General features: G+C 46.9%; 3 protein-coding genes across 6 annotated transcripts; all 3 read right to left on the bottom strand.

The window, feature by feature from the left end:
- Window positions 1–11,875: 11,875 nt before the first annotated feature.
- AMBP (alpha-1-microglobulin/bikunin precursor) lies at window positions 11,876–26,367 on the bottom strand. Its single transcript, XM_075579123.1, has 10 exons — window positions 26,146–26,367; window positions 19,788–19,930; window positions 18,670–18,746; window positions 17,781–17,898; window positions 17,043–17,140; window positions 16,323–16,360; window positions 15,760–15,835; window positions 14,828–14,995; window positions 13,703–13,876; window positions 11,876–12,294 (listed from the first exon to the last, which is right to left on the bottom strand). The coding sequence occupies exons 1-10, from the start codon at window positions 26,356–26,358 to the stop codon at window positions 12,260–12,262; spliced, it is 1,140 nt and encodes a 379-aa protein (XP_075435238.1). The 5' UTR covers window positions 26,359–26,367; the 3' UTR covers window positions 11,876–12,259.
- Window positions 26,368–35,008: 8,641 nt separating this feature from the next.
- On the bottom strand, window positions 35,009–45,186 carry LOC142472226 (olfactory protein-like). Of its 3 annotated transcripts, none has more exons than XM_075579121.1 (7): window positions 45,027–45,186; window positions 40,826–40,965; window positions 38,240–38,307; window positions 37,663–37,776; window positions 37,278–37,379; window positions 36,483–36,556; window positions 35,009–35,144 (listed from the first exon to the last, which is right to left on the bottom strand). In XM_075579121.1, the coding sequence occupies exons 1-6, from the start codon at window positions 45,138–45,140 to the stop codon at window positions 36,531–36,533; spliced, it is 564 nt and encodes a 187-aa protein (XP_075435236.1). In that variant the 5' UTR covers window positions 45,141–45,186; the 3' UTR covers window positions 35,009–35,144; window positions 36,483–36,530. The 3 variants fall into 3 exon arrangements, with proteins under 3 accessions (XP_075435236.1, XP_075435237.1, XP_075435235.1); XM_075579122.1 differs by having other exon boundaries at window positions 36,494–36,556; XM_075579120.1 differs by having other exon boundaries at window positions 36,498–36,556.
- Window positions 45,187–50,338: 5,152 nt separating this feature from the next.
- On the bottom strand, window positions 50,339–63,943 carry LOC142472232 (lipocalin-like). Of its 2 annotated transcripts, XM_075579134.1 has the most exons (7): window positions 63,711–63,940; window positions 62,252–62,391; window positions 56,653–56,729; window positions 54,409–54,522; window positions 53,773–53,874; window positions 53,138–53,163; window positions 50,339–50,467 (listed from the first exon to the last, which is right to left on the bottom strand). In XM_075579134.1, the coding sequence occupies exons 1-6, from the start codon at window positions 63,813–63,815 to the stop codon at window positions 53,141–53,143; spliced, it is 561 nt and encodes a 186-aa protein (XP_075435249.1). In that variant the 5' UTR covers window positions 63,816–63,940; the 3' UTR covers window positions 50,339–50,467; window positions 53,138–53,140. The 2 variants fall into 2 exon arrangements, with proteins under 2 accessions (XP_075435249.1, XP_075435250.1); XM_075579135.1 differs by lacking the exon at window positions 53,138–53,163 and having other exon boundaries at window positions 63,711–63,943.
- Window positions 63,944–64,826: the final 883 nt, after the last annotated feature.

The following is a 64,826-nucleotide window of genomic DNA, read 5'->3' as shown; positions in this document are numbered from 1 at the left end:
TAGGCCCCAACTCCCCACCAGGCTAGTGGGTAATTGATAAGGGACGGCCCAAGTTAGGGACTCTGCCCTTAGTGTGAGTGCTGTCTTGTCAGAGTCACGGCTGTCAGTGCTGTGAGGTCTGACAGGCAGGCACAGTGTTGTGCAGCACGTTCGCTGCACGTACCAAGTAGGTGGCAGTGCGTTACTGCAAGTACTAGGTACTAGGTAGTTAGAGTTAGGACCGGGAAGAGCTAGGGGGACGGGATAGGCCAGTTAACCCCTTAGGTCCCAGGTAGGTCCTCACTCCCCAGCTTGTGGCGCTACAGGGACAGGCCCTAGGTTAGGGACCGTGTCACGTAGTGCTAGTGTTAGATAGGGACACAGCGGACGCTGCGCTTCCTGAAAGGAGACTTGGGCTCAAGTCTGTGCCCAGAGACAGAGACTATCTTCAGGGTGGGATCGCCCCTGGCGGACCCCAAGCAAGGAACCACCGGATCAGACGGGATCACCGGTCGACAGATCCTTTGCGAAGTCCTTGCAGGCCCGAGTGCAGGAGCACTTGGCAGGTACTCTATAAGTGCACCAACAAAGCTTAACATTCTTAACACATAGTGGAGGCGCTGACCACGGGACAAAGGGGTTGGGCTGTGGGCACCGTGTGGGGATGTTATAATGTTGTGATGTTATGAGTATGATGTAATAGTTATCCTTTGTTCATTCAGTAAACCTGTTATCCATAATACTGGTGTATGTGGTTTCTGGGTGGGTTCCTATGTTAGGGTCATTCTACATTCCCATAGAATCCTACACAGGTGGAGGCGCTGAAACCGAGAAACGTTCCAGAGGATTCACCCCAGGCTCTCACTAGCGGAGGCTCAGGCCTCCTGTGAGCCTGACAGGTATATGCACCACACCTGGTAACACCATATGTTCTCCGCACCCACACTATATCTGCGATTGGGGGGGGGGGGGGAATACCCGTTACATATGCATAAGAGCGATAATATAATACGGGGAATTCTAATAAACTGCAACGAACCATCAAATCAGACAGTAGCACAATGGATCCCTTCACTCGGAGAACGTGCACACTAACCTTTCGTGGCTAAAACACTTACCCAAGCGATTGTAATAATATGCTAATTTCTTGATTACACTATGTAAGTTTGTATTTACATATATGCAGACTGGTGAATATTCAGGAGTGGCCGTGTCCCGTCATTAAGGACCACAAACAGGTCAGGTTTTAAGGATATCAGCGCAGGTGGCTCAATCAGTCCCTGCTTCAGCACAGGTGGCTCAATCAGCCCTAGCTTCAGCACAGGTGGCTCAATCAGTCCTAGCTTCGGCTCTGGTGGCCATTGCCAAGTCGCGCATGTGCAGTACGCTAGGCGCACGCGGCGGCTGTTAGGGATAGTCTCCGCGGGGACTAAAAGCCCCATAATGCATAGGGGCATGCTAACCACATGTCGCGTGAGAGCCAATAGGGCTGCAGTATTCCCCTGCAGGGATTAGTTACATTTGGCGCGCTCAGGCCAGATAGGCAGTCGGAGCTGGGACGCAGATACGGGAGGTTGTAGGCGCAGGGCGTCTGTGGCCCCTGCACTAGGCCAGGTATTCCCCTAGGCCCCAGCTAGGCCCCGACTCACTTGGGAAGCTTGTGGCTGCTACAGGGACAGGCCCTTAGGTAGGGACCCTGCCCCATTAGCTGTTTGATAAGTTCAGGGACACAGCTGCAATGCTGCGCAGCCCTGATAATTGTGGTCTGGGCCCAGACCACCACTGCAAGGTACAGAGTCAGAGACTATCTTCACGGTGGCACCCTCTAGCGGGATACCAACCCACGCGGAGGCAACTCATCGCTGGATCAGCGGATCCACTCTGTCTTCATGTCGGCGCGCCCAGGCATCCACAGCACGTGCACCAACCAACAACTCAAATTAGTGGGCAGCGCTGTCTCGCACATTGGGGTTGGGTGTGGGACTCTTGGGACAGTGTTGGGTTACGGCCCTGTGAGTCTTGGTGAGTACTTGTACCTATTAGTGACCATTAGAACCGTTCAGAGTTATATGTTGCCAGTAAAGGTTATTGTTTTATACAAAGTGTGTGATTACTGTTATCGGGTCCTGTGAGGGGCTCCTCCCACTACGCTGGGATCCCTCTCAGGTGGAGGCGCTGCACCGAGACGTTAATTGTATCACCCCAGGCTCCCCGTGGCGGAGGCTTGGGAACTCCGTGAGCCAGCAGGTAAAAGCAGCACCGGTAGAATATTTACAGCGTACCCCCTCAATCTTACTTGGGGGGGGGGGGTTATAAGGGCTTTAATATATCCTGAAAATGTATTCTAGGATGGACATAAAATTGACTGCAACCCCAGTGCGAGTTCACATCTTTCGGGCAGCACATCTAACTGCTCTGCTCTCGGGGGACTTTCTAACTGCTCTGCTCTTGGGGGACTTTCTAACTGCTCTGCTCTCGGGGGACTTTCTAACTGCTCTGCTCTCGGGGGATTTTCTAACTGCTTTGCTCTCGGGGGACTTTCTAACTGCTCTGCTCTCGGGGGACTTTCTAACTGCTCTGCTCTCGGGGGACCTTCTAACTGTTCTGCTCTCGGGGGACCTTCTAACTGTTCTGCTCTCGGGGGACTTTCTAACTGATCTGCTCTCGTGGGACTTTCTAACTGCTCTGCTCTCGGGGGACTTTCTAACTGATCTGCTCTCGGGGGACTTTCTAACTGATCTGCTCTCGGGGGACTTTGTAACTGATCTGCTCTCGGGGGACTTTCTAACTGCTCTGCTCTCGGGGGACTTTCCAACTGCTATGCTCTCGGGGGACTTTCTAACTGCTCCGCCCTCGGGGGACTTTCTAACTGCTCTGCTCTCGGGGGACTTTCTAACTGATCTGCTCTCAGGGGACTTTCTAACTGCTCTGCTCTCGGGGGAATTTCTAACTGCTCCGCTCTCGGGGGACTTTCTAACTGCTCTGCTCTCGGGGGACTTTCTAACTGCTCTTCTCTCGGGGGACTTTCTAACTGCTCTGCTCTCGGGGGACTTTCTAACTGCTCTGCTCTCGGGGGACTTTCTAACTGATCTGCTCTCGGGGGACTTTCTAACTGCTCTGCTCTCGGGGGACTTTCTAACTGCTCTGCTCTCGGGGGACTTTCTAACTGCTCCGCTCTCGGGGGACTTTCTAACTGCTCTGCTCTCGGGGGACTTTCTAACTGCTCCGCTCTCGGGGGACTTTCTAACTGCTCCGCTCTCGGGGGACTTTCTAACTGCTCTGCTCTCGGGGGACTTTCTAACTGCTCTGCTCTCGGGCGCTTCTGCAGCAGGCGGCCTTGCGTAACAAGCTTATTTGGAAAGCAGGATATCGTACTAGCAAATAGATAAAGATAAAGTCTGGCTGGCACACCCCTAACATCCACCTCCCCTCCTCTCCAGCGCTGTGCGGCTGGACCAAACTCCACGCTTACACCCCCCTAACATCCTCACCCCCAAATTTTAATGGGATCAGCGGTGCGGCTAGACCATACTCCACCCTGATCTACACTCCATCCCACAATGAGCAGCCACTTTACACTTTGTTTCAACCTTGCCCCGTACCCTCTCTAGACTGTAAGCTCCCGTGACCAGGGCCTCCATTACCCCTTTGTATCTGTTGGTGCTTGTTTGCGTGGCATTCAGCTCATGCCAAATCGATGTCACTCTGTGTCCCCATAGTACCGCGCCACGGAACCTGTAGGCGCTTTACAAATACATGACGATAATAATGATTATGCGCTAGTGTTGAGTGTCCCCTCGTCCTCCCCCCCCCCCCTTTTTTTTAAATTAATTTTTTAAATTTTTATTCCTTTTCCCAGCTCGGGGAACCAGCAACATCATGAGTAGCTGGCAGTGAATGGGTTAAACTCTCAGCCCTTTTCTATCCCCCCCTCCCCCCCCTTTCCATCATGGCTTTTCAAAGGCCCCATTCACACTGTGCAGCCACACAGAAAATGCAGGGACTCGGGTTTATGCCATCGCTATAGTCACAAATGTTATCATAGACTGCTGGGGCAGGGGGGAGAGGAGGCTTTTGATGTAATCTCCCCTTCTCCCCCAGCCCCCCAATAGGCTTTGTCATTCCCAGATAAAGAGCTGTGACTGGGGCCTGTGCCCCCATTCTTTGCTGAAGCAGTGATGCACCCTGGAAGTCGGGTTACTAGAAGTTGGCATCTATCAAGAATCTTTCGTCAGTGGGAAACGGGGGGGGGGGGGGGGGGGGATGGGGGGGGGTCTCGGTTTTGCAGTTCATGTACATACAGCATTCAGTGCAGTAGCCGGAGGGGGAAACCCACCGTGATAGGGAGGGTTACAGCTGAGCCTGTCCTCCCGAATCTGGGCCAGGTGGTTGCCTGGGTGGGGGTGAGGGAGGGGTGGCGGGGGGGGGGGGGGGGGAGAGAGAGACAAGCTCTGCCCAATGTGGGGGGCAGTAGAGAAGCCAAGTTAAAGGCTCAAACTGTCCTGCAGTTCCACTTGTCCCTATTTTGAGCTCTCACGTGGAGTGATGGTTGATTGTAATGATCATTTAATAACAACATATTAATAAGTCATTTTTTTTACAAATGATCCTTACAATCACCTATCACTCCCCTTGGGGGCATTTTCTCAAAGTGGGGACTTGTGATCGGTCTCTTTGCATCTAAATGTACGCCCTGTGTCTGCACCTCCCCACGGGCTGTGCGGGTCAAAGTGGCTAAAATATGAAACCATAATCTAGTGGGAATATAAATGTAAGTCGGGATCTCCAAATCCTGGTCACATTCTACTTCTACAATTGTATTGTATTGTATTGTATGTCTTTATTTATATCGCGCCATAAATATACATAGCGCTTCACAGTAGTAATACACATCATATAAATAACAAATAATATAAATAACAGATCATGGGAATAAGTGCTTCAGACATACTGTAAAATTAACATTAAGGAAGGAGTCCCTGCTCCGAGGAGCTTACAATCTAATTGTCGCTGCTCCATTGGCAAACCTTCTCGGAAGGCGCTTATCAGTCCGAGGGGCCTTGGGCCACGTGGTCCTGTGGTCCCAGAAAGAAAATTCGGTTGCATCGTGGCCGCTCATTGCAAGCCCCCTCTGACACTGAAGGGGTTAATAGAATTCCATTCGGGACCTCCGTCCCTTTAATCACCACGGACCTCACCTGCCCACAGCAACTAGACTGCAGGTTCTCCTGTCTGGAAAATGAGACGTTCGGCGCTGTGTACGGAAAGCTATATATATATAGTACTAGCTGATATACCCGGCATTCCCCGGGACGTAAATCTGTAATGGGTAGGATCATGGTGTGAGCGGGTGTGAGGCGGGTGGGTGGTGAGTGCGGGCGGTGGGTGGGTGGTGAGTGCGGGCAGCGGGTGGTCAGTGAGCTCGGTGCGCACGCTAGCATATCCTGAAAACCTGACCTGTTGGGGGGGAGCTTGAGGACTGGAGTTGAGTTCCCCTGCGGCGTTGCACCATGGGAAGTGGCAATGTATCATTGCCTGCCCATCTGCAGAAGTGTAATCTTCATCCATGGGCTTGTGCTGCCATCTGGTGGTGAAGGTGTAGTACTGGCATACTACAGGAACAAATCATTATTCCTCTTGATTTGTACACAGTGTGGATACAATATATACAGTTCCTGTGTATAACAGAATGTAAAGGTACAGTAAATTAGACCTTTGCACAGCTTACAATGTTAAGATTGGTGCTTGAGGCACAGGGAGATAGTGCTATGCCCCAATCCTGTCTAATAGCGCGCCTGAGATCAGATGCACTGTAAGGAACCCCGACCCTCTCTAATAGCGTGTTTGAGATCAGATGCATTGTAGGGAACCCCAACCCTCTCTAATAGCGTGTCTGAGATCAGATGCATTGTAAGGAACCCCAACCCTCTCTAATAGCGTGTCTGAGTTCAGATGCACTGTATATTCTTCTGTATTTGGTACAATTCTCAAATGACCTGAAAATTTCAGGGAAACCTTTAGAAATGCAGCGGAACCCAAGGGTTCCTAGGAACTCTGGTTGAAAACACTGGTATAAATGCACTTTTCTCTACGTTGATACAAAGACCCCTTAGCGATTTTCAGGTAATTGCTGTCCCAGACCTGGCCGAACCCAGAAGTTGGACCTGAAAGGAATAGGTTCTGACTTCTGGGATCATTGTACATGGCCTAGAAATACTGGAGCAAGATTCTTATAGGTCTGCGATGTTCAGAAGATTAACATTGTAGGAGCTCTGAGACAACCAATTATATAGGAAAGGTTAGTGAAAACAGCATATTTAAATAATAGTGCATCCAAAAAAAAAAAAAGATAGTATAATTCAACAATATAGCACAAATCAATAAGCATGGCACAAATTACTGCCGTTGGTGGATAAAAAGGGAGCAAAAAGGGACTCAGCATCAGGTATGTAACACACCCTTAGGGATTACTAAGGCTTTAAGGGGTTAATAGTGTGGGCTCACACACACTAACACCCCTTCCCTATCACATGATGTTGGGGTAACTCAGCAGAAGTTAAACCCCACCCCCTTCTGCCTGGAGACAGTGACATCAGACCAGACTTTAAATAGAAGGGAGAAGCTTCTGGAAGCTAGTACCCAGGAGGAGTTTAAGAGGAGGGATCTCACTGTGAATAGTTCTTACATTTAGGATAGGGTAAGGATCCCCTTTATTGTTTTCAGTTAGGGAGAGTGCCCTGTTTATATAGCAGCAGACAAAAATGGTCCCATACTACTCTACAGATTCAAGGACAGGCCGCCGATGTCAAAAGGGGGCTCCACAAGCTGCAGCCCCTAGGCAGATATGGACCAGCCCCCACAAATTGAGACTCCATGTTGTTACATTGTGACTAGTTACTGACAAGTCGTTCTGACACATTTTTGATGTGTATGTTGCTGTGCGTTCTTTATAATGCGTCGTTCAAACCTGTGCTTGATTATTGCAGCCATATATACCTATAACCAGTGGCGGATTTCGTTCTGCCGCCTGTAGGCTGGGGGGGCGGCCCTCCTCCTCAGCGTGTGACGTTACATGACGCCGCGCGCGACGCCACGATGTCTCGACAACGCAAGGCTATGTGAGAGGGCCTGCTACGGAGAAGACGCACACAAACAAGTTGCCTATATCGCAGATGACTGAGTTGTCCTAAATGCCTGATCCGGCTCCTACGTTACTGTTTTAGACGCCATTATGTTACGAGTGTACGAATACTTGTTACTTAATATTATTATAATCAGCTTCACCCATTCAATGTAGTCTGCTCCAGCCCTCGTTACCTGCATCACACTTACTCTGAGTGCACTTATCGCTTATGTGATGATGTAGCTTTTAGTTGTGTTGTGGGATTTGTTCTGCACCATTATCCGTTTTTTTACTGCGTTGCTAGGACACGGCAATGGTGCAATTTAGTGCAGAAATGTTCCAGCGGTGCCACGGGGTTAATAAGGCGTTTTTACTTTTCTAAAGGTACAAGTGAGGGACCGAAACGTTGATCCTACATATTAAAATTGATTACACTATATTAAAAAGTCTGCAGGAGTTGCAACATTTTGTGTGGCGGGGCCCCAGTCCTCCATGCCTGTATTCCCCCGTGCTGTACGCCCGTGGCAGGGCCCCAGTCCTCCATGCCTGTATTCCTCCCTGCTGTACGCCGTGGCAGGGCCCCAGTCCTCCATGCCTGTATTCCTCCCTGCTGTACGCCGTGGCAGGGCCCCAGTCCTCCATGCCTGTATTCCTCCCTGCTGTACGCCCGTGGCAGGGCCTCAGTCCTCCATGCCTGTATTCCTCCCTGCTGTACGCCGTGGCAGGGCCCCAGTCCTCCATGCCTGTATTCCTCCCTGCTGTACGCCCGTGGCAGGGCCTCAGTCCTCCATGCCTGTATTCCTCCCTGCTGTACGCCGTGGCAGGGCCCCAGTCCTCCATGCCTGTATTCCCCCGTGCTGTACGCCCGTGGCAGGGCCCCAGTCCTCCATGCCTGTATTCCCCCGTGCTGTACGTCCGTGGCAGGGCCCCAGTCCTCCATGCCTGTATTCCCCCGTGCTGTACGCCCGTGGCAGGGCCCCAGTCCTTCATGCCTGTATTCCTCCGTGCTGTACGCCCGTGGCAGGGCCCCAGTCCTTCATGCCTGTATTCCTCCCTGCTGTACGCCCGTGGCGGGGCCCCAGTCCTCCATGCCTGTATTCCTCCCTGCTGTACGCCCGTGGCAGGGCCCCAGTCCTTCATGCCTGTATTCCTCCGTGCTGTACGCCCGTGGCAGGGCCCCAGTCCTCCATGCCTGTATTCCTCCGTGCTGTACGCCCGTGGCAGGGCCCCAGTCCTTCATGCCTGTATTCCTCCGTGCTGTACGCCCGTGGCAGGGCCCCAGTCCTCCATGCCTGTATTCCCCCGTGCTGTACGCCCGTGGCAGGGCCCCAGTCCTCCATGCCTGTATTCCCCCGTGCTGTACGTCCGTGGCAGGGCCCCAGTCCTCCATGCCTGTATTCCCCCGTGCTGTACGCCCGTGGCAGGGCCCCAGTCCTTCATGCCTGTATTCCTCCGTGCTGTACGCCCGTGGCAGGGCCCCAGTCCTTCATGCCTGTATTCCTCCCTGCTGTACGCCCGTGGCAGGGCCCCAGTCCTCCATGCCTGTATTCCCCCGTGCTGTGCGCCCGTGGCAGGGCCCCAGTCCTTCATGCCTGTATTCCTCCCTGCTGTACGCCCGTGGCAGGGCCCCAGTCCTCCATGCCTGTATTCCTCCGTGCTGTACGCCCGTGGCAGGGCCCCAGTCCTCCATGCCTGTATTCCTCCGTGCTGTACACCCGTGGCAGGGCCCCAGTCCTCCATGCCTGTATTCCCCCGTGCTGTACGCCCGTGGCAGGGCCCCAGTCCTCCATGCCTGTATTCCTCCCTGCTGTACGCCCGTGGCAGGGCCCCAGTCCTCCATGCCTGTATTCCCCCGTGCTGTACGCCCGTGGCAGGGCCCCAGTCCTTCATGCCTGTATTCCCCCGTGCTGTGCGCCCGTGGCAGGGCCCCAGTCCTCCATGCCTGTATTCCCGCGTGCTGTACGCCCGTGGCAGGGCCCCAGTCCTCCATGCCTGTATTCCCCCGTGCTGTGCGCCCGTGGCAGGGCCCCAGTCCTCCATGCCTGTATTCCCCCGTGCTGTACGCCCGTGGCAGGGCCTCAGTCCTCCATGCCTGTATTCCTCCGTGCTGTACGCCCGTGGCAGGGCCCCAGTCCTCCATGCCTGTATTCCTCCGTGCTATACGCCCGTGGCAGGGCCCCAGTCCTCCATGCCTGTATTCCTCCGTGCTGTACGCCCGTGGCAGGGCCCCAGTCCTCCATGCCTGTATTCCTCCCTGCTGTACGCCCGTGGCAGGGCCCCAGTCCTCCATGCCTGTATTCCTCCCTGCTGTACGCCCGTGGCAGGGCCCCAGTCCTCCATGCCTGTATTCCTCCCTGCTGTACGCCCGTGGCAGGGCCCCAGTCCTCCATGCCTGTATTCCTCCCTGCTGTACGCCCGTGGCAGGGCCCCAGTCCTCCATGCCTGTATTCCCCTGTGCTGTACGCCCGTGGCAGGGCCCCAGTCCTCCATGCCTGTATTCCTCTGTGCTGTACGCCCGTGGCAGGGCCCCAGTCCTCCATGCCTGTATTCCCCTGTGCTGTACGTCCGTGGCAGGGCCCCAGTCCTCCATGCCTGTATTCCCCCGTGCTGTACGCCCGTGGCGGGGCCCCAGTCCTCCATGCCTGTATTCCCCCGTGCTGTACGCCCGTGGCAGGGCCCCAGTCCTCCATGCCTGTATTCCTCTTTGCTGTACGCCCGTGGCAGGGCCCCAGTCCTCCATGCCTGTATTCCTCCGTGCTGTACGCCCGTGGCAGGGCCTCAGTCCTCCATGCCTGTATTCCCCCGTGCTGTGCGCCCGTGGCAGGGCCCCAGTCCTCCATGCCTGTATTCCCCCGTGCTGTACGCCCGTGGCGGGGCCCCAGTCCTCCATGCCTGTATTCCCCCGTGCTGTGCGCCCGTGGCAGGGCCCCAGTCCTTCATGCCTGTATTCCTCCCTGCTGTACGCCGTGGCAGGGCCCCAGTCCTCCATGCCTGTATTCCTCCGTGCTGTACGCCCGTGGCAGGGCCCCAGTCCTTCATGCCTGTATTCCTCCCTGCTGTACGCCCGTGGCAGGGCCCCAGTCCTCCATGCCTGTATTCCCCCGTGCTGTACGCCCGTGGCAGGGCCCCAGTCCTCCATGCCTGTATTCCTCCCTGCTGTACGCCGTGGCAGGGCCCCAGTCCTCCATGCCTGTATTCCCCCGTGCTGTACGCCCGTGGCGGGGCCCCAGTCCTCCATGCCTGTATTCCCCCGTGCTGTACGTCCGTGGCAGGGCCCCAGTCCTCCATGCCTGTATTCCTCCGTGCTGTACGCCCGTGGCAGGGCCCCAGTCCTCCATGCCTGTATTCCCCCGTGCTGTACGCCCGTGGCAGGGCCCCAGTCCTTCATGCCTGTATTCCTCCGTGCTGTACGTCCGTGGCAGGGCCCCAGTCCTCCATGCCTGTATTCCTCCCTGCTGTGCGCCCGTGGCAGGGCCCCAGTCCTCCATGCCTGTATTCCTCCGTGCTGTACGCCCGTGGCAGGGCCCCAGTCCTCCATGCCTGTATTCCCCCGTGCTGTACGCCCGTGGCAGGGCCCCAGTCCTCCATGCCTGTATTCCTCCCTGCTGTACGCCCGTGGCAGGGCCCCAGTCCTCCATGCCTGTATTCCTCCGTGCTGTACGTCCGTGGCAGGGCCCCAGTCCTCCATGCCTGTATTCCTCCGTGCTGTACGTCCGTGGCAGGGCCCCAGTCCTCCATGCCTGTATTCCTCTTTGCTGTACGCCCGTGGCAGGGCCCCAGTCCTCCATGCCTGTATTCCTCCGTGCTGTACGTCCGTGGCAGGGCCTCAGTCCTCCATGCCTGTATTCCTCCGTGCTGTACGTCCGTGGCAGGGCCCCAGTCCTCCATGCCTGTATTCCTCTTTGCTGTACGCCCGTGGCAGGGCCCCAGTCCTCCATGCCTGTATTCCTCCGTGCTGTACGTCCGTGGCAGGGCCCCAGTCCTCCATGCCTGTATTCCTCCGTGCTGTACGTCCGTGGCAGGGCCCCAGTCCTTCATGCCTGTATTCCTCCGTGCTGTACGTCCGTGGCAGGGCTCCACAAGTCAGAAGGGCCCCACCATTGTTATGTCTATGCTTTCTAACAGGAAGGAAGAGCATCTGAAAATCCCTGCTGCCTGGGATAGAAGAACGGGGCAAAATAGAATCTGTCTGATGTCACAACCGAGGTGTCGAATCATTGTAAGTTGCGATGACGTCACGTTGCCAGGCAACAAGCTAAACATAACAAAAATAGATATACAGACACTTGTACTGGTTTCCCATGATAGTTACAGCACTATAATGGAAGCCTAATGCAGACTAAGGCTGCGCTTATAGTGCCTTGCGACGGCGACGCGACGTCGCTCCGAAACAAATACATGGACTCCGTCGCAAGCGCTTATAGTAAGCGCGACGGCGACGGAGCGACCAAAAATGTTGAAGCCGGGTAAATTTGATTTTTTTTTTTTTAGAGACAGTCGCCACATGGGACTGTCTCTAAACCAATCAGATTGCGCGGCCCGCCCCTTTTAGTGACGTCACTGGACTTGTCGCCAGCGACGTCGCTAAAAATCAAATTACAACTTTCGCCGGCGGCGACGGGTGACGTCATAGGCCGCGTCGCCGTCGCCAGCACTATAAGCACGGCCTAACTAAGCATAATGCCGTCTTAAAGGCGCAGAAGGATCTAACAATCAAGGGCAACAATTTAAATGAGACATCTTGTGTAACTGAAACAATGAAAATGCCCAGTCTTGTGTTAGAATAATAGTTTATTGTGATTTTAACCTTTTTAGGCGAAACATAGTGCCCTACATTAGGGGGGCTCAACTCCAGTTCCCAAGCACCCTCAACAGGTTTTCAGGATCTCCCTGCTTCAGCACAGGTGGCTCATCAGAGGCTTAGTGATTGAGCCACCTGTGCTGAAGCTGGGAGATCCTGTTGAGGGGGGGCTTGGGAACTGGAGTTGAGCCCCCCTGCACTACATGGCTGCATTACTATCAATTACTGCAGTATCTGGCTGTCCATTCACTTTTTACGTGATATGGTAACCTCCCTCCTGAAGTGTGCAAAGACCACTTCACATTGCAGGGACGGTCAATTGATCTGTACAGAAGTTTTCTCCGGAAGGAAGATCCTCAGTTAGATAAAGCCAACAATTCGTCTTCATCAGCTAAAAGGGGGAAACAAATGAATACATTTGCATGTCGGTTACACAAGTACCAGAATGCACTGCAAGTCAATGATTTATCACACGCGGCTTGGCAAAGGTTTAGCTCTGCTTGTGTGAGCTAACATATGTGGAGTGGTGAGATAGGTTAACACCGGTGGGTTGCCACTCATGATCATAGGACAATGGTGGGCAACTTCAGTCTTCAAGGGCCACCAACAGGTCAGGTTTTCAGGATATCCCTGCTTCAGCTCAATCAGTGTCTCTGTGCTGAAGCAGGGATATCCTAACATCCTGACCTGTTGGTGGCCCATGGGGACTGGAGTTGCCGACCCCTGTTACAGGATGTATCAATGTCTTTGCATCCTGCCTTTATTATTGCCCACTTCTTGTGTTGAATTGATTGGGAATAATTATGCCACAGAGGGGCGACCACTGCAGGACCCAGAATGCACTTCTGTACCTACCAAGGCGAATAGAGGGCCGAGGAAATCGTTCTTTATTGGGGCGTAGTGAACATAGGGGGGGAAAATACAGAAAATATATCCCCCGGTCCACCCCTCCTCCCCCCCCCCCCCAAATAAAAAATGGGATTTGGGATTTTCCAAGTTAGGATTTTGGGAATAATGGGTTAGATGCATTAATTTGAAGATTGTTGGATGGTATTTATCAGAGGTCCCCAAAAGTTGTCCGGTTTTATCTTTCCGTGCGGTGGTGAATTTATTCATTTGCACTTTTCCCCATTCGTTTTGTGCCACAATTTATGTACAATCGATCAAACCCAACTAGGTTCCCAGCACTCAATGTAGGAGTAACGAATCCATGCAAGAGAATGTCAAAAGGACGTCATCTTCTACTGATGGAAAAAGTGTCCAATAATCCGAATAGTGGATAGGTGTGTGTGTGTGTATAAAGGAAAAAGAAATTTGCGCAAATATAACTAACAAACAGTAACCCGTGTATAAGTGGATGCTGCCACAATGTCAAGGAAACACACAGATCCAATATATAGAGGGGTAAGGAAAAAAACAAAAAGGCCCAAACCACTGACCACAATGCTTAAGTTACTCAACAGACATAAAAGTAACATGAATCGGGGTAATCAGTGCAAATACACACAGTAATAATGCCAACAGTAATCTAGTAATAATCCTAGTTGTAAAAATAGACAAGGAGGAAGCAAAAGAAAAAATGAGAGCGCAAAATGTAAAGTAGATGGAACTGCCAGAGAGGAGAACGAGGGGGGGGGGGAGGGAAAAAAAGGGGTGAGTGGGATGGAGTGGAAGGGGTGGGGGGGGGGGGGAAGGGGTGAGGAGGAAAGAGGATGGGGGAAGGGGAAGGAAAAAAGGGGGGAAGGGAGAGAGGACCAAAAAGGTTAAATCAGGGTGGCTGATTGATGTGCGCTACATACCGACGGCTGGTACCCCGCAATACTCCTTGCACTCCTTCTCGGTGTAGAACTGGTTCCCATTGCCTTGGCAGCCTCCGTATGGGAAGGTGACACACTTCCCCTGCACAGAGTCAAAGGCCCAACGTGTCGTGATCAATCGGCAAGGCCCCCCAATGATTGGTAGACGGCAGGCAGCTAAGCGTAGAGAAAAGGGAAGAGGTGGCTGAGGAGAGGAGTATGGAGTATAAAGTAGTATATGAGGGGACCTTTTATAGAGCAGAGAGTTGAGGCAGGATCACCAGTCCTTGCACCAACCATTGAGATTTGAACTCTGCCGGTGTTTGTACATCTCTGCACGTTTTGTGAAAATCCATTTGTTATTCCCACAACGTCTCTCTAAATTAAGATTTGCCTATGGCTACTACAGGGATCCTCACTGATCCAATACCAGCACAACCCAAGGAGTCTGCCATGTAAAAGGATGGAAGGCATTAGAAGATGAAGTGAAATACACACTGTCCCATAACCTTATCTCCTAGTCTAGGGGAGCTCTTCTCCAGTCCATAATACCCCCTAACAGCTCAGTTTTTAATGATATCCCAGCTTCAGCACACTGAGCCACTGATTGAGCCACCTGTGCTGACACAGGGATTGATTGAACCACCTGTGCTGAAGCTGGGATATCCTCCAAACCTGGCTTGTTGAAGGGTCTTGAGGGCTGGAGTTGAGCACCCCTGTCCTGGTTCACTGTTCTATAACATAGCCGAAGAGTTGCCAACGCGCCAGAGATGCTTATGGTGAGAGGTGTGCCAAGATTCACCTCGCCACTGTTTCCCTCAAACTTTCCGAAAAGTTCAAAACGTTCCCGTTGAGCTTTTTGTGGGGGGGGGGGGGGGGGGGGGCAAAATTGTCTGAATGTGCTTGTACCCTTTCTAGTGAAATGATCTTATTTCCCTAGCTGATTAATACTCTAATAGCAGAAGAAGGCCTTCTCTCTCGCCAAAAACGTATTTCAGGCTATGGAATGCTTTGGTTACAAAATGGCACCAATAGAGAGTAATCTCTAATTACTATACATAGTTAACTGTATGACAAGCAATGTGTTTTATGCTAGGTGTCCTTCTCTCCCTTCGCACCTACACTTACCTTCTGTTCTGCATGTCTGAAGACACTCCTTCTCCGAATGGAAGTTGTTGCCGTTTCCAAGGCAACCACCATACTTGAAGATTTCACAAGCCATGGAGGAGGTGTTGTAAAAATACCGCGTGTACATCCCCAAGCAAGGTCCGGAGGTTGCACCCAGCCTGCAGGAGTCTACAAAGAACGAACATGCGACTAGGGGTGAGTGGAACTATGTACAGCGTGCACTCAACAATTGTGGTTATGCCTCGCGGGAGGTGTGAAGGCCGCCTCACGGGAGGTGTGAAGGCTGCCTTGCGGGAGGTGTGAAGGCCGCCTCGCGGGAGGTGGGAAGGCCGCCTAACTACTGAGTCGTACATTGAGTCTCCTAAATTAAAAGGTCTAAGGTGCCCATGATAAACTTCTTATTGGTAGCGGATGATAGCAGGGACTCTCCCATGGTAACTCCCCAGGCTTTGGTTGCAGCAGTTGAGGTATGCAAGTGTAGTTTCCACTTATTCTAATTCTGTTTATAAATACAAATCCTAGCTCATGACCTACCTGGAATGATTACAAAATAAAAGGCACTTTCGTCTTGGTATGTCTATAAGGGACCCATATGTGCAGAACACAAAGTAACGCAACATTTCGGGGGGGGGGGGAATTCTTCTCTTTGTCAAGTATAACTATAGTCCTGATGAAGGAGCGAGTTTCCCCCCTGAAACGTTGTTACTTTGTGTTCTGGATATATGTGCAAACAAATGAGATTCTGAGCTTTTGATGTGGTAGATTCCCAGTGTGTGGCAGTCTCTTCTCTTGGTTTACGAGTATACAGTACAAGCGAAAATGGGACGGCTATGACAAGCCAGCAGAGTGAACTGAACATGGTAACCACAGCTGACACCGCCTGTCCCACGAGTGAACCAGCGACTGTTATCTATTTTGGAACATATACGCACCTCCCTTGTTCTTGGATAATGGGGAATTGTTTCCTCCGGAACCCTCCTCTTCGGGCAGAACGTCCCTCTGAGTTCTCTGTGAACACGCACAAATGGAAAGATTCATTGCTTGGACTCGTACGCTGCGAACCTTTATAACGGTATGAATCTATTCATGATGGAAGGCACCCCATACGCTGCCCGGGTGCACTGTAAGATGTACGACAGGAAAAGTTTGAATGAACGGGCACCCACAGAACTTAATAATATGGAATTCATTTTATTAGCAGATCAACATTTTAGTCTTCGTCAATTTGGATAAAGGTTCCGGTTGAGGACTGAAATATCAATCAGCGAATGCAATTCACTTCTGAGATTAAGTAACGCGAGTACCCATCCCTTCCATCTTCTATAACCATTCTCCCTTAAGTAAGTGGCCATCGGGGCTGTTGACGATAAGGCCAAGTAACATCGGCCTTTCCCTCTTTCCTCATCCATATCAACAGTACCACCAGCCCTCTTGTCATATCAGTAGTTACACTCTCTCTCTCTTCCACTCCCCCCCACCCCCCATTAATACGTACCCTGTGTGAGACTTCAATGTCCCCTGGGGCACATTCACCTGTTCGATGAAAGAGGTAGAGGACGAATGAGCAAGAATAGAAGGTAAATCGTCATTACTGGTGCTTGTTCTAGCAAGAGTGACATGAATGCGAAAATACTTCACTTGGAGAAAATAATTTGACCATGCGTAAAGGGACAATCCCTCATAGTCGGCCAGTTGAATTTCTTCGGGGCCTCTGAATGGGGAAGTGTTTGTCAATCAAGTATCTTCTTAAACCCTTTCCCCCCCCTACCCTGTCCTTATCAGAGAGCCAATAATGTTAAGGGGGGGTGAGGATGAGTCTATTTGACCTCTGTTTGCATAAAAAGCGTGATGGAGATCTAAAAGTCAATGTTTGTCTCTGCACATTTAATTACCATGAGGTTGAATAAGAAGTTATAGAAGACTATAAAGGACGAGCTAGTGTCCCTGTGTTTTTCTCAGTCAAACATTATGACCCAGTATACAGAAAGGTGCCTCTGCCCAATTCTGCACCACAGCTTTAGCTAGAAGTGTGGTTACAGCCCAAACGTTTCAAGTGTTGCATTGGACTTGTGCCATAAATTACACACGCAACAAATTGTCCTCCCAAATAAAACAATAATTAAAATGTAAAAAAAAAAAGATTGAACATGATCATTCCTGATATATACTGCCACTCGGGTGCTACAGGGTGATGGATATAGGGGGTTGCACACACCTTTGTTTATTACTGTGAAAATCGAGTCCTCAGGAATGCCTTGCTCCAAAGCGAACTGCCTGAACTCTGCAATCAGACTGTCTCGCAGCTCTGGGGCCCTTCCTGGGGGGGGGAGGGAGGGGTTGGCAAGAGGAAGAGTTAAAGAGAAGGAACAACAAAAAAAAAAAGCTGAGAGTAGGTGGTTGACACAGAGACAAGTGGAAGGCATGGCCCATCCGGTCTATCACTTAGATTGTAAGCTCTCCGGGGCAGGGATTTCCTTTCCTGTTGTCTGACATTGTTGCGCTTCTTGTATTATAATTCCCTGTACTGTATTGTCTTTGTAAAGCGCTGCATACACCGTAGGCGCTATATAAGTAAAGATATACATCCACAACAGCACAGGTTGACAGCAGTAGAGGGAAAGAAGACCTATGGTCCTTTAAGTCTGTTTATACTAGAGACCTATAACGTTGGAACTATAGTTTAGTATATATGTATCTATACCCTATTTACCCTTCTCTTCCCTCCCAATAAAGGGTAAAATAGGGAAAATCTTTTCTTTACCAGCTTCCAATCACAAAATGACATAGCAACATTCATACAAAGACCCTGTTATCCATCAAGCCTGTCCTCCCCACCACCCAGTGAATAAATAACACAGGCAGTGGACCTGTGACCTCGCGAGTCAGAATGTTCTATCACAAGAGCCTGTGCGGCCCTCGCATTGCGATAACTAATTTGTTACTACAATTGTACTTGCCGTATAGCACGACCGTTGTCGTGGTCTCGCTGCCTCTATTTTTCTTCATGAGCATAATGGCGTATTCATTGTAGTTGGTAAACACAACAGACGACTGCATGGCCATATGCCATTCTATAGGAAGGACGCAGAATACAGAACAATTCTCTGGTTTAGAGAGACATACCGAAGATCAAGGATCATTTCTGTTTTGGGACATCACCTAATACATCCCCTTATTCTTCCTCCTTTTAATCTTCCAAATGTTACCAAGACTTCTAAAGCCCTTTACTGTGCTATTTCCAGCCACTCCTATAATTACCCTGTAACAAATGAATAGGACCTACTGGACATTTTTCTTTTTTATTGTTGCAGTTGGAAAATGACCACACCTTTAAAGATGTGCATACTTCGCTGTATGACACTACGAAGTATCTCTCTCTCTCTCCTTAGAGAAACTATAACTTAAAGTATATACCATGGCCGAAACCTGCAATGTCGCATTTTGAAAGCCTTTTCTTCTAGAACCATTGGCAGTGGTTATCTAAAGTAGGTGTTCTCTTGTTTGAGGGCTTTTGATGGGGCAGGTATAGTAGTTCTCATAGTGGCTCACTTGTGAAGAGTTGGGAGTGTATAGTTATACTGAAGATTTCAATATGCTCATTTTTTGGTGAAACCCCAAGCACAAAATTTGGACTGTATATTCAAACGTAACTCCACTCATTGGTGCCCTGTTCTGTTGAGATGGAATTGTCTCAATATACTTGTGGGTAGAAGGGGAATGGATAGAGATCCTACCGTCATTGACATTTTGGTCTATCTTATGTATGGCGTATATGACTTGTTAATGGTAAATGCCCTAAGTCTCATGTCTACAGATGATGGCCTCGGAGGGAGCTGACTTACTTGGGCTTAGGTAGTTGAATTTCCCCGGGATGGTTGTCTTCTGATATGAGCCGACAATTTGATTGCATGTTCCATACCTGGAAACAAACTAGAATAGAAGTCTCTGCCCTGCGCATGAACCCAGCGCCTGCTCTCATGTGTTCCACAAGGCTGGTACGCATGAATAACAACATCATTCTAAGGATCTATGTGTACGAAGGTTTATTGTGGGAAAATGTGCCTAGTGCATTAATGGCCATGAACTCCAGAGCTAACCCAAGAATGTGAATGGGCTACTGTAGGGGATGTGTGTTAACTTTTGGCCTCATCCTTGGTACACGTGAATTACCCATTAATATTAGATGTGGGAGTATTACTTACTATCTGATTCTAATATAGATATATATAAATGTTACCGGAGACCACTGTGTGTTTACTGTGGTTCAAGCAAGGTGATATTAAGAATCTTACGTGACTGTATAATTTAACATTTTACTAAATCATTTTAAAGATAAGGAAACATACATATAATTACATATGTTATTGTATGTGTGCTGTGGTTGTTGCATGAGCACCGTTTATATTAAGGCCTTATGGTGAACATGATAAAGCTCCTATAAAGATATTGGAGTAAAACGAGGGAGATATTTTCATCTTTCGTTGACTTGAGATCAACTGTAATCTGTAGAAAGTAGGAATGTCCATGATAAATAGGGACTGTTGACAGGTGTTTTTTATTATATATGTTACATGATGTTACAACAGGTTTGTGTGTGCTAAAGGTATTTTATTATGTATGCATACGTTAATAGGATTGCACTTTTAGATGTTTATTATACAGTAGGTGTGTGTATATATTTTGACTAGTATTTTCCAGCAGTTAAAGAGATTAAAGAAGCTTATCTCTTACAGTAAGACTAACCTCCTGGCTCCAGATCCCCTGTACCGGTCTTAACAGTGCAGGTTAATAAAGCCGGATGGGAATTTTAAAAGCTGGAACTGCTGTCTTTGACGCCATTTTGATCAAGGTTTTAATCTCCCAAACCCATTTGAAAACCAGTACCAATTGGATCTGTTTGGATAAACTGCAAACTGATCTGGAGGTCCCTCCAAGTTGCATTACTGTTTCAGGTCCTTACCTCATCCTTGTGTTGACCGTGCGGACATCACCGTTGGACTCTCCCTCGCTTAGCTCCATTGTTCCCATATTGAATTTGTCCTTGTGTTGCTTCACCCACTTGCATGTGGAGCCAATGGCAATATCATACCATTTCCCGTACATCTGGTAGAATAATAGACGTACGTGATAGATGAGTCTCTTGTACGGGGCTAGGCTTTCCTTTCTCTCTTTCTTCTCACTCTCTTCTCCGCTTTATCTACATTTATTTTCTGTACCGTGGCAAACAGTCCTCAAGGAGTTTTGGAGGAGAATTGCAAGGCACAGACTGTAACAAATCCTACATCCCTCTCTGTGCGTGAGTAACATCGGTCTCGCTGAGCAGCCAACAGCAGGAACCATCTCTAGAGTGTCATACATAAAGGATATATATATATATCCCGGTGTTTCAGGCAACACATTTTACCTACTTTGGCATAAAAAAATAGCACAATTTATACTCGAGAGTTTTGGTCATTTTTAGTAAGTGATGTTGGGTCATAAGACGCAATACGACGCCATCAGAGCCCGCCAAGTGACTTAGCACCACGTAGTAAAGATCGCCCTTACCACTTTTTGCCAAAGCAAATAGTTTGCTTTGGCATTGTTGACTCTTGAAGGTTGGATTAATCAGTGTATTCTCATGATGGCACAAAGACAACCATTACAATAATAAAACAAAGCCCAAAGCCTCAGACGTTTGTGAGCATGTACACAGAGTGAGGGGTAGGTCTGATTTGTGGGCATGTACACAGAGTGATGGGTAGGTCTGATTTGTGGGCATGTACACAGAGTGAGGGGTAGGTTGGATTTGTGGGCATGAACACAGAGTGATGGGTAGGTCGGATTTGTGGGCATGTACACAGAGTGATGGGTAGGTCGGATTTGTGGGCATGAACACAGAGTGATGGGTAGGTCGGATTTGTGGGCATGAACACAGAGTGATGGGTAGGTCGGATTTGTGGGCATGTACACAGAGTGATGGGTAGGTCGCATTGGTGGGCATGTACACAGAGTGATGGGTAGGTCGGATTTGTGGGCATGTACACAGAGTGATGGGCAGGTCGGATTTGTGGGCATGTACACAGAGTGATTGGCAGGTCGGATTTGTGGGCATGTACACAGAATGATGGGTAGGTCGGATTTGTGAGCATGTACACAGAGTGATGGGCAGGTCGGATTTGTGGGCATGAACACAGAGTGATGGATAGGTCGGATTTGTGAGCATGTACACAGAGTGATGGGTAGGTCGGATTGGTGGGCATGTACACAGAATGATGGGTAGGTCGGATTTGTGAGCATGTACACAGAATGGTGGGTAGGTCTGATTTGTGGGCATGTACACAGAGTGATGGGTAGGTCGGATTTGTGAGCATGTACACAGAGTGATGGGCAGGTCGGATTTGTGAGCATGTACACAGAGTGATGGGCGGGTCGGATTTGTGGGCATGTACACAGAGTGATGGGCAGGTCGGATTTGTGGGCATGTACACAGAGTGATGGGTAGGTCGGATTTGTTGGCATGTACACAGAGTGATGGGTAGGTCGGATTTGTGAGCATGTACACAGAGTGATGGGTAGGTCGGATTTGTGGGCATGAACACAGAATGATGGGTAGGTCGGATTTGTGGGCATGAACACAGAGTGATGGGTAGGTCGGATTTGTGAGCATGTACACAGAGTAATGGGTAGGTCGGATTTGTGGGCATGAACACAGAATGATGGGTAGGTCGGATTTGTGGGCATGAACACAGAGGGATGGGTAGGTCGGATTTGTGGGCATGTACACAGAGTGATGGGTAGGTCGGATTTGTGGGCATCTACACAGAATGATGGGTAGGTCGGATTTGTGGGCATGTACACAGAGTGATGGGTAGGTCTGATTTGTGGGCATGTACACAGAGTGATGGGTAGGTCGGATTTGTGGGCATGTACACAGAGTGATGGGCAGGTCGGATTTGTGGGCATGTACACAGTGATGGGCAGGTCGGATTTGTGGGCATGAACACAGAGTGATGGGTAGGTCGGATTTGTGGGCATGTACACAGAGTGATGGGCAGGTCGGATTTGTGGGCATGTACACAGAGTAATGGGTAGGTCGGATTTGTGGGCATGTACACAGAGTGATGGGTAGGTCGGATTTGTGAGCATGTACACAGAGTGATGGGCAGGTCTGATTTGTGGGCATGTACACAGAGTGATGGGTAGGTCGGATTTGTGGGCATGTACACAGAGTGAGGGGTAGGTCGGATTTGTGGGCATGTACACAGAGTGATGGGTAGGTCTGATTTGTGGGCATGTACACAGAGTGATGGGTAGGTCTGATTTGTGGGCATGTACACAGAGTGATGGGTAGGTCGGATTTGTGGGCATGTACACAGAGTGAGGGGTAGGTCTGATTTGTGGGCATGTACACAGAGTGATGGGTAGGTCTGATTTGTGGGCATGTACACAGAGTGATGGGTAGGTCTGATTTGTGGGCATGAACACAGAGTGATGGGTAGGTCGGATTTGTGAGCATGTACACAGAGTAATGGGTAGGTCGGATTTGTGGGCATGAACACAGAATGATGGGTAGGTCGGATTTGTGGGCATGAACACAGAGGGATGGGTAGGTCGGATTTGTGGGCATGTACACAGAGTGATGGGTAGGTCGGATTTGTGGGCATGTACACAGAGTGATGGGTAGGTCGGATTTGTGGGCATCTACACAGAATGATGGGTAGGTCTGATTTGTGGGCATGTACACAGAGTGATGGGTAGGTCTGATTTGTGGGCATGTACACAGAGTGATGGGTAGGTCGGATTTGTGGGCATGTACACAGAGTGATGGGCAGGTCGGATTTGTGGGCATGTACACAGTGATGGGCAGGTCGGATTTGTGGGCATGAACACAGAGTGATGGGTAGGTCGGATTTGTGGGCATGTACACAGAGTGATGGGCAGGTCGGATTTGTGGGCATGTACACAGAGTAATGGGTAGGTCGGATTTGTGGGCATGTACACAGAGTGATGGGTAGGTCGGATTTGTGAGCATGTACACAGAGTGATGGGCAGGTCTGATTTGTGGGCATGTACACAGAGTGATGGGTAGGTCGGATTTGTGGGCATGTACACAGAGTGAGGGGTAGGTCGGATTTGTGGGCATGTACACAGAGTGATGGGTAGGTCTGATTTGTGGGCATGTACACAGAGTGATGGGTAGGTCTGATTTGTGGGCATGTACACAGAGTGATGGGTAGGTCGGATTTGTGGGCATGTACACAGAGTGAGGGGTAGGTCGGATTTGTGGGCATGTACACAGAGTGATGGGTAGGTCTGATTTGTGGGCATGTACACAGAGTGATGGGTAGGTCTGATTTGTGGGCATGTACACAGAGTGATGGGTAGGTCGGATTTGTGAGCATGTACACAGAGTGATGGGCAGGTCGGATTTGTGGGCATGTACACAGAGTGAGGGGTAGGTCTGATTTGTGGGCATGTACACAGAGTGATGGGTAGGTCGGATTTGTGAGCATGTACACAGAGTGATGGGCAGGTCGGATTTGTGAGCATGTACACAGAGTGATGGGCAGGTCGGATTTGTGGGCATGTACACAGAGTGATGGGCAGGTCGGATTTGTGGGCATGTACACAGAGTGATGGGTAGGTCGGATTTGTGGGCATGTACACAGAGTGATGGGTAGGTCGGATTTGTGAGCATGTACACAGAGTGATGGGTAGGTCGGATTTGTGGGCATGAACACAGAATGATGGGTAGGTCGGATTTGTGGGCATGAACACAGAGTGATGGGTAGGTCGGATTTGTGAGCATGTACACAGAGTAATGGGTAGGTCGGATTTGTGGGCATGAACACAGAATGATGGGTAGGTCGGATTTGTGGGCATCAACACAGAGGGATGGGTAGGTCGGATTTGTGGGCATGTACACAGAGTGATGGGTAGGTCGGATTTGTGGGCATCTACACAGAATGATGGGTAGGTCGGATTTGTGGGCATGTACACAGAGTGATGGGTAGGTCTGATTTGTGGGCATGTACACAGAGTGATGGGTAGGTCGGATTTGTGGGCATGTACACAGAGTGATGGGCAGGTCGGATTTGTGGGCATGTACACAGTGATGGGCAGGTCGGATTTGTGGGCATGAACACAGAGTGATGGGTAGGTCGGATTTGTGGGCATGTACACAGAGTGATGGGCAGGTCGGATTTGTGGGCATGTACACAGAGTAATGGGTAGGTCGGATTTGTGAGCATGTACACAGAGTGATGGGCAGGTCTGATTTGTGGGCATGTACACAGAGTGATGGGTAGGTCGGATTTGTGGGCATGTACACAGAGTGAGGGGTAGGTCGGATTTGTGGGCATGTACACAGAGTGATGGGTAGGTCTGATTTGTGGGCATGTACACAGAGTGATGGGTAGGTCTGATTTGTGGGCATGTACACAGAGTGATGGGTAGGTCGGATTTGTGAGCATGTACACAGAGTGATGGGCAGGTCGGATTTGTGGGCATGTACACAGAGTGAGGGGTAGGTCTGATTTGTGGGCATGTACACAGAGTAATGGGTAGGTCGGATTTGTGGGTATATACACAGAGTGATGGGTAGGTCTGATTTGTGGGCATGTACACAGAGTGATGGGTAGGTCGGATTTGTGGGCATGTACACAGAGTGATGGGCAGGTTGGATTTGTGGGCATGTACACAGAGTGATGGGCAGGTTGGATTTGTGGGCATGAACACAGAGTGATGGGTAGGTCGGATGGTGGAGTTTAACAGGGATTTTTTGTTTTTTATCAACATCAATTGCTATTTAGAGGTGTCTTCGAAACCGGTTTTAACACATTTTGTGAATGATGATGGTTAGTTTTATGGTACAGTAATTAATGCTCTGTAACATCTACCATTGTGAGACCCCCCCATGTTGCCAAAATTGGGCGATGACTATATGATGTAACATGTTATGTTGAAGTAAGGTCACCTGTATACAAAACTAAGGCCGCGCTTAAAGTGCTGGTGACGGCGACGCGTCATCGCCTAAAAACAAATGTATTGCCGCCGCGTGCGCTTATAGTGCGAGCGACGGCGACAAAGCGACATCGCCGTCGCGAAAACTTGTAGCTGGCAAAATGTGATTTTTCAAGGGCTGTCGCGTCACGTGACGGCCATTGAACCAATCAAATTGCCGGAAACTCGCGCCGCCGCCGCCCGGCGAAACATAACTTTCGCCGGTGGCGACGGGTGACATCTCCAGTCGTGTCGCCGTCGCCATCGACGGCACTATAGGCACAGCCTTACTCATTACAGGTGAGAATCTCAAGTAAGCCATAAAACGCGGCCAGCAAAGTAGATGACTGCCCTGGGAGATATATACTGTATATATATATATATATATATATATATATATATATATATATATATATATATATATATATACAGTGGTTGACAAATCACCAAAAAATCTACTCGCCACACAAAAAAATCTACTCGCCACCTAGTACCAAACGTGTGCTGCTTGGGCCAATATTTACTCGCCCGGGGGTTAAATCCACTCGCCCGGGGCGAGCAAATGTATAGGTTTGTCGAACACTGTACATATATATATATATATATATATATATATATATATATATATATATATATATATATATATATATATATATATATACACTCACACCCTCTTACTTTTACTCTTATCTTTGGTTCAGTGATAACCCATCAACTACAAGTAAACCTTGCAGTGCTGGAGAGAGATGCAACACATTATAAAGTAGTACAAATGTAAAGCACTATTGGCGATTTTTAGGTCTAATCCACAATCTCACAAGCAGTCCAAATGTTCACATTGGGATTCACAATTCTTAGAACTAAACATTCAATGTCGCGGGCAACATCCGCTTCATTTTTCCAATAGCAAACTTGGCACATTTTTCCATTCCCCCCCCCCCACCCCCCTCTTTTATTTATCCATTTGACATCAAATAAGCCAAAAGTGTGGACAAAATGTACGAAGAAATAGGCCTGGATCAGCTGCTCCTCCTGACTGGGAGAAGTGAGTTTTGGGTTCTGGGTTGACCTGAATTTCCTGAAAAAAGAACTAAACCTCCCAACCCGGCGACTTCTCTATTTCTCCGCCAGGCGCGAGAGAGCCGCAGGTGTAAATATTACAAGGGAAAGGTGTGCTAGCTAGGGGTTGGGTTTATATTATTATGATTTTATTAACGTTGTTCGTTCACACAGAGCCGCCACAATGTACTTGCATATTACAACCGAAAATAAAATGCTGTAACTGACAAATGATATTAAACCTTAATATGCTTTAACCTAAACGTCAACTTTACCTTAGTGAGATCGAAATTCTCCTGGACCTGGATGGTGTCTTCCGGTTCAATCGGATTGCTGCTTCCCAATTCCAGGAAAGCAGCCAGAAGAATTAGGGCCCATTGAGACCTCATGTCTACGTTCTGTGTGTCTGGCCTCAGGGGGATAATTTGTGCTGGACGCTGTGTACCCGGCTTTAAACGGCAATGGCTGAATGTGCTCAGTCTGGCCATGGGTGAAGGACCTCTTGTGAGAGCTTAATGTTTGACCATTTGGTTTGACCAATCCCAGAGAGAGAGCATATTGATCCATCATCTCAACATGACAAACAAGTGCCCCCGCTTGCCTGTGTATCTCTGCAAGGGAGGCGATGGTACAAGTTTACAGCACCGGACAGGCAGGGGTTAACATAAGGCTGGTACAGCAGCTCCGAGATAATCCATAAGACTTATCATTTCATGAGCTTTATATTAACCAAACTCCAGGCAGTAGTGTCTGCAACAATGTAACCAATGTGTTTTTAACTCTGTGCACTGCTGATTATATCCGTTCAGCGCTATAAAAAAAAATAAAAAAAGACTATTTATAATTAAACTTAGCTGCCAAGTCATTTGACCCAATAAATGAATGCTGTCGGAAGTGGGAAGGACGGGTGACATGGTGCGTTGGGCCTGCATGTTTTACAATCTGCAATTGGACAACATTAGCCCTTATTTGACTTTTATTTGCTACAGTAAATAGAAGCTTTAAGATCTTCTTGACTTTAGCTTGTGCAATGCAATGATATAATGGGAGTTATTGGGGGGGTGTGGGGGGGTGGTTCTATTGGGAGGCTTCATTGTGTGTGTGTATGTATAGCTTTATTTATTTAGCGCCATCCATGTACATAGCGCTTCTCCGCAATAATACACGTGGCATAATTTGACAGGGGTTCTCAACTCCAGTCATCAAGAACCCCAACAGGTCACCTTTTACGGATATCCCTGCTTCAGCACAGTTAGCTCAATCAGTGGCTCAGTCAAAGAGCCTGCTTCAGCACTGAGCCATCTATGCTGATATCCTTAAAATCTGACCTTTGGGGGGGGGGGGAGGTCTTGAGGACTGGAGTTGAGAACCCCTGATATAACACCTAATGGAAATAAGCGCTTTCAGACATAAAAGTAACATTAGGAAAAGGAGTCCCTGCCCCGAAGAGCTTACAATCTAAGTGGTAAGTAGGGCGACCTTAGAGACAGGAGTGGGGTGTACAGCAGCCTTTCACATATCCCCCCTGAGTGTCGCACCTCCCCATGTCATAGCTTGATCCCTTACACCGAAACATAATGTGTTCCACTTGCACCGTACTAGAAGTGGTCCTAGCTTGGAAACCCAGAGGGGCAGTATTAAGAGGTTATGGACTTGAAAGAGTAAGCTCTATGGAAATATTATACGTTTGATACAATGGGGGTTATTCCATAAAGTGCAATAGTGTGGAACATGCATTACTGCAAGGAAATTCCCATTCAAGCCAATGGTCATTTCCATGAGGTAGAGAATGACCATCACTATCGCACCTTAATAAATAGCCCCCCTATGTGTGATATTTTGTTCCAATGAGAGGGATTCACTTCAAATAAGAGTGTCAGACCTGCTTCTGTATTACTCTGAAGATGCACTTTGCTTCCACTTATGTATTTTCTCATGTATTTGTTTTTCTCTACTTTTTAAAATTTGGTTACAAATTAGTTTACTATAAAAAGGATCCTCCCTCCCTCTTTCTGCTAGGATCTACTGGAGCGAAGTCGTCTGCGTATACTGCTCCCTTGTGTCCTGGGATCCTGAGATATGGCTCCGCTGCACAAAGGAAGGACAAGATCAGGGGGCCAAGCGCGGGTAATGGCGGTCGAGGCCGGCGGCGGAGACGCATGTATGCGGGAGCTGCAGGAAGAGGTGAGGCGGCGCGGTCTCGAGTGGCTGCTGGCTCGTGTACTCGGCAGGGAGGTGGGGAATATCGTCCGGCGGTGTGTAGAGGAGGTGGCAGGGTCAAGCGTATCGCGGAGATTCCACCAGCAGATTGCGGATTCTGGGATCCGTTGGTGGATTTTTAAACAAGGGGGATTCCTCCAGTGGGTTGCAGAGGCCTCCAGCGGATCACGGATTCCTCCGGCGGATCGCAGATTCCGGGATCCATTGGTGGATTTTTAAAACAGGTGGGGATTCCTCCAGTGGATCATGGATTGCGGATTCCGGTATCCATTGGTGGATTTTTAAACGGGGGGATTCCTCCGGCGGATTGCAGATTCTGCGGTTTGGATTCTTTGGTAAATCTGTTTGAATTGTATCCAAAATTCACACGGAGAAGAGTCTGAGCGATCGGTTGACGGACATTGTATTCTATTGTATTGTATGTCTTTATTTATATAGCGCCATTAATGTACATAGAGCTTCACACTAGTAATACATGTAGTAATCAAATAAATAACAGATAATATAAATAACAAGGTCATGGGAGTAAGTGCTACAGGCATAAAAGTAACATTAAGGAAGAGGAGTCCCTGCTCCGAGGAGCTTACAGTCTAATTGGTAGGTAGGGAGAACGTACAGAGACAGTTTTGGTAAGTGCGTCTGCAGGGGGCCAAGCTTAATGTATCGTGTGTTCAGAATAGTCACAGTGCTATTCGTATGCTTCTTTAAGCAAGTGTGTCTTAAGGTGGGTCTTAAAGGTGGACAGAGAGGGTGCTAGTCAGGTACTGAGGGGAAGGGCATTCCAGAGGTGTGGGGCAGTCAGTGAAAAAGGTTTAAGGCGGGAGAGGGCTTTAGATACAAAGGGGGTAGAGAGAAGACATCCTTGAGAGGAATGCAAGAGTCGGGATGGTGCATAGTGAGAAATTAGGGCTGAGATGTAAGGAGGGGCAGAGGAGTGTAGAGCTTTAAAAGTGAGGAGAAGAATGGAGTGTGAGATGCGGGATTTGATCGGAAGCCAGGAGAGGGATTTCATGAGGGGAGATGCTGAGACAGATGTAGGAAAGAGTAGAGTGATTCCGGCAGCACTGTTTAGGATAGATTTTAGGGGAGACAGGTGAGAGGCAGGAAGGCCGGACAGCAGGAGGTTACAGTAATCAAGACGGGAGAGAATGAGGGCCTGAGTCAGAGTTTTAGCAGTCGAGCCACAGAGGAAAGGGCGTATCTTTGTTATATTGCGGAGGAAAAAGCATCAGGTTTTAGATATGTTTTGAATGTGAGGGGCAAATGTGAGAGAGGAGTCGAGTGTGACCCCCTAGGCAGCGTGCTTGTGCTACTGGGTGAATGATCGTATTTCCAACAGTAATGTGGAAGGAGGTAGTAGGGCCAGGTTTGGGAGGAAGTATGAGGAGCTCTGTTTTTGCCATATTGAGTTTAAGGCGTCGGAGGGCCATCCAGGATGATATAGCAGAGAGACATTCAGAAACTTTGGTTTGTACAGCAGGTGTAAGGTCGGGGGTTGAAAAGTATATTTGTGTGTCGTCAGCACAGAGGTGATATTTAAACTCAAAAGATGTTATTAGGTCACCTAGAGAGAGTGTGTACAGAGAAAAGAGAAGAGGTTCCAGTACAGAGCCCTGGGGTACCCCCACAGAGAGATCAATAGAGGAAGAGGAGGAGGAGGTGTTAGCAGAAGAGACACTGAAAGTACGATGGGAGAGGTAGGATGAGATCCAGGATAGAGCTTTGTTCCGAATACCAAGAGTATGGAGAATGTGAAGGAGAAGAGGGTGGTCCATGGTGTCAAATGCTGCAGAGAGGTCGAGTAATATGAGCAGAGTGTAATGACCTCTGTCTTTGGCAGCATGGAGGTTATCAGTTATTTTAGTGAGGGCTGTTTCCGTGGAGTGAGCAGTGTGGAAGCCAGATTGTAGAGGGTCTAGGAGAGAATAGGTGTTGAGAAAATGGAGCAAGCGTGAGAATACAAGATGTTCAAGGAGTTTAGAGGCAAAAGGCAGGAGGGAGACATGTCGATAGTTAGAAAGACAGGTAGGGTCAAGCTTGCTGTTTTTGAGTAATGGTATAACTTTTGCATGTTTGAAGGAGGATGGAAAGGTTCCAGAGCAGAGGGAGGAGTTAAAAATGTGTGTGAGCGTAGGGATTATAGTAGGACCAAGAGGTTTTAGGAGATGGGAGGGAATGGGGTCAAGAGAGCAAGTGGTAGAGGGAGAAGAGGCGATCAACAGCGACACATCCTCCTCTGAGACAGTGGAAAAAGAGTCAAGGAAGGCAGGAGGAGAGTTAGGAAGAGGTGTAGGATGGGAAGAAGAAACAGAGGGGATGTTCTGACATATGGATTCCACTTTTTCCTTAAAATAGTCAGCAAAATCCTGAGCAGAGATGGAGATAGGAGAGGCAGCTGAGGGTGGTTTGAGTAGAGCATCAAAGACAGAGAACAGTCGGCGTGGGAAAGATTTGTGCATGTTCATTAGTGAAGAAAAGTAGGCTTGTTTAGCTTGCGAGAGGGCAGAGTTGAAACAGGATAGCATAAATTTGTAGTGAAGGAAGTCAGCGAGAGTGTGAGATTTCCTCCAGAGACATTCAGAGAAGCAAGTGGAGGAATGCAGCATGCGCGTGTAGGAATTTAGCCAGGGTCTAGGGTTAGAAGGGCGAGGGCGGCAGAGAGAAAGCGGGGCATGTAGATCGAGAGGAGGACACGGCAGAGTTGTAGTTCCTGACCAGGTTGTCAGGGTCTGTAGCAGAGCTGAGAGAGGAGAGGGAGGAGCGTAAAGTGGACTCAAAGTCAGGTAAGTGAATAGAGCGCAGGTTTCTGCAGAACCGGGGGGTAGATGGAAGTGGAGAAGGGGAGAAGCGAGATAGAACCATGGAACGGATTTTGAAGGGATAAATCAGGAAATTCCGGGAAACGGATTTGGACAGTTTCACCCAAAAGGATATCCTGATTTTAGCTTGGCAAGGCATGCTGGGAAAGCCACTGAGGCTAGTGGCGGCTCGCAAGGGCAGTTTAAGGCTTGTTAAATTACTCTGGGGGGGGGGGGGACTCAGTCAATATTAGGAGAGGATATCTAAGGTATGGGGGGGAAGGATCCTACCTTCCTCTTCTTGAATTTACTGGAGCGAAGTCCCACCCGCCCAACCAATCATTGGGGATGAAGGACGGTGGCTTTGGGAAGAAGGATTGGGATTCTGCTCCTGTATTTGTCGCATCTTGGGAATGTTTTGGCGGGAGTAATGTTTACTCTGGGTGTGGGGGGAACTCAGTATTGGCTCCTAGAGGGAGGTCTCTGACTTCGTACATTATTAGTTGGGGAAGTAGGTACCATTCCAGGCTTAGGTGGCCGGAATGGTGGTGACCTTTGAATGGAATTTGTAGAAGGCGGTACCGTTCTTGGCTTGGGCGGACGGAATGGTGGTGACCTTTCGTATGTAATTTGTAGAAGGTAGTACCGTTCTCGGCTTGGGCAGACGGAATTGTGGTGACCTTCCGAATGAAATTTGTAGATGGCGGTACCGTTCTCGGCCTGGGCAGACAGAATGGTGGTAACCATTCGTATGGGGGCTCTGTGTCATGGCTAAAGGTGCTCAATGGCTAGATGAGCACGAGATGAGGGTATCCCTCAAGCTCCGGTAGATGTGGGCGGAGCAATATGGCTGGGTCCCTGTTGGGGATAAATATGAGATATTTATCATTTTGTTATAAAAAAGCTGTGGTCGTTATTTTCTCCCAAGAAGGTGTATGGTGTGTTTATTGGGAATGGGAGAGGGGCCCAGCTCGAGGCAGGGGCAAGTTATGTATATATTCATACACACAACTGCAATCAATCAAGAAATATAGGTGTTCTATTAATAAAATGAACTTTTGCTTATAATAAATGTCGTGTTATGAGGCCTTCATAGGAGCTTGAAAGCTCATGTATTCCACATTGACAGAGGAACTAAAGTGTACCTATTTTCATGTGCCTAATCTTGGAGGGTCTGCTAAATGGGACTGCTCAATTAAACAAAGGAACACATCTCTTTATACATTCTTAAGATTACTATGCTATGTTTATTTGCTAAGAATTGAAAGTCTTGATAAATACAATCCATTTAAATGCAAACCAATGGAACATAAGGAGACGTGTCTCGTTCCTCCCTAATTCACCCTTCTCCCCACCAAGAGGTTCTAACATGGTGGTCAGTGTGACTAGAAGCTTGTATATACTGTACCCACGGACCAGCTTCACGTTGCAAAGCCAGTATAACCAGCGTCGCTCTGATGAGACCCAAAAGGTCGAAACAGCTGTCTGTGAGTACGGTTACTGGCTCTGCACTTCTTTAACCCAGGCTGTGCTGAAAAAGCTGTGTAATGCGGCAGGCATAAGCTTATAGTGGTGAAGTGTTAAAATGGATGAGAAGTAAAGAGTGACACACTGTGCATGTTATTACCCAGAATCCCCGGCTGCAGTGGAAGCACTGGTTGCCTAAGCGATAATGGGGAAAGACAGGGTTGCAGACCTGTCTGAGACATGCAAATGTACTCACAAGTGGTATTCTTAGTTACTTTACACTGTAATACGTGTTAGCCGGTGCCCACACACCTTGATTATTCATCATAATCCATTAATCCATTTAAATGTCAATTTCTGTCCAACAATTCCAACATGGGACTCCACCTGCTGAAATGACACTGCGCTTTGTGCTGATCTAATCTCTCTGTTATCTCACCCCCGCAACCTTTCACCTCTGTATTTGTGTTCCCAGAATCCTCCACTACAACAAACAGCACGCATACTTCAAACAGATCAAAGAGCAAAAAATCAAAGGCTTCTCTTGTCTTGTCACCCTATGAAAGTACATAGCGGTCCCGGAATAGCAGGCAGAAAATAATAATAAAACAAACCACTGGCCAATTAAATTTGTTTCTTTAGAACAGTAAAAAAAAAATCTTAAAAGGAGCAATCTAAGCCGTTTTAATTTTTTTTTCTTCATTTTTTTAACACTGGTTTGAAGCAGGGGGGTCTCCGGAGCGGATCCCCATTAATTACAGCTCCGGCGACCCCCTGATTCCGGAGATACTTACCTACGTAGTAGGTGCCGGTAGCCAATCCGGCTGAACTAACTGGGGTTTAAATTCTAAAGCTCACACGTGACGCCGGCCAATAGGAAGCTGAACCTGATGACGTCCCGGTTTCCTATTGGCCCGCAGGGGGGGCGGGAGCTTTGGAACGCCGCCATAATGTGAACCCTGCTAGCCGAGCGGAGCGGCTACCGGCTTCTACTAACTACAGAGGCATCTCCGAAAGCAGGGGGTCCCCGGAGCTGGAATGAACGGGGTTCAGCCGCGGATAACCCCCTGCTTCAATCCGATGTCAAAACAAAACAAAAATGTGCAGAAATAAATCTCCAGCTTGGATTGCCATTGGAAGAGTTCTTTCTTAATACAGACCGGTAAAGCCAAAATCTCCCCCCCCATGCCCCTGCCCCCCCCCCACATCTTCCTCCAGGGGGGGGGGGAAATGGCGGTCAAATAGAAAGCCGCAGTATCATCGGTTGCAGCTTCCTATTGGATATTCATTTAAATACCCTAAAAACCTGGAAGTAATGCCGGTAACTTATCCACTAAGTATCTCGGGAACCAGGGGGTCTATGGAGCTGAAAATAACGAGATTGAACGGTAAGGTACCCAACAGTTCCAATTGTGTAACATAAACGGGGGGCGGATTAGCGAGGGGGGGGGGGCTGCTTTAAGATTAATCAAGATGATTATTATTAATATTAATTATTATTACAGTATACTTTTTCTGGATAAATGTGTGCATTTTCATGGGGTGAAGTGAAACCTCAGCCCACTGTCTGGCCTTTTTGGCCTCGGCGCCAGGAAAAAGGAGAGACGTATTTTTCCGATGGTAATTATCAGTTACACTCGATGAAAGCGCTAATTATGCTTTTGTAAAGGCTTTTTTTTTTTGCCTAGCTCAGGGGCGCACAAGCTTATTTTGCTGCGCCCCCCTGCCTTGCTCCATCCGTTCCTGCGCCCCCCCCTTTACCTCGCGCGGCATCATTTGTGTGACGTCACGTCACATGATCCGCGGCGTTATTTGACGCCGCGTTACCAAGGCAACAGTGATGTCACATGACCCATGGCGTCATTTGATGCCACGTTGCCATAGTCACGCGGATACCAGGTAGGAGGGGGAGGGGGGTAGCGAGAGCGGGACAAGGAAGACAGGGGGGCACAGCTGGAAAAGTTTGCGCTCCCCTGCTTACACCAGTGTTTTCAACAGGGGTTCCCCAGGCGTCCCTAAGAGGTTCCCTGCAATTTTCTTGTCATTTCAAAATTGTACCAAATACAAAAGAATTTATAATGCATCTGATCTCAGATGTGCTATTAGAGAGGGTTGGGGTCCCTTACAATGCATTTGATCTCAGACAGGCTATTAGAGAGGGTTGGGGTTCCTTACAATGCATCTGATCTCAGACGCGCTATTAGAGAGAGTTGGGGTTCCTTACAATGCATCTGATCTCAGACGCGCTATTAGAGAGGGTTGGGGTTCCTTACAATGCATCTGATCTCAGACACGCTATTAGAGAGGGTTGGGGCTCCTTACAATGCATCTGATCTCAGACGCGCTATTAGAGAGGGTTGGGGTTCCTCACAATTTCACAATATAATTATAAGGTTCCTTAATCAAAAGAAGGTTAAAAAAAACACTGCCACACACCTTCAGAAAGATATTCCTTCCTGACTACCCAAATCCAGAGTGTCTTCTTGCCTAAAATCAGAGCTACCGGAGATGTTAAATAAATGTCCAAAACGAGTCTACTTAATTTCAAGGAAAACCGTAAGCCCCAAAAGAACTGCTGAGTCTTCATAAAGCGCCCATTGCATCACTCTGCCTGTCCAACCACTGGGATAAGAAGTAACAACAAAAGCGTGCGTTAGTGGATTTGATTTATTACACATGGACATTCTAAGTGGAAAAGCGGTGCTAAGAGTAGGAACACACAGGGGCTGGGAATAGGGTCGGGTACAGTGAGCTGCAGGGCGAAGCAGGGTCCCTTGGCGTGACCTCCCCTGTAAAACACAAACATTCCTGTTAGCAGAAGGTTGGAGGTGACTGGAACGCAGAGCAACAACCTAACCTTGGCCTTTTGGAAAACAGATTTTTTTGCATGGAAATGGCATGTCAATATTTGTCCGAAGTGTGTTTGTGATGTAAAGGAGAAATGTGTTGCATCATGAAATCCCAAATCATATTGCGAACACTGTCCTCTATTTCCTGGAAGTTTCTAGGACCAGAAGCGTCACAGTGTGAGATTTACGTCAATATTTATGATTGCCAATTTCGGACTGTAACACGGGATTGAGAGACAGTCTATGGCAGTGGTGCTCAACGTCAGTCCTCAAGACCCCCCCAGTAACAGGGCAGGTTTTAAGGCTATCCCTGCTTCAGCAGAGGTGGCTCGATCGGTCCCAGCTTCAGCACAGGTGGCTCAATCAGAGGCTCAGTCTTTGACTGAGCCTCTGATTGAGCCACCTGTGCTGAAGCTGAGATATACTGAAAGCCTGACCTGTTGGGGGGTGGGGGGAGGCCTCGAGGACTGGAGTTGAGCACCTCTGGTCTATAGTACCACAAATATGAGCAAAGCTCTGTTCCTTTTGTATATTCTGTAAATGAGAGGGGGAAAAAGGGCCCTTTTAAAAAGATAAAAAGAAACGTACACAGAATGTTTTTCTTCCTTGGCCCTTTCCTATCACCAAAAATAAATAAATCAGACACGGGTTCATACCCAGACATCTGATTGTTAACTTGATCCCATTTGTTAGTCAACGGTCTGAACATGACGATTTTAAATAAATGCTATAACTGCTGAATGGTTGTGCGAGAGACTGCATGATAGAATTGTAATCTTGTCTGTAACTGTTACGCCCATAATCATTTTCTCTAACTGTCCATGAAATGTCGGCAAATTGAATGAATAACCTCTGTTCCTGTAATGTAACCATGTATTGTTATCATAACTCTGTGCCCAGGACATACTTGAAAACGAGAGGTAAATCTTAATGTATTACTTCCTGGTAATAGGCCCAGTAAAGGTGCACTCATGGTGCCAGGTTAAAGAACGCCACGAGTGAACAGGAACAACAGTCCCGCTCGATGCAAAACCACCGGTATCATCAAAATGGAAAGAGAGGCACTCCACTGGTCTCCCGCAGATCAGACATTTATTACACAAGCATCAATGTTTCGGTCCGAACCTTGACAAAGTATTGCAAGCGGAACCGAAATGTTGATCCCTGTGTGATAAATGTATGATCCTTGGAAGGCTATTGGAGTGGCTCTACTTATTTATACAGCGGTTTTACCAGGAAATAATAAAAATGGAAATAAAGAATGGAGCATGTATACACCGTTTGTTCACCTACTGGAGGAATCGGAGGATCTAAGAACGAACTCGCCTAAGATGTGCCAGGGATGCATTCCTCTGAAATAAAACAGAAAAAAATAGGAAGGTCACACCACCAACCTGTCTGATGTATTATGTCAATGCCATTGACATAATGGCCAACTCCAGTTCTCATGGGCCCCAGCAGGTCAGGTTTTCGGGACATCCCTGCTTCACTACAGGTGGCTCAATCACTGCGACGGAGTCACTTATTGAACCACCTGAGCTGAAGCAGGGATATCCTGAAAGCCTGACCTGTTGGGGGCACTTGTGGACTGATGTTGGCCACCCATGATCTAGTCTGTCCACTTTTAAACTTGGTGCAATACTATGGAACGTATTTGATCTCTGCTTTCATGTGCCTAGCTCAACCTTTATACATATCTGATCTCCTGAAATGGAGACCCTTTAAGCATGGATGTTTTGCCCATAATAACTGTCCTACACAAGGACTAAAATAAGAAAATATGATTCACGTTGCCAGTTAGATCTCCAGTCCCTGCCTTGTATCAAGTATCCACTACAATGTAGACCTGACTATGCCATCGAACTGCTCACAACCTCCACCCATGGTGTGGAAATAATTGAAATAGTCTAAGAATGATGGTTCTGCATCTCTCAAATCCGTGTCTTCCACTCATCTACTTGTCGATTTGTATGTACTATGAGCTGCAGCTCAAAAGCATGCTCTATTCTGATGAAAATCATTCCAGTACAATGTGATTGTCATCGTACAGTTTCTTGGCCATACTCTGATTACCTCCTTTCGACATCATCACAATGTTCTCCTCTTTGAAGCCCAGGAATTTGCAGTGCTCGCTGAATTTATTCTGCACATCTTCAGGAAGTTCTGGGTTCCTCCCTGAAAAGAAGACATTTTATATAGAGGAGTCACTCATGTATCTATTACAGGTGCCCCCTTTGCAAGCAGTGTAGACCAGCCAATAATTGATCCAGTTAGTGGATCCAGAAACACATCAGCACTCTCTAATGACAATATATATTATTGTGTTTTTGGATCCACTACATAGAACATCTGTTTGCTAGGAAACTGTAAAGTAGACCACATTAGAGTTCCGAAAAGTTGAGAAGCACAGCTGAGAAGGAGACATCAGACACAAGTACTCACACGACCCGCTCCTTACCGTACAACTTCAGCGTAATTGTGATTTCCCCCTTCTGACGCACCGTGCGGGAGAACTCCAGGGCGTAGGAGTCATAGTCTGTGTCTACCATACGAACGTCAGACTCTCCCTTTGCTGCGAAGAAGTAATCTCGATGATCTCACAGAAGAAATGCACCAGGGTGTATTTTGTAATGAGCATCATGTTGGACTTCTAGCAGCGGTGTAATAGTCGAGCAAATGTGCTGAATTTAAGTGCTAACATTACCAATACCTACAAAACGATTGTGTTAAACTCTCTCTGGCTGCAAAGTATGGAGCTTGGTGGAAGATCTAGATATAAACAATACCAACATCAACAGTAAGATATTCATGCAGGGTATTTATTTGTGAAGTTTGATATCTTTATGAATTTTCCACAAGCCCTTAATATGCACAAATGTTTCACACATATCTAGTGACTGTTTCCCTGGGTACTAGTGGCTGTTTTCCTGAGTTCTAGTAACTGGTTTCCTGGGTTAAAGTGACTTTCCTGGGTTCTAGTGGCTGTTTCCTGGGTTCTAGTGACCGTTTCCCTGGGTTCTTAGCTGAGAGCTTACCTGAGTAGCTGAAATGACCTGGTGAAATGGTGTGATACGTAAGGTCCCTTTGCAGGCATCCTTGAGGTCTGGAGGATAGGGAAATAAGGCATAGCAATTCAACTAATGACAGATTCATCTAAGCTAATCTGACCTGGTCCAATATTGTTAAGTAAATGAACATTGGAGAGTCAACAAGACCTGGTTAAATCATCAGTGGCATTTAGGTGTATGTGATGAGCAGGTACTGCATGCGTGCCTCACCTAGGGACAGTTGGGGCATTGGAATTCAAGTCTGAAAATTGAGAGGCTGAGAGAAATCAGGCCCAAATTCACTAAAGGTTAGCACGTCCTAATTCCTATCCGTTTCAATGGGAGTTGGGTCATGCTAAAGCATAGTACCCTTCATTGAATATAGGCCTTGGCTTGCTAAGGTTCTGATAGCAGATCTATCTGTACTGTTTCTATGTTACTGATCCACTCCAGTGGAAGAAGCTGCTGCCATAGATTGTAGGCCCCACGTGTCTCAATATCTGTATTAAAGTGTTCTGGGTTTGGGCATCATACGGCAGACCCGCCAACATTGCACACATACAAATAGGCCCCACTGAGGTTCCTCTACTGTTGCTGGATGGAGCATCTTCCAAGAGAATCCTATAGAAGTCCCCTACCCTACAGTATGCATCTTATCACACACAGAACCTTACTTTTTAGGTACTGTACAGCTGGTCCTACGGGACCCAGAAACATGGACTGTGCATGTTTTAGCAGCAATAGTACATTCCCCCGTTTTTCTTTTTCTTTTTATATGTAAAGCATGTGAAAATGTATCATTCTAGATTCTGGCAATCGTTTGGTGCCCCTGTTATCAATCTGTAAAAGTCGTGATTGTGTGCCTAACGAAATGGCCACCTTCTAACTTTGTGCTGCAGTATGTGAAATGGGCAGAGCTTGTGCATATGACTTTCTAAATGGTTGCTGTAGCAAACAAATGATGATCTCTAATAGCGCGCCTGAGATCTGATGCATTGTAAGGAACCCCAACCCTCTCTAATAGCGCGTCTGAGATCAGATGCATTGTAAGGAACCCCAACCCTCTCTAATAGCGCGTCTGAGATCAGATGCATTGTAAGGAACCCCAACCCACTCTTATAGCGCGTCTGAGATCAGATGCATTGTAAGGAACCCCAACCCTCTCTAATAGCGCGTCTGAGATCAGATGCATTGTAAGGAACCCCAACCCTCTCTAATAGCGCGTCTGAGATCATATGCATTGTAAGGAACCCCAACCCTCTCTAATAGCGCGTCTGAGATCAGATGCATTGTAAGGAACCCCAACCCTCTCTAATAGCACGTCTGAGATCAGATGCATTGTATTTGGTAAAATTTTTAAATCACTGAAAAATGTCAGGGAACCCTTTAGGGATGCTGGGGAACCTAAGGATAACTAGGAACCCTGGTCACTGGGTACATTGCAGGATTTAGTGATACAACTGTAACCTTCTGTAGTTCCCCTACGGAAGGTAGAAGTTGTAAGAAACTGATTGTTGATCAGGACTGTCACTGAGTGTATCCAATGGACTGAATGTATGTGCTCCTGTCCGCTAAATAAATCTCCCCCACCCCCCTCAGGTCATGATTACATCAAATATGAATGTAAATGTTTCCACAGAATTAAATAAGGTCATTTGAACTGATGTTTCCATGTCAGTAAGTAATATACATTGGATTTTAAGTTGCTCAAGAACAGTGAATTAAATCTTCATTGCCAGTTTTATTGTGTTTAAGAAGAAGCATATAATGATTTTGAATGGCACTTTAAAGCAGGGTTGAGCAATTTCAGTCCTCAAGGGCCACCAGCAGGTCAGGTTTTCAGAATATCCCTGCTTCAGCACAGGTGACTAAATCAGAGGCTCAGTCGAAGACTCGACCTCTGAGTCCCCTATGCTGAAGCAGGGACTGATTGAGCCACCTGTGCTGAAGCTGGGACTGATTGAGTCACCTGTGCTGAAGCAGGGATATCCTGAAAACCTGACCTGCTGGTGGCCCTTGAGGACTGGAATTGCCCATCCTTGCTTTAAAGCATCAACTCTCATTAAAGCCCACGTTTGTCACCATACCTAGTGGTCTCCCATCGTTTGACCTGAATAACTCCACAATGGGAGACACCCTGGTTTAGTCGCCCTTACCGAGTGTCTTTCCAGCAGCTTCTCGGAGAAATAAAGAATAAGCGATCACTTGCGGTACTCTCGCCGGGAAATCCACCTTTCCACAGTAGGTTATAGTGTATGGCTATGACAAATGTATTTGGGTTTATAGGATATAAATGGGCAAGAAGCAAAAAGTGACACCCTCCGAGTGCTCATTTGCATGTCATTTCCCAGAATCCCTGGCTGCAGTGGAGGCAGTGTACGCTTAGAGATAATGGGGAAAGGCGGGTGTGCAGACCTGTCTGAGACGTGTGAAGGTGCTCACAGGTGGGATTTGTATGTGCTGTACATAGTAAATATCTGGAATCTGCAATCCATTTAACCCCCTTAATACTGGGAAGCACTAGAGAGCACTGCAAGACCCCCCAGTGTCTGGGTTAGGGGAGTTCTTCCTTACGTCATGAAACCGATGTTGACACTGACGTCACTGCCTTTTCCGGAGGTGAACAGGATAACGGGCATCTTCATTTTGTCCTTCATGGACAGGAACATGGAGCAGTTGGATGCCACGGACACTCCATACCACTTTCCTAGGAACTGGAGAAACCCAAGAGCATCAGTACAGTCACTGCAACAACAGGCGGAGGGACAGACTGTGTGCATTAGTCTTACCCAGTGGCAGTGTCAGGCATAAGGAATAGACATTGGCGGCAGGAAGTGGCATTTTGTCTCTCCTAGTCTCCCAACTCGCTATAAAACCTTTGTGTGATCCGGGTTTTTTCTCTATATATGGACACGTTTTATTTATGCCAATAAATGTGTGTCTGTTACCCTCCCGCTTCGGTGCACGGCCCCTCTATGTAGGATTTCGGTTTCTGTGGGAAATCCTATACTCGGCAGTAATCTAGTTGACATAACTGTAGGCAACGTTACTCCTGGTAGGCAGGCGTCTTTATCTTTAAGTTTATGTTACTCGCATTACTCATGGGACACTCTTGCTAGTAAGCAGCGTTCCTCATACTTGTCTTTATGGTATTACCTAGTGGCTATGTTTGCTTACATGCAGGCATTGTTACACACCTGTGGGGAGTGTTACTTATCTGTATGTAGGTTCTCAGCATATGGAAAATACCAGTGTTACTCACTAATGGGATTAAGTCTTTCTTGGAGATCTTGTTAGTTACTTGCAGCTCACCTATTGGCTATGTTATTCATTGCTGGGCGGTTATACTGGTGGCTCACCTATTGGCTATGTTATTCATAGCTGGGCGGTTATACTGGTGGCTCACCTATTGGCTATGTTATTCATAGCTGGGCGGTTATACTGGTGGCTCACCTATTGGCTATGTTATTCATTGCTGGGCGGTTATACTCGTTGCTCACCTATTGGCTATGTTATTCATAGCTGGGCGGTTATACTTGCAGCTCACCTATTGGCTATGTTATTCATTGCTGGGCGGTTATACTGGTGGCTCACCTATTGGCTATGTTATTCATAGCTGGGCGGTTATACTTGTGGCTCACCTATTGGCTATGTTATTCATTGCTGGGCGGTTTTACTCGTTGCTCACCTATTGGCTATGTTATTCATTGCTGGGCGGTTTTACTCGTTGCTCACCTATTGGCTATGTTATTCATTGCTGGGCGGTTTTACTCGTTGCTCACCTATTGGCTATGTTATTCATTGCTGGGCGGTTTTACTCGTTGCTCACCTATTGGCTATGTTATTCATTGCTGGGCGGTTATACTTGTCGCTCACCTATTGGCTATGCTATTCATAGCTGGGCGGTTATACTTGTGGCTCACCTATTGGCTATGCTATTCATAGCTGGGCGGTTATACTTGTGGCTCACCTATTGGCTATGTTATTCATAGCTGGGCGGTTATACTTGTGGCACACCTATTGGCTATGTTATTCAGTGCTGGGCGGTAAAATTTGTCGCTCACCTATTGACTATGTTATTCATAGCTGGGCGGTTATACTTGTGGCTCACCTATTGGCTATGTTATTCATTGCTGGGCGGTTATACTCGTTGCTCACCTATTGGCTATGTCATTCATTGCTGGGCGGTTATACTCGTTGCTCACCTATTGGCTATGTTATTCATTGCTGGGCGGTTATACTCATGGGCCGTGTTACCCTCTGGTTGCAAAACAAATCTAAACAATGTCACTTACCAGCTGCCAAAATAATATTCAGACGAGTTCATTGTTACTAGTTAGAAAATGTAATCTTCACTTACTATGCAGGCGTTTTCATACTGGATTGTTTACATATATAGCAGAATAAACGAGTTCTTCAGTTTTAGGGGATACTTTTTTATTTACACTAAGTATTTATGTCATAGGACAAGCGTTCAAGAGTTCCCCTCTCTTCCTCAGGTCAGCAATACTGATATACAAAGGTTTCTATGACTTACACTGCCGACACACTTAATTGCAGTGCGGCCAGATCCGCAAGCCGGGAGATTTCCCGGCTTGCTAGTGGCCGCCCCTCGGCGTGCCGCGCGTCATAGACGCGCGGTCACGCGTCTTCGGGAGCCTGCGCCCCCTGCACGCGCGTCCAGGGCTCCCCGAGGGAGCCCTGGTGTCCCGCGATGTGGGGGACGGCGGCAGGGGGTTCCGGGGGACCCGGCGGACCCGGCAGCGGTAGGGAGAGCGCCCCGATCGGAGGGCGCTCTTCCGCTGCTTCGCCCGTCACCCTCGGGCGCGCGCCAGGCTACTGCTGCGGCCAAGAACGGGCAAATGCTCGAATAAACTTGGCCGCAGCAGTAGACAGAGATTAGAAAAGGAAAAAAAAAGGGGAAGAAGCAGAACAGAGAGATGTAGATGAGGTGGGGTGAGGGGGGGAATGTTTGGAGACACCGGAAGGGTGAGAAAACGGTGATAAGGCAGAGCGTCCTGGAGCTGAAATGGATGGCGTTCAGCTCCGGAGACCCCCTGCATCATGTTAAAAAACATTTTTTTAAATCGCCAGAAAACATTGCCTGCTTGGATTGCCGTTTTCAGGTCCTTTTGCCTGATGAGCCTTGTGTTGTAGATCATGCACCATCTCGGCAGCCCTTAAATCTACATCTATCATACTATAAGCTGATGTTGCTTTCTATAATGTATTGCTCTTATTCTTCATTTTTAAATAGGGTTGCCAGGTGTCCAATATTGAACCGGACTGTCCTGTATTTGGACACTGTCCAGTAAAAAGCAAGAGGTAATATCAGACATATGTGTGTACCGGTATTACCTCTCTGGACGTAGTGACTTGACTGGCTTGGGGGGCCGCAGGATTTCCCCAAGCAGGGAGAGAGCAGGGCTGCTGCTAGGGGGCTGGGTAATGCAGCCAATCAGGGGGAGGTGTCAAAAGCCTGGTGGTGGGGCCATGTGAGGAGGAAACACCATGGAGAGATGAGAGGTTTTTTTTTTGGTGTGTGTGTGTGTGTGTGTGTGTGTGTGTGTGGAGCGTGTCGCACCTTTCACCATTGTGTCCAGTATTTTTGGAGAAGCCACCAAAATTAGGGCAACCCTATTTTTAAACAGGAAATGTATTCCAGTCTTACTTATTAAAGACTGCTTAGTAAATATGGTCTTAAGCCATAAGACATTTTCCACTGCTGCAATTCACGCTCTATTCACTTGAACAAGTCTCAGTGTTTCGTGGCACCAGAAGGTGTCTGATGGCTTAGTCCTGGTAATAGGTTTGTTTTTATTATTAAGTAGCTTGTTTAGTTAAGTTTAGTTTTTCGAAGAATAACTTTGTGTTAAGAAATTTGTTTCATTGGCCCCTCGTCATTTTCTATGAAATGGTGTCCTACTTATTGTATTTTAATATTAATAACTTTATATATACATAGTGCTCTTCTCCCAATGGAACTCAAAGCGCTTTACAGTTACAAAGAGGAAAATAGAAGAAGACATTTAAGGTTATGAGAGCCCAAACACAAGGAAAGATACAATACAGGATGGGACGGTACTGCAGCTATTAAATGCCGGACAGATTGTGGACCATTAATTAAATCCCTGGGTAAACAGGTCGCTCTTGAGCCTGTTTTTATAGATTCCCAGAGAGGGGCCTCTCCAACTGTACGAGGCAGATTGTTCCAGAGAGTGGGAGCAGCGTGGCTGAAAGCTCGGGCCCCAAAGGGAGTGAAGGAGATTATGGGAACTGTTAGGAGTCCTTCATCTGCAGATGGAAGTGAGCAAATGGGAGTGTAAGGAACTAGAAGCTCTTTCAGATAGGTGGGACCCTGGGCATGTACTGTAATGCTTTGAATGTCAGCAAGCCATTCTTTAAATAAATTCGACATTTTAAAGGCAGCCAATTTTCTATGATCTGGTGTGCAACATATTGTATTATCTATTTAATGGTGTGTTATTCATTGTATTATCAAATGGTGTCCTACTCCTTGTGAGTAATAGAAGTAGCTATGCTAGTCCAGTTGCAAAATAAATGAGTACTTCAGCATTACGTGATGCCTTTCGATTGACATATTTGCCCAGGGATTCGCATGCTACTTGGGACACAATCTGCATTTTATGCCCCCTTTTAAAATCCCCAGCTAGAATTCGGTAAGGAATACCATGGTAGCTGAAGATCTAACCCTTCTGATAAGGTGTTTGGGGCTACTAACCAGGTCTGTTATTTTCTATCTCAAAGAGCTCACCTTCTGGATGTGAAAGTCCGGTTGCTCTCTGATTTCCATAGCCTGGGTCTGAAGACCGAAGAACAGGAGGAACCCGACACTCTGGACCAGCATTGCCATTGTGGTGAGAGCCATTTTGATGAGACGAATGTGCAGATTTTGACTTGTAACACCCAGAGTATTTATAGCCCGTCTTTGTGGGAGGACGAGGATAAAAAAAAAACTGATCTTCCCTTATTAGATAACCCAAATTATATAACACTGTGGGTGTTTTGTTCGAGATCTCGCTCTGGGATAACACAGAAATTATATAGGTCCTGGGAAGGTGGAGATAAGATTAGAGGTTGGCAGAAACAAAGGAGTCTAAATTCTTGTTGCCAACTCTTCCTAAAATTCATGCATGATGGATTAGCGCAGGGGTGCTCAATTCCAGTCCTCCAGCCTCCCCACGCAGGGGTGCTCAATTCCAGTCCTCCAGCCTCCCCACGCAGGGGTGCTCAATTCCAGTCCTCCAGCCTCCCCACGCAGGGGTGCTCAATTCCAGTCCTCCAGCCTCCCCACGCAGGGGTGCTCAATTCCAGTCCTCCAGCCTCCCCACGCAGGGGTGCTCAATTCCAGTCCTCCAGCCTCCCCACGCAGGGGTGCTCAATTCCAGTCCTCCAGCCTCCCCAACCGGTCAGGTTTTCAGGATATCCCAGCTTCAGCACAGGCGGCTCAATCAGTGGCTCGGTCTTTGACTGACTGAAGCTGGGATGTCCTGAAAACCTGACCTGTTGGGGACGTCTTGTGGACTGGAATTGAGCGTCCCTGAGTTCAGGATATTGAAAAGTGTTGTGCAAAGCTATATGTGGATGATCAAGGCTCTATAATTTCTCTTGCAAGAAGTGGGAAATAAAAGCATTGGTTCATATTGCCCACCACCTCTCTTTTTGTTCTTGATAACGAGCAATTCATTTTGATGCATGACATCAATACCTGATGGATACGATTTGTAATGAGCAAATAATTGTGATTTAAAAAAAATATATATTTATAATTAGTGTTGTTAAAGGATTAATGTCATATTTATAATAACCATACTGTGAAAATAATACATTTTGTCAACCTATATAATAAAATCTCTGTGATCTGTCCTATAAACTTTCGATGGTTCCATAGCAACCCAGTTCTGCACTAGCAAAATAATCAGGCTAGACTTCACACTTCTTAAAATAATCCGGCTAGAAGACTTTTTGCGTGTTTACGCCAAGTTGAACATAGCCGTTTATTTTTACTTTTATTTTTGTCCCAGAGAAGCGATTAGTTATTTTAGTACATTCTGTTCTGGAACCTGTAAGGCAGGGGTGCGCAAACTGGGGGGCGTGAGATTTTTCTTGGGGGGGCGTGGGTGGCTGCAGAGGACCCGCGCTCTTCCCCCAAGGCATTAAAATGAAATGCCAGGGGTCCGTGTGAAGTCTCTGGAACCTCAACTTACCTTGCATCAGCCCTTGTCTGGAAGCGTCTCCATGGCAACGCGGCGTCAAATTATGCCACGGGGTCATGCGGCGTGACATTACACTATGGCAACGCGTCAAATGATGCAGCGGGTGACGTGACGTCACATGACCCGGCACGTCATTTGATGCCGCACTGAGCGAAGGGGGGGGGGGGGCGAAGCACCGGGGGACAAGAGGCAAGGGGGCGCAGGGGCAAATGTTTGGGCACCCCTGCTGTAAGGTTTTCCCTGTTCTGAGGCAGTGATCACTCCTCAGTGTAATGCTAATACATTGTTGCTTTCCCTTGTGGCTTCCCAACCTGTAGTCTTGGCAACCCCCCTCTGCTCATATCTGTGATGGTTTGCCTATCCTTCCCCTGCTAGTTGGTATAACCCATGTCTTGTTCCTGCTTTTCCAACCAGCAGCCATAGTGAGTAGACATACCTTTCACCGCCCCCCCCCCTCCAGAAAAGCATTCTTTTTTTTACCTTCTCCCCACAAGTGTTACTTGCAAGTTATTTTATATCTTCTGTATACCCCTTCCAATAAAGTTGTAGAAAATAGAAGGACTCCGTGTGCATTTAAAGGAGACGACTTTAGCTACCTGATCGTACTCACTTGCCACAGTGAGCCTGGGCCAGAATACATTCATTCCATTATCTCAGTACGCCTAGCGCGGTCCTTTCTGTGCGGCAAATAAACCATGAGAATTGTTGACTCTAATAGTGCAATTCAAGACATTTCAGGTCCGTACAAAGGCGCACACAAGCACTATTTCAAAAGTAATCCATGCAATATCCTACATATTTGTTTCTTTTTAATATATCAGTTCTATAGTATTAGACACTACTTATTTAAAAAAACCTCTTAAAATGCAATTTTTTATGAGTTTTAATATACTGAGCATCCTTTGGTTCGTATAGCAGGCTTCAGCCCACCTCCCCAGCTGTGCAAAATCTTTGAAACACTGTCCTGTTTGTGATAATTTGTTGCCAATATTCCCAGCAGTTTGAGCTGCAAACTGTAACGATAAGCAACGTTACCTTAGTAATATCCGGATACATTGTAGCTGCTGAGTTACGCTGACTGAGGAATTTATTGAAACAGAAAGGCAGCCATTTAGTGAACCCCAGGAAGCAGGATTTTGCTGATCAATAACGGGAGAACGAATTGCTCGTCGGCTTAGGTCATTAGTTTTCAATCAAGGTAATCAAAGGCTGCATATATTAAAACAAAAACAGGGTTTTTAAATTTGTTTTTTTTTAAAGAGCTGTGCAGACTGCCTCTTTAAAATTATATTTCCGTGCACCAACTTTGTGATACTTGGTACATAAGGCCCCTGTTTGTGCATGTGTACTCTGCATTATGCCATATGATGCCACCCTACAACCACTCTCTGTATGGTCTGTCCATGTAAGCGGAATATAAAAGGTGCAAAGTGCAATGACTTGCTGATGTTGAGAGAGACATTTTGCAAGAGATAGGCAGCTTCCAAAATGTCTTGCCCATGGTCACGCATTATTATACTTAAATTGAAAGGTACAACGTGTACTCATTATCCCCTATAGCCAAACATCCAATCCTATTGCCCTTATCTCCCTGATCTCTGCTCGCGTATCCAGGTTCTGGCAAAGACCTTACCCATTATCTCTCTAAGTAGAATATAAAGAGGCAGTGTTCCCAGGGCACAGTAATGCTTTTCATTGTTTTTATTTGTCATGTAATAAATAGCCATGAAAGGTCAATTCAGGAGAGCATTGCCGAGGTCGAGTGAAAGCCTTTGTTGCAGTGGTCCCCTCACCAGCCAAGCCGGAGACATGATGCCGTGTGCATCCTGTGTATTTTTAAAGGAGCCATTCACGCCGTTTGTTCTTTTCCCCTCCATTTTTTAACACAGGGTTAAAGCAGGGGGTCCCTGGAGCTGAACACCATTAATTTCGGCTCTGGGGTGCCCTGCTTCCGGAGATACTAACCTCCATAGGTGGTGCCGGTAGCTGCTCCGGTTGAGCTAGCTGGAGTTTAACGTTTTAAACTCCCGCGACACGTGGGCCAATAGGAAGCCGAAGCTGATGATGTCACGGCTTCCTATTGGCCGGCAGGACGCGGGAGCTTTGAAACGCCGCCATATTGTGAACCCTGCAAGCCCAGAAAAGCAGCTACTGGCACCCCATGCAGAGGTAAGTATCTCCGGAAGCAGGGGGTCCCCAGAGCTGAAATGAATGGGGTTCAGCTCCAGAGACCCCCTGCTTCAATACTGTATTAAAAAAAAGCATTGCAAATAAATAAGAGCTTGGATTGTCGCTTTAAAAGGACGCGCGTTGTGATTGTGGCTTCTGTTAATAGTTTGCAGGTTATATTAACCCTGCAATAAGAAAGGTTAAAAGATTGGGCATTTGGTATTGGGGTTTATTTTGCTTTTGTATGTAAAGTTACACTTAGCAGAAATCGTTTATTACTCTGTGTACTACATAATTTAATAGCCAGTAGATTTTATATCATGTATTTAACATATATTGCTAATTTTGAAGAAAAAAAAATGGTCTCTTGGTTCCTTATCAGTGCTCAGAATATAATAGTGAGAATTTAAATCTTGGGTTGGGTAATGAATCAGATTAATTAAATAAAGGCTGAAGGTGGCATGCTTTCCACTAAGTATACTTTATATTCATTTTTTATCTACTATATATTTTGGAAAGTTGCCTGTCTGTTCGCTATGCATTTAGACACTTCTTAACATATCGTAACCATATTTTGCATGATGGTTCCTGAGATTAAGAAGCAGGTTTTTTTTCTGTTTGAATACAATTGGACGCCATTTTGAAACAAGATGACGGACAATCTGAACCTTTCAAAACGGCACTGATTTAAACCAAATCTGGCAGAATTGTAAGTACTGAAGCTGGGCTAATTTTAGAAAATCCATGTTTTGCACATTGGTAACGTTATGTTGGATGCTCGAGAGTGGGAACTAGAAGAAATGTGTTTGTTTTTGCACCTGATGGAAAAACCAAAAATGATAGTTTACCCAACAGCATTACAAAAAAACATTTTTTTTCTCCTTAAGTATGGTTACCATATTTCAACACTCAAAAATACCAAGTCGGAACACCCATCGCGCATGCGCAGTTGGCGCTCATCACTTGCGCCTGCGCAGTCGTCTTTTTTCATGCATGCCCGAGCGATGAGTACTGACTGGCATGCTGGAAATACCGTAAATAAAGTTATTTAAGAAATCCTCTCTGATGGCAACTTTAAATTAAAAAGATGGACATGTCTGGTAAAATACGGACGTATGGTAACCCTACAGTAAAGCTGCTGACCAAGCAATATATATATATATTTTTTAATAAATCTATTCGGTACTATGAGAAAATACTTGTAGCATATTATAATGTAACAAGCATGTTTTGTTTTTATAGCAACCATTTACACAGTCACATCCCCTTCCTCTTCTGGAACAGGCTCTGGCACACCACTTTTTGAGCCCTGTCCCCTCACTAGCAGTGCACCAATTGTATCTAGTGACTGCATGGTCACATGATCTTCCCCACAGAACTTTGCATCTTTGGTCCTCTTCTGCTGCACTGAGCAATTTAGTGAACCCCCGAGCCAAATCTTCACTGATCGATCACAGGAGAACAGATCGATCGGCAATTTAGCTAATTACTTATCATTGTGTGGATTGTATTGATGCACATATTAAAGGGAAAAAAATAAAATGTAAAAAAAACCCGGCAGCTTTAAGAAACAAAAACAATAAATTATCCATTTATAAATCTCAGTATTTTGAGGGGTTCCTTAGAATTCCCTGGGAACGCCGGGTACTTACAGCTAGTATAAAATAAAATACAACCAGTGTTTGTTTGAATGTAGGATTTTATTAATACGCAGACGTGCTGGGCCTCTTTCATATCCTCAGATTGAGAATAAAGCCATTTAATATATGAAGAGCCTCCTAGTGGAAATGTTAGGTACTGTTCTTGCATTCTGAAAGGACAAAAACCCATAAAGCAGTTAACATTAGTAACGTGCATTTAAATTGGAATATATTAAAAACATTTTAACGTGTTCGATAATGAGTAATACGGAAAAAAACACATGGTCAAATATCCTTAAACATACAATACATTATGCTTTTAGTAAGGCTGGGGGGCTCAACTCCGGTGCTCATGACACCCCCCAAACAGGTCAGGTTTTCAGAATATCCCTGTGTAACCTTGTGTCTGTAAGCAGCACAGGACATGGCCCCTTTAAGAATTTTACTCCACTGAACCATGTGACTGTGCTTAGCCATTGGGTGACAGTTAGAGAGAGGGAGAGAGATCTGCATGGAGCTGGGACTGTGAGGGTGTGTGGGCCCATCCTGCAGAGAGAGAACTGCATGGAGCTGGCACTGTGAGGCAGTGAGGGTGTGCAGGCCCATCCCGCAGAGAGAGAACTGCATGGAGCTGGGACTGTGAGGCATTGAGGGCCCATCCCGCAGAGAGAGAACTGCATGGAGCTGGGACTGTCTGACAGATCTGGAGAGTGGAGTGATGTGGTGAGCTGCGGCACAGTGAGGAAAGCTCAGGGAATAACCCCACCGTGAGGAATCTGCCAGCCCCGGAGGAGCAGCCCAGGAGACAGACAGCTGAAGGAAGAGATTCCCCTGCGGTGAGAAGGAAAGGACGCCCCTTACATTTAGCAAAAGCCTGCAACTGGCAATGCAGAATAAAGAGCTCCAGCGAGATATCAATGTCACCTAACCCTGTCTGATCATCAGGTGAGTGAACTTCGTTACAGTGACACTGCTATACACTGATAAGCGCTGGTTACATTTCAGTAGGGTAATAAGTTATTGTGAAATAGAAAGAATAACCCTGCGCTTGTGATAGTAATTTAAATATAGAAATGTGGCTGCTCAAGCACCCAATAGAAAGAATTTACCTCCAAATTCTATCATAAGCAAAGTATAGAAAGAACTCGTGGAGGGTGCAACAAGTGATGTGCAAAGTAGTGAAGGTGTTAAACACTCTTACATTGTATACCATTTGAATAAAGTTAACTCTTAAACCATGTGCTGTGAAAAAGTCTTCTCATATAGCTGCAGGTGCAAACAATGTGCAAAATTGTGATTGAATAAAATACTCTTAAAAGTGCATATATTATGGATAACGTTAAAGCATATGCTGTTGAAAATTCTTCTCGTGTGGCTACGTGTAACTTCAGTCTTCCTCCCGGGGCCATAAGAAATAGAAGAGAATACCAATGGTGCAGGCCCTGAAAGTATATTAGGGTCAAAACAACAGAGCTTTAAAATGTAGCCTCACATTTAAAACTCTGGAAACATTCCTTGCATGGGTATCTTTTGGCGTTGATGTAATGTGTTCTATCACTTCCTGAGCGCCCCCCAGGTTTTTTCTATACTATAGTAAGTTATTGTGTATGATATGTTGTGGCCCTAATTATAAGGGTCACAGGAGTATTTGCAAACATGTGTTTATTTCTGTTTTGGTATCCATAAGGCTGCGGCCAGGGTAAGGAGACGCGCGTTCGCGTCACCTCGGCGTCTGCCCGAGCAGGCGCGATTGGCTGTCCTGCTCACTGCGTGCTGGAGGGGGGGAGGACGGCATGTCAGACTGGAGCGGGGCATGACATTACATCCTTGGCTCCATCTGATTGGTTGTTGTGACTGCTGTGCTCTCATTGGCTCTTACCTGGTCACGTGACACGCCGGAAAAACAAATTCTTATGTCTCCCCAAGTACAGCACCGCTCCAAGCGCACGAAGCAGCACTTTGGACGCGTGCATAAGGTAACCTGTATTTAAACGTGCCGAGCGTGAGCGCGCGCGTCTCCTCACTCTGGCCGCAACCTAAACTGTTATACATATCCTGTTGTGGTGTTCCCCCTTATTACTGACCCCACTCAAATGTAAGGATCAATATATTAAACAGAGTCAGGACCCCACCTCATACACTGAGGTACAGTCAAATAAAGAGGGGTTACACCAGTTCAGCACAGGGGCTCAATGGGAGCCATCTGTGCTGAAGCAGGGACGGATTGAGCCACCTGTGCTGAAGCAGGGATATTCTGAAAACCTGACCTGTTGGGGTGGGGATTTGAGGCCTGGAGTTGAGCACATTTGCATAAAGGGATATGTGCAGGGGCTCCAACCTCACAGTAATAAATCCTGAACTCTAAAGCAAACACATTTACAAAATATTCAGCCTGTTTTTTTTTACATCTCCTCCGAAATCGCACAGTGAGCGTCTAAAGGTCACTTACAGCTCTAAATAAGTATTTCTGGGAGAAGAAAGAACACACATGCATGTATCTTCAGTCCACAAGGGAATAAAGAAATATAATCAGAAATCTTCTGAGTGTGATGGTGCAGTATACAGGCAGATTTCTGCAGGGAAGGGATGGGGCTTGTTAAAGCATTATATTTCTACATCAATTGTGGGGGGGGGGGGGCACTTGTGTTTTGACAAACAGAACATGATACTACACTGAATTATATATACAAGCTAATAATGGGAGGTCTGGTGAAAATGCAACAGGAAAAAGCCAAGATATGGGGAAGAATCCTGTTGAAAATGTCAGCCTGGGGAAGATCCCGCCTGTGATTTCAATCTTCTGTTTATAACTCCAGCAAATGTGCAGTTTTAATTCTCACCTGTTAGGCTTCCGTCATGCACTGATCTGTGGTAAGGAAATACATGGATATTTTAGAGAAGTGGTACACACACACACACACACACACACACACACACACACACACACACACACACACACACACACACACACACACACACACACCTTTGTAACCTACATTATTTGGGTTATCAAATCTGTCTGTTAGGCTGCGATAATACCAGCAGCGCGCGCGCGCTCCCTCAGGGTGATGCGCACGCCGGAAACCTGCACTGCAGGCAGGAGGCGAGATGGAAGCGTGCCCATGATGTCACGTGAGCGGTTTGCCCTCTTTGGCTGAACCGCTAACGTGACGCAACCGCCACTCCAGACAATCAATTCCTTGGATCTGCTGTAAATTTGCGCGCTTGGCCGCCTCGTTCGTGCGCGCTCAATACGAAACATGAAATTGTTTTGGCGTCGCACGCCCGGCCGCAATGCGTATAAGAACATCCTTATACATTGTAATACAGAGACTGGGAGGGCTATGTTGGCCTCCCATGATCTAAAGGTGTGGCTTTGCTGGTCTTGATACAAAGCAAATACAATGGCTAATACATGTGTATTTCCACCTGTGTTTAGCATTGTACCATGTCAAATACCTCGTTGTTTTCTTACCAGTTTGAGGCAGAATGAGAATATTGTCCTCGCCAAGCCCTTGCTCCAGAGAGAAATTACGGAATTTGTCTAGCAGTTCTGTCCTCAGTTCCTTATCTCGGCCTGAAACCAGAAAGCAAAACTGCTCCTAGAATGTTCCTGCCCATCATATCCTGCCTGAGGAATCTTCAACAACCCGCAGTCCTATTAATGTGCCAGTAATGCCTCCGATTATCCCTCTACCTTCACCTGATACACACAGGTTTTTTCCTACACCCCCAGTATACCACTAAGATATTCAATGACCCCCTCATATTTCTTATTCATACTCCCATAATGTTTTATACAGTTCCACATATCCACCCGGTGTATTGCTTCATTCCTGCTCAGATTCTTGTTTTACACATCTCCCGCTGTTAAGTCCCAACCGTTCCTTCTCTGCTCCTTTGTACTCAGTGTAGGTATTCCTCGGTTTCCCACTTTGCTTCTCTAGGTCTTTTCTAGTAACCCTATTTTGTGGAATATGGTCCTATCCATTGCTACCCCTTTTATTCTATACCTTGGGTGTGGCTTTCCACCCCAGTCATACCTTTGTGGATTCCTACTGCCCATAGATGATGGATCTTCTCACCCAACCCCAGTGGAGCGTGCACTTACCAAACAGAGTCACCATGGTGTAGACGTTCGTGCCCTTGGTCTTGCGCATGGACATCAAGACATACTCCTTGTAGTTGGTCTCGACCACGCTGATGTCATAATCACCACCCGAGCCTTTTAGAGAAGAACACACCAAAAACTGATTGCCTTATCTACCGAAAGTACCTTTGAGCAGGGGAACGTGGTCTTACTATTTTGCTTCTTTCTGTAAACAACAATTTGCCCTTATATGTATGGGATTTATGTATTAACAATATGGTTTTTAAATTGTAATGTCATCTGCCATTAGTTCACTCATTTAGTATTAGCCTCAAATCTAATAATCATATGATCATTTGATAAATGTCAGGTAAAGTAGGTGCCTGTTCTAATGTAACTGCCCTCCATGCTGCTCCTGTATAGGATTAGTACAGGGGGCTGCAGCCTTTCAAGGAAGAAACACATGCATGAATATTACACCCCCCACACATGCATACATATACTGTACTATACACACTAAGTAATAGGTATATACTGTATAAGCATTAACATACAACAAACTTACTTTAAACAGAATTAGGGAAAGGAAAAAATACGTGGAGGAATAAAATGCATCTCACAATAATAAGTCCCTTTTAGTTTTTTTCATTGTTTTTCTGTGCAAAACAGTTTGTCATTTACAAATACATAATACATACACACATACACTAACCCCCCCCCAAATACACACATACGCTACCCTCCCCAAATACACACACTACCCCCGCCAAATACAAATATAAACTACCCCCCAAATACACATTCACTGTCCCCCAAATACATACACTGCCCCTCAAATACATACACTACACCCCCAAATACATGCACACACACTACCCCCCAAATACACACGCTACCCTTCCCAAATACACACGCTACCCCTCCCAAATACACACACACACTGCCCCCCCAACACACACACACTACCCCCCCAAACAAACACACACATACACTACACCCCCTAACTATATATATATATATATATATTAGGGCATAAGTGAAACAACATACATTGATATTAATAGGCACTTATTCGTATTCACTCACATTTTAAAGCCAAACCTCTCACTCTCACACCTTGTAATGTGTGAGGGAAAAATACCTCTCTCTTCTGTAAAGCGCTATACTGTCCATTTAGTTTGGAAATCATTTGGATCTTCAGACGCCCGCAAAGCCCTAACAGCACTTTTCCAGCCACAAGCCTGAGCGTGGCAGTGTAATAATACATATTAGGCTGGGGCCTTGGAACAGCAGACCGTACGGAGGCGTCCGCCCGCTGAGCGAACAGAGTGCCTTAATGCAGCGTACGGGGGCGTCCGCGCGGAAGCAGGAGGGGGCGCGCGTTGTGTGAGAATTCAGTTAAATTGATTTCTCAGCGCGACAGACAGGCCACGTGAGCGGTTCACCCAACGAGGGCAAACCAGTTCCGTGACGCCCCCCATTGCCCGTCCACCATGGCCAGGGCCACAGTCTCCGCACGGGAGAAGGCACCATGGCCCCAGCCTAAGAGTTAGTGGCGATTGTCCCTTATGAGATAATGTAATTACAGTATCTCTCACAGGATTCCAAGGAGACTCAGACACCCTATCTTCATATAAGAGGACCTAATGATCCTAATAGCTGGTTATAAATAATCTCCTCATACTAAAACAAAACCCATTACCAAATGTAAATGTGACATTAGGGCACAGTTAAATGTATGTGTTGAAGTACATGAATGGAACACCGAAAGGTATTGTGATGATTGAGTGAAGAGATAACAAACCTATCTGGCTCTTCATGGGGAAAAGTCACTATTGCCTGCACTTTAGTGAAGATACTCCTACATCGGAAAGTTCAGTGCACGAGGAACCAGATGATTGGGCCTGTGTGCCTTGATTGAAAGATTGTGACTGATCATTCTCACAGTCTTAGGCCGCGCTTATAGTGCCGGCGATGCGACGTTGCCCGAAAACAAATACATTGCCGCCACACGCAACGGCAACAAGCGAAGGAGCGACGTCGCCGTCTCGAAAACCTGAAGCCGGCAAAATTTGATTTTTCAAGGGCCGTTGCGTCACGTGACGGCCCTTGAACAAATAAAATTGCCAGAATCCCGCGACCCCGGCGAAACATAACTTTCGCCGGTGGTGACGGGTGACGTCGCCAACTACAGCACTATAGGCACGGCCTTAAGTCCTATTCATCAAAAATAATCATTAACTAGACTGGATGCTGTAATCTTACGTTGATTTTTAGAACGGAAGCGGCCTGGCTGGTCTGTCTTGATGTATGTCATGGTCCTCTGGTCACATCTGTCCATCCTGGAATATAATGACAGGGGCAGCAGTGGTAAATGAGTGTTCCATCTCTAATCTCTATATTCAGAGTTCCCATTGTAAATCCTTGTATTCCTCCATGCAGGCAGTTTACAACCGAAATTAACTCGTTTATTTAACTCAGTCATGCAGTAGCTGCAAAGGCAAACAAGATCTTATCTTGCATTAAATGGGCAATGGATGGAAGGGAAGTAAACATAATTTTGCCCCTTTTATAAAGCATTAGTAAGTTCACACCTTGAATCTGGAGTACCATTTTGCCACCACTCGACAAAAAAGACATAATGGAACTGGACAAAGTGCAGAGAAGAGCCACCAAATTAATAAAAGGGATGGATAATCTGATTTATGAGGAGAGGCTGGCTCATTTAGATTTGTTTACATTAGAAGAGGCGTATAAGAGGGGAAATGGTAACTATATACAAATATATTCGGGGACGGTACAAGGAGCTTTTTCAAAAGATATACTCATCCGAAGGGCAGTTCAAACGACACAGGGTCATCCCTAAAGTTGGAGGAAAGGAGATTTCACCAGCAACAAAGGAAAGGATTATTTACAGTAAGGGCAGTTAGAATTCATTACCTATGGAGACTGTGATGGCAGATACAATAGATATGTTCAATAAAAGGTTGGACATCTTTTTAGAAAGGAAAGGTATTCGGGGATATACCTAATAAATAAACATGGGATAGATGTTGATCCAGGGAGTAATCTGATTGCCAATATTTTGAGTCCTGAAGGAATTTATTTTCCCCTTATGAGATACCATTAAATGATGTGTCACTGGAGTTTTTGTTTGCCTTCCTCTGGATCAATATACTGTAAGTAGGGATATAGGATAAAGTATCTGCAGTCTAAATTTAGCATAGGTTGAACTTGATGGACGTATGTCTTTTTTTCAACCTCTTCTATGTAACTACAGGTGCAGCGGCCGTTATTCGAACATTTATCTGGGTACATCTTGCGTTACGCCCCATGGTGGACCCGAGATGGTCAGTTGCAGACATAATGGCCAATCGGATTAACACAGCAGGGGTCCCTGCTGTGTGAGTCCTACCGGGGTCTGCCTTTCTGTAATAGACACGCAGTAAGAGGCTAAATCAGTCACTCTAACTGCGCGCCTCTCACAGGCGATTGCGGAGTTTTTATTACAATTCTAACATTACAGTAATGTAGCAGGGGGTCTCCTGAGTTGAACAAAGTTGATTTCAGCCTTGGGGACCCCCTAGTTTCCGAGATACAGGCCCCGTTACCGGCAACCCATTAGGGGCCTGTATCTCGGGAAGTAGGGGGTCCCCAAGGCTGAAATCAACTTTGTTCAACTCAGGAGACCCCCTGCTACATTACTGTAATTTTAGAATTGTAATTAAAACCCTGCGATCGCCTTTGAGGCACGCAGTTAGAGTGAGGCTGCGTCCATACAGGGTACAGCCATGCGGAGGTGCGCGGAGGCTGAGGGAAAGCGGGTGCTTTCCCTGGCCATAGAACGCGCGCCGTCCCTGGGCGTGTCTATGGGCGTGCCAATGATGTCACGGAACCACTCACGTGACTGCCCTATCACGCGAGAAATCAAGTTTTAACTGACTTCTCGCGCATCGCACGCACGCAGCATGGACGCGATCACTACCTTGAGGCCGCGTCAGCGCGGTTGTACCCTCTATGGACGCAGCCTGACTGATTCAGCCTATCTCTTAATGCGTGTCTACTACAGAAAATCAGACCCCGGTAGGACTCACAGCAGGAATCCCTGCTGTGTTAATCCGATGCGTTTTAAGGCTGTGAGTATACCAGAAATCGCCCGTGGTGTCACCTGGAGAGACACCAAGCCGCTCAAAAACAAGTGCTATACGTTTCCTGAAAACTGTTTATACCAAACGCAGCTGTCTCCCTGCTCGCTGCTGCAGAGCAGGAGACAGGCAAATTTGTTTTCAAGCAGCAACAGCCACGTCACATGACGCAGCCATCCAATCACAGCGAAGTTCAGTGCACCAATCATGTTCCTCCAAAATCTAACCAATGAAAAGCCAAGAAAAAATTTACCTCAGGATTTCATACAAAATACAGGTTTTTTTCCTTTATTGAAAAGCCATATATACCGTGAAGAACACGCCGTACACATGGAAGAACATAGATAATTATTGACTGACTTAATTAATTATTACAAAAAAAAATAATTAAATGACATTAATTATTTTATTAATAATTAATCACTATTATGGACAAATCTTCAATGGAAGAATTCATTGGGTTGGCGTTGGAAAGGCAGGCGCTGTGGTAAAGGAAGTGACTGATCTGAGCGTGTCTCCCCTGCAGGCGCTTGCTAAATCTCGTGCGCATGTATCTCGCCACGTATAAGCCACAGATAAGCGCTTGGTATAATCGCAGCCTTAGTCTGCCCCGGCTAAGCTTGTGAGGATCGCGGGGCAAATTCCATTTCCAGATTTGTTCGAATAACGGCCGCTGCATCTGTATGTAACTACAGGTATGTGACTCCTTCGTTCTGTCTGGGGCTTGCGAGCTGGGTGTAATTGCATGGTCTTCCGTGACCATATACATAGATATGTCATAAAGTAGAAATGAGTGAATATTTGTAAAATATTGCTGTGTACCCACTGCTTTACAATAAGTTTATATATGTCATTCCCTTGCGTGAACAGCCTACAATGTGAAACACAAACCAGTTAGTTGACTTTCTTCATGTTAAAGCTGCAGTTCAGTCTTTTTTTTTTACATGTATTTTTTTACTTCAATAGTTTCATGTGGGCAATCTCTAATTAGCTAAAGAACAGTATAGCTGCAGCTCAATTCGTTTTCCATGTATTGATAGGTCGAAATTTGGTGACATATTAAAAGCTGGGATTTGTTTATAATCTGCTTGACTGGCAGTGGAAGCTCATGAATATTCATGAGCACTCCTGCACTGACATGTGCTAGAGGGAGGGCAGGGCTGACAAAGGGGTGTGCCAGGGCTTGTGACAGGACATGAAGGGGCAGTGCCTTAGCAAATGGCTGTTAAAATAGAATACAAGAAAATTGGTCTTTCAAAGTTGTTGTTTTTTTAAAAACAGAAAATGCTAAAAGTATTTTTTCTTACTACAGAACTGATTTATTAAAAAAAAACCACACATGCAGGATATTGACTGAACTGCAGCTTTAAAAGGGCCCGGCATTAGGTCCTGAATTAAATTCTTCCAAATGAAAGCCTGGTACTTTGATCACTAATCCCCCCTTTCACAAATGACAGTTTGTGCAGTCCACTTCCAACACAACAGCACAAGTAATAAATGTGTTCTCAACAATATACATAGTTTCATTTTTCTTCAATATTCTAATGATTTTGGCTTTTTTATTTTAATGTCTCCTTTGATATATGTCATATACGCAATTAATAATAAAAAACAGACAGCAAATACATGGTACATAGTTTTGATTTCAAATGGCATATTGCAGATTGTGCTATAATATAAAATGTGGTTTATTTATATATATGTCTAAGGCTGAGTCCATGTTCAAGCGCTTATCTTATATCTTATAATATAAATATAATATAAAATGTGGTTTATTTATATATTTATATATATATATATATATATATATATATTAATATATTATATATACAAATGTAAATACAACTGTATGCTCATCTGCATGTCTTAGGCAGGTCTGCAACCCCGCCTTTCACCATTATCACCCAGCACACAGCACTTCCACTGCAGCAAGGGATTCTGGGAAATGACATGCAAATGAGCACACAGTGCCACCTTTTACTTCAAAACCATTCAACATGGTTCCCCTATAGGCTTAAGCTTGCTGCATGGTCACAGCTTTGAGCACAGCCAGGGTTAAGGTGCATAGCCAGTAAACCCACCCACAGACATAATCCCCTGCTGCAGTGGAAGCGCTGTGTGCTGGGTGATAATGGTGAAAGGCGGGGTTGCAGACCTGTCTAAGGCCTCGGCCATGTTTACCGCTTGCTGGCGGAAGCGTGCTGACGCGTGCTCCCGCTCAGCACTGAGCTCCTACAGCCACAATTAGAGCAGCTTTAGTAGGGGCTCACCTATGCTCCCGCAAGCGCGCGTAAGCGCAGGTCTCAGGGGAATTTTAAATTCCCTCGCTTGCCGGCACAACAGGCCGGTCACGTGAGCGCTTCCACTGCAGCAAGGGATTATGTCTGTGGGTGGGTTTACTGGCTATGCACCTTAACCCTGGCTGTGCTCAAAGCTGTGACCATGCAGCAAGCTTAAGCCTATAGGGGAACCATGTTGAATGGTTTTGAAGCAAAAGGTGGCACTGTGTGCTCATTTGTATGTCATTTCCCAGAATCCCTTGCTTCAGTGGAAATGCTGTGTGCTGGGTGATAATGGTGAAAGGCAGGGTTGCATACTTGTCTAAGGCTGAGTCCATGGTCAGCGCTTATCCGCTGACCCGTGCTGAGGCGCGCTGACGCTTGTCAGTGAGCCCCTGCAGCCGCAATGAGAGCGGCTTTAGCAGGGGCTCGCTCACGCTTCCGCAGGCGTGCGGAGGCGTAGCTCTTAATTTTTTTTAGTTTAAGCGCTCACGGGAGCGCAGGGACGGTCACGTGAGCGGTTCGCCCAATGAGGGCGAACCAGCTCCGTGACGTCACTGGCCCGCCCCCCAACACGCCCCCGGATGGCGCGCTTTCCCTCAGCGCGCCTCTGCACGGCTGAAGTCACCATGGATTCAGCCTAAGACATGCAAATGAGCATACAGTAATATTTCCATTGTGTGTGTGTGTGTATATATGTATATATATATATACATACATACACACACACACGCACACAACAGTGAAGTTTTAAATATTTTATTAATGTTGTTGTTTTTGAATCCTACAGGGTATATGGACCAAGGCAAAAAGGGAGCAATTCTGAGGAAAAATAACTGCACATAGATAGATCTACAATCTATCAAAAGTGTATGCATGTGTGTGTGCCGCTTGCATCCCTCCCCCGTGGGACACGCTGGACCTCCCTCCTGCGCCTGGCTGGAATTTGTGCCCCCCGGAAGTCGGGTCAAACTTCCATATCCGCATTCAGGAACAGTGTTCTACTGGAGGCCTTCCAGCGCCAAGGTAAAATGTTGTATGTTTATGTATATTGTGCAGGTATTGTGGTGTGTGGGGCGGTATTGTGTGGGAGGGTATTGTGTTAATATTGTGGTGTGGGTGGTATTGCGGGGAGGGAATTGTGTGGGTAATGTGGGAGGGGTGCGTGTGTCCGGTGAAGTGGGGGCCATTGAGAGAGAGAGAGAGAAGGGAGCAGTTAGAGGAGTGAGGTGAAGGAGGGAGAGAGGGGAGGTAGGTGAGTGAGAGGTAGAGCTTAAGACGGGGAGGGGGATAATGAGAGGGGGAGGTATAGAGGTGGGTGAGAGAGCGAGGAGGTGTGGAAGAGAGAGTGGGGCCGCCGACGGGGGGGCCCTGGTGGAAACTCCCAGGCCAATGAAGAGATGATTTATTGCTGCAGCATAAGAAGGTTTCTTTACTTACTTGGGATAAGTGGACACGACTTCCAAGCTCCCATCAGCAGTGGGTGTGATGACAGTGGTGCACATTTTCATGTACTGTTTCTTGGACTGGAACCAATTGGAGTTGGAGGCCATAGCGATGCTGTACCACTTCCCTACAATCTAGAACCATAGTTCCATTAAAGGGACAATTCTTATAATCTCGTCATTTACCTTCATCAGGTTCCAGAGACATCAATGACCTGATACAACGTGGTTCAGTGCAGTTGGCTCGTACCCTTTTCTCTCCCATATTTTTAACCCCCTGAGTGCATAGCAATGTGTCTAAGACCCCTCTGGTTCTCAAGGTGTTACATGTAGTTACATAACCATTGTAGTACAGGTACCAACAAAGCGCAGTGGAGAATCAGGCAAGTTATTGCTTTTCTGACTGCAGGACAGCACTACACCTACCAATAGCAAAGATCTATTTGAAGGATTTTGTATTTCTTTGATAAATACAGTTGATGTTTTTGCTGGAGTTCTGCTTACAAATACCCCATGTGGCAGACTCCTCATTATACTGTAAACGGCACAATCCCCTGCACAGCTGCAGAGCTAGTCTGAACTTTACATGGATTGAACTATATCTCCATTCTGCCATATTTTCCATGTTCTGTATACTATGTGCAAAGTTAACAAGATATATACATTTAGAGCCGCAATCCATGCATGATCACAGCATAAAGATCCTGCAGGGCTGGTTCATGCTATTTTAGCTCCGGGATCTTTCCCCTGAAAAAGTTATAGTTTTTTCCCTTGGACATTGTTTTTTTTGTCAGGGGTAAACAAGCGAGGTACCGGGTCCCCCTCAATAGCCAGCTATGGCATCACTGGCAAATGTCATGGGAGAAACTTGCTACTTACCTACTCATCATGCAGACACATCAAGTATTGCCCCCATGTATCTATATAACCAGTATTGCACCCAGGCTACCCAATTCACCAAATCCTACTTATATGTAGAGAGCAGATACACGTAGAGTACCACACGCTAACCAATGCATAAACAGTGTTGTGTCAAGGTCCTATTTTGTTTAGAAGTGTTATTCCAGAGGCAGTGCAAGCTGCCTATCCAGCAGAGGCTGCCCTGATATATATATATATATATATATTGGACAAATATATATATTGGACAGTGTAGGCAGTGCAAGCTACCTACCCCGCAGAGACACTGCTCTGCCAAACCACCTTTTATATATGTATCATATATAAACAGTGTAGACGCCATTTGTATATAAAATAGTATAGAGTATGTACAGTAGGGGACAGTCCATTCATCCCACAGGCCGTGCCACACTAGACCGTCCATTAATACTTATCCCTGCCCCGGTCAATTTCCAAGCTAGTGCACCTCAGATCTTTTTGTCAAACCCATCTCTAATTAAGATCTGCCATGTTTAGCCGATCACCACTAACTCACCTCAGCTTGCCATACTTACTTTATCATCCTGGAAGTCTGGTTGAACGGGAATATCAGACTGGGCACACACGGCACACAAGGCAAACAGGGCCACCAAGCCCAAACTAAGCAGAAGTCCCTTCATGGTTCAATCTTGGTCCCAGATATTATGATGTTTCCTTCTGTGTATGTGAGCAACGCACTGAATCCTGACCACTTTTATACAGAGCTGGATAACACTGTTAGACAATCACACAGCTGGGACCAGATCATGTGCTTAGAGGCTGGCTTTGGCAAGTGCAAGCATTACCCTCTGTGCCCCCCACAGTTGAGCTGCAGAGCCAGAGAATGTTATGGAATGTACCCAGAGGGCAGGAGAGGAACCTGGAACAAGGGAGGACGGGGTGTGTGATTAGTTTTGTAAGGGAAGAAGGGTATGTCATCGGTTGTGTAACCAGTCCAGCTGTGAAACATATTGGCTGCTAGCTTGTGGTAACAAAGGCTTTCTGATTACGTATTTACAGAATATTCTGTTCTGCTGACTTTTTGGTTATGAGCAGGTTGCCTTCAGGGGCCTAGGTTAACTGGAACTGTGAGGTCCCTATGCCCCTTAACCTCCTCTAATTGTAATTGCATTGAGCATACATAATATACTACAGACTAAAACAAACAGAGGCGCCCTATACACTCATCGAGAACAGTGACCTCCCGTTAAACCTATATAAAATATCCATATCTATTTGACGTATCCTGCGCTGATAAACAGTCTACTTGTATGCAGAACAGGCTCCCCTCACATATATATTTTTCCTTACCAGACTTTCCGTTAGTACAGAGAAGAGGTGGAGCACATACACACAAATGCCATCTTTCTATTGACAAACACTCATCTACTAAACACTTTAGTGAACAACTACTGCCCAAGCAGGGACCTTTCAGGCCTCCCTCTCACCCTCTGTTCTGCCAGACTCTCCACTTGTATGTGTAGCCAGGTCACCTGATGGCTACTATTCTGCCCTTGGGCTGGCCTTAAACCATGGTACAATCAGGTTGCCAGTAGTTGCTATGGGGTTTTCCCCTTCCGAGGACCTGCACTTGAGTGACTGTGGGAGGCGGTGACATCAGGCCTGGGCATGACCAATCATGAGCCAGACTT

Source organism: Ascaphus truei, chromosome 21 (genome assembly GCF_040206685.1).
Source record: "Ascaphus truei isolate aAscTru1 chromosome 21, aAscTru1.hap1, whole genome shotgun sequence".
Lineage (NCBI taxonomy): Eukaryota > Metazoa > Chordata > Amphibia > Anura > Ascaphidae > Ascaphus > Ascaphus truei.
The sequence above is the reverse complement of the archived record's forward strand: the minus strand, read 5'-3'. Positions and strand labels throughout refer to the sequence as shown.

Coding starts and splice junctions, on each gene's coding strand:
- AMBP (XM_075579123.1), bottom strand. CDS start 26,358: ATGGCCAGACTGAGCACATTCAGCCATTGCCGTTTAAAGCCGGGTACA. Junction 16,361..17,042: donor TTTCACAGTAATAAACAAAG/GTGTGTGCAACC, acceptor TTCATCGAACAG/GTGAATGTGCCCCAGGGGAC. Junction 13,877..14,827: donor TCAGACATGCAGAACAGAAG/GTAAGTGTAGGT, acceptor CTCTACGCTTAG/CTGCCTGCCGTCTACCAATC.
- LOC142472226 (XM_075579121.1), bottom strand. CDS start 45,140: ATGGCTCTCACCACAATGGCAATGCTGGTCCAGAGTGTCGGGTTCCTC. Junction 38,308..40,825: donor GTCAACATCGGTTTCATGAC/GTAAGGAAGAAC, acceptor CCTATCCTCCAG/ACCTCAAGGATGCCTGCAAA. Junction 37,777..38,239: donor AGGTCATTTCAGCTACTCAG/GTAAGCTCTCAG, acceptor ACTTCTTCGCAG/CAAAGGGAGAGTCTGACGTT.
- LOC142472232 (XM_075579134.1), bottom strand. CDS start 63,815: ATGAAGGGACTTCTGCTTAGTTTGGGCTTGGTGGCCCTGTTTGCCTTG. Junction 62,392..63,710: donor CAGACTTCCAGGATGATAAA/GTAAGTATGGCA, acceptor CTATGGTTCTAG/ATTGTAGGGAAGTGGTACAG. Junction 56,730..62,251: donor GTCGTGTCCACTTATCCCAA/GTAAGTAAAGAA, acceptor ATTATATTCCAG/GATGGACAGATGTGACCAGA.